Raw genomic sequence first — 72,089 nt, 5'->3', positions numbered from 1 at the left:
TGATTTGGATGAGGGAATAAATGGGGAACTCATCAAATTTGCAGATGACACCAAGCTGGCAGGAATAGCCAACACTCCAGAAGACAGGCTTAAGATACAGAAGGAACTTGACAAACTTGAACATTGGGCACTATCTAACAAAATGAAATTCAATGGTGAAAAGAGTAAGGGTCTACATTTAGGCAAGAAAAACAAAATGCACAGGTACAGTATAGGTGGGACCTTCCTCAAGAGTAGTAACTGAGATGGATCTTGGAGTCCTAGTGGACAACCATTTAAATATGAGCCAGCCGTGTGCAGCAGCTGCCAAAATAGTCAACACAGTTCTACGCTACATAAACAGAGGGATAGAATCAAGATCACCTGAAGTTAATACCACTTTATAATGCCTTGGTAAGGCCACACTTGGAATATTGCATTCAGTTTTGGTCGCCACGATGTAGAAAAGATGTGGAGACTCTAGAAAGAGTGCAGAGAAGAGCAACAAAGATGACTAGGGGACTGGAGATTTAGACATATGAGGAATGGTTGCAGGAACTGGGTATGTCTAGTTTAATGAAAAGAAGAACTAGGGGATGATAGCAATGTTCCAGTATCTCAGGGGTTGCCACAAAGAAGAGGGAGTCAAGCTATTCTCCAAGGCACCTGCAGGTAGAACAAGAAGCAATGGGTGGAAACTAATCAAGGAGAGAAGCAACTTAGAACTGAGGAGAAATTTCCTGACAGTTAGAACAATTAATGAGTGGAATAGCTTGCCTCCAGAAGATGTGAAAGCTCCAACATGGGAAGTCTTTAAGAAGATGTTGTCTAAAATGGTATAAGGTTTCCTGCCTAGGCAGGTGGTTGGACTAGAAGACTTCCAAGGTCCCTTCCAACTCTGCTATTGTATTGTATTATTTTTCAGAAGTGGTTTTCCTTCTTCCTAGGACTGAGAGAAAGAGAGACCATCCCCAGGCTCCCCAGATCACAGGGTGCCTAAGATAGGATTAGAACTATCTATATACTATCAAAATTCTCAATGTAATGCTACATCATAGGGCAACCATTATTGAACCAAGGTATTAAAAATGGGCTAACTCACAGCATGAGTACAAACTCCAGGACCCATGACTCCCGAGGGAATAAAACTTGGGAAAGTTGTGACCAATTCAACGCTACTGGTGGCTGATGTACTCATGCGTTACTGTTGCAGTCATGTGAGCTACATTTCTGATATTCCATGACAGTTTCCCAGCCAATGCCTGCAGAGAAGGGGAAGGGGAGGAAGAAAGAAAAGGAAAGGTGGGATTCTACTGGTTCGGACTAGTTCGGGAGAACCAGTAGCTCTGACTATCATCAGGGAGCGAACCTGTTCACTCTGACTTTGAAGCGGGTCTGCTCGCCTGCCCCTGAACTCTATTCACCTATATTTCTTTTTCCGAAGCCCAGCTGATCGGTGCGGCAGAGTGGATTGCCAGGCCTCAGCTGTTTTCCTTGCCGGTAGTAATGCAGAAAGTGAGTTTTCTGTAAACTGCACATGCATGCTCAGCGAACTGGTTGTTAAACCAATAGGATCCCAAAAGGAAGGGAAAGGAAAGTGAAGGAAGGGAAAGGAAAGGAAGAGAAAGGAAGAGAAAGGAAAGGAAGAGAAAGGAAAGGAAAGGAAAGGAAGAGAAAGGAAAGGAAGAGAAGGGAAAGGAAGGGAAAGGAAGGGAAGGGAAAGGAAAGTGAAGGAAAGGAAAGATTTGCAATGGATCCTGCCAGCTTATCAGAAGGATACTCAATGGGAAAGCCAGATGAAGTTGGAAGTCACTCCTACTGCATTTTTTGTTCACCCTTCGTCATTCTGTTTCTGTTAGGAAGAGAAATATCTCTGAAAGTAACCCTCAACAGGACAAGGGTTTGCCTAGTTGGTTTTCAAGCTGCCACAAGATCCATAGTCCATTTCATCCCTGTTTAGTAATCATAAATGTAAAGGTTCCCCTCGCACATATGTGCTAGCTCTTCTCGACTCTTGAGGGCGGTGCTCATCTCCGTTTCAAAGCCGAAGAGTCAGTGCTGTCTGAAGACGTCTCCGTGGTCAGGTGGCTGACATGACTAAACACCGAAGGTGCACAGAATGCTGTTCCCTTCCCAACAAAGGTGGTTCCTATTTGTCTACTTGCATTTTTATGTGCTGTCGAACTGCTAGGTTGTCGGAAGCTGGGACAAGTAACGGGAGCTCACTCCGTGACGTGGCGCTAGGGATTCGAACCACTGAATTGCCGACCTTTCTGATTGACAAGCTCAGTGTTTTAGGCACTGAGTCCCCACGTAGCTTTAGTAATCATAAAACTGGAAATTACACTAAGATGTAAACTGATCAAGGAGAGAAGCAACTTAGAACTGAGGAGAAATTTCCTGACAGTTAGAGCAATTAATCAGTGGAACCGCTTGCCTCCAGAAGTTGTGAATGCCCCCACACAGGAAGTATCTAAGAAGATGTTGGATAGCCATTTGTCTGAAATGGTATAAGGTTTCCTGCCTAGGCAGGGGGTTGGACTAGAAGACCTCCAATGTCCCTTCCAACTCTGCTATTGTATTGTATTGTAATTGGAGGCCTGGTGTCTCTTTTGTTCCGAAACATCAGGTTGAGCCACTTCTCTTTTGCTTGCACATACATTTTGTATGGGCATGTGTGTGTCTTCTTCTGTTGCAAGAGAACATCGAAAGACATCAAAGTAGCATCTTTATTACTCCACGGTGACTCTGTTGCAGAAAGCAAGAGCCATGACCTTTCTTATTTGCAGATTGGCTTCAAAACACTCTTTTTTTTTCAAAGACTTCCTTGAAGCAAAGCTTTTCTTCAAGGCTCTTCATACAAATATATAAAAAAGATAAAGATTCCCTCAGGCTGAACTCAACTTCTAGTGACTGCGTGGGACCATCTGGGTAATTTGATTGGCAACAGTAGAAAAATAGTCTACTTTTGCTTTCTTTGGGGATGTTTTTCAGTTTCCTGATACAGTTTATGATCTTATTGGACACCTCTGCTGTAGAAAAATGTCTGAATGAAGGTTTCAAAATTAGTCTAAATAATTAGTTAAAGGTAAAAGTTCCCCTCACACATACCATATTTTTCAGAGCATAAGGCACATGCTTTTCCCTCAAAAAAGAGGGTGAAAATCTGGATGTGTCTTAGACACCAAATACAGTATTTTTTTTGCCTTCCAAAAGCCCACCCTTTTCACCAAAATGGCCATGCATAGCCTTTAGGAAGCTTTCAGAGAGCTCCTGTCGGCCCGGAGGGCAGAAATGAACAAAAACAGGCCATTTTTTGGCTTAATTTTGCCTCCCCAGCCCCCAGGAGGACTCTACAAGCCTCCTAAGAGCTATTCATGCCCTTTTTTTGAAAAAGAAATGAGCCCGTTTTTGTAAAAAAATGGGTCGTTTTGGAGAGGTTTGCAGAGTGCAAAAACTTTTTTTTTTAATTTCCCTCTTCAAAACCTTGATGAGTCTTATACTCCGGTGTGTCATATACTCCAAAAAATATGGTAAGTGTTAGTGGTTCCCAATTCTAGGGGCAGTGCTCATCTCCATTTCAAACCGAAGAGCCAGCGCTGTACGAAGACATCTCCGTGATCATGTGGCCAGCATGACTAAACACCGAAGTTGCAAGGAATGCTGTTTCCTTCCCACCAAAGGTGGTTCCTATTTTTCTACTTGCATTTTTACGTGCTTTCGAACTGCTAAATTGGCAGAAGCTGGGACCAGTAATGGGAGCTCACTCCGTTACGAGGCGCTATGGATTCGAACCACAGAACTGCCTACATTTCTGATCGACAAGCTCAGTGTCTTAGCCATTGAGCCACCGTGTCTAAATAATTAATGCTGAGCAAAATGACTCCTAAGTGAAAGTTTTTGCCTACTTTAATCAATTTCCTAACTTTCCTTCCAAAGAGGATGCTTTGAGTTTTCAGGAAGAAGGTTTTTCTTCTCTCTCTCTCTCTCTCTCTCTCTCTCTCTCTCTCTCTCTCTCTCTCTTTTGGTTTCTTTGAAGCAGAGCTTCATGAGTGACCAATAAAAACCCTTTAGGGCAAAATAGTTTTGTTCCCCTTTGCTTCCACAATGCATGGCATCCAGAACAGATTAAGTCTGGGGGAAACTGGCGGTTCAATACTTTATCAAAGATAGTCTCAGGATGAACCATTATCTAAAAGATATATTTAGTTCAAATGGAAAGCAGAAGGAAGGATAAACAGCGTTTTATCTTCCTGTATATGAAGTGTTTTCTCAAGGTCACAGCCTGATGTGTGTACATCTTGTGCGTTAAATAGCAGCCATCATTTCTGAATTTGTCTTTTCACTCCCGGTTCCTTCAGGAGAGGAAGGGAATTTGCCATTCTCCAGGAATCGAACGGTGTGCTCCTATACTGCCTCCGGCATTTAGCAATACTTGATACATCAGAGAGAGGTAAAATATCACTATATCCTGAGCGATCATATGTTTGAAAAAAAAGAAGAAAAGAGCCCTTTAATTCCCAGCAATCAATCAGCCGAAACCCCGAGGCACAAAAGTAGGTATACACATTGGGAAACTAAAAAAAAACCCAAAAACCTATGGGTTCAATGCCTAAGGCCACATGAATCCCCCAAACTCTTAGTGATGTCTTTGGCCTCTGAAGGAAATAGAATTATGGAAAGGTTAGCATCATTTGCATATGCAGGGAAAAAGTAAAAGGTCCTTGTAAGCAAAGTTCAGAGAATAGAATAGGTTTCTCTACACTACCATATGTCGGTGTGTCTGTCAGGGTCTGTGGATTTGAGATGTTTCTTTTTAAAATGACAATTGAATTTGCTTATGGACTGTAACTTTCAGGCCTGCTGAAGTGGTTCTGCAAGGCATTTTGTTTAGAGAATGCTTTTATAGACTGGCAGGTAGAAATACACAGCTTCGCAACTATGCTGCAAAGTGCAACTTGAGTTTCTATTATGAGAGAGAGTGAGGAGTGAGTGAGTAGAGAGAGAGAGAGAGAGAGGAGAGAAACAGAACAGAAACAGAAACAAACAGAAACAGAAACAGAGAGAGGTATACACCAAGTAGAGGTGAGTTCCTACCAGTTGCACCTATTCGGGAGAACCGGTTGTCAAATCTACTGAACCGGTTAGAAGAGTTCCACCAGTGGACCCGGAAAAGGCCACACCTACAGAAGAGGTTCCAAAAATTTTGAAACCCACCACTGGTCCTTGGATATGATTATTCTACACTATCATGCTCATATTTATAAAACTCAGTGCTCTGTGAAAGGTAAGGATGACTACTGCGTTTGTGGTGCAATCAGAACATTGCGTGTGTTGAGTTGTTTTAACGCAAACCAAAGATGCCTTTTAAAAACAAGTTTACATCATATCTTATGCATGCCAGTGCTGTGTGTCAGGTAATTTAAGGTGGTTCTGACAAGTGTCGTCGGCATCTTCATATCCGGTCACATGGGCGGCAAGCCACTCCCATCCAGTCACATGGGTGGCAAGCCACTCCCACAAAGGAGGCCACACCACAGAGTAGGTTCAAACAATTTTTGAAACCCACCACTGACACCAAGTAATATTTGCTCAAAACCTTTTCTCTCTAGTAGTTCCTCTTGGAGATCTGGACCAAAAATTGCACATAAGTATTTACAGTTTTCTTCTCTTCCAGAATAGTTTCTACTCCTCTTAAATTAACCACTGTAGCATCACGCTAACTTTTTAAAATACCTAATAAATCAGAACCCCCGTTATTTTTTTTTCTTAAAGTCTACAATGATTCTCTTCTTAAACAGAGTTATATTAATCTTTTATGAAAAGATCTGGGAGACATTTAAATCCTTCAGCAGTCCTTGTAGAAGTCACGAATGAAAGGCATTGAAATGGTGAGCTATGCAGAGGATTTTGGGCAGGATCTGTCAGAGAAAACAATAATCATATGAAATTATTCTTAAGTGGGGGTGGCAAACCTTTGGCTCATGGCCTGGATGTGTTACCTGCTGGCCTTGCCCCCACCCAGTTTAGCGAATGGGAAAAAAGGCCCGATACTCCATGTGATGCCACTGTGAGGACACAAATTTGATACCCCTGTATCAAAGTATTGCTTAAAAATAAAGGTAAAGGTTACCTTGCAAATATGTGCTAGTCGTTCCTGACTCTAGGGGCAGTTCTCATCTCTGTTTCAAAGCCGAAGAGCCAGCGCTGTCTGAAGATGTCTCGCATGAATAAATACTGAGGGTGCCTTCCCACCAAAGGTGGTTTCTATTTTTCTACTTGCATTTTTAATCCCTTTGGTTGGGCAGAAGCTGGGACAAGTAATGGGAGCTCACTCTGTTATGCAGCGCTAGGGAGTCGAACCGCCGACCTGCAAACCTTTCTGATCGGCAAGCTCAGCATCTTAGCCACTGAGCCACTACATTTCTATTGAATTAAGAGATTACAGGGTCGTAACAAAAAAAGAGTATTGTTGCAAATCCTCATTGCTATGTCTTAATTTTAACTCTTCCAATGAACTGATCCAAACTTAAATTCCTGAAAAAAGAGAAACATGTATCCAAGGATGCATGAAATATCACTATAACTCAGCGGTGGGATTCAGCTGGTTCGCACCACTTCAGGAGAACCAGTTGTTAAGTTTCTGAGCAGGTGAACTGGTTGTTGGAAGAAATCATTAGGGCGGAGAACCGGTTGTTCAATTATTTGAATCCCACCACTGCTATAACTACAACTGTCAGTCATGTTACAAGATTCAGCACCTTTAAAACAACTAAGCAAACTCTCAAGGAAGTTTGGTGAGATAATCAGCAGAGTTCCTTAAGTGTGCCTGAACAGTTAAGGAGGGAATTGTGCAAATATTACAAGGTTAAGAAGGGAAAAAGAAAGGAAACCCCAATAGTCATGGGATCACATCAATACATTTAAATGGTAGCATCTGTAAAGCAGTGGAGACAGTAACTGTTTATTTTTATTTATTTTTTAAAAAAATTCCTAAGAAACCACAGCCAGAAGCAAGCTAGAAATTGATTTAGTGGTAGTAGCAATTGTGATGGAACAGCTCCCTTCACAACCAGATTGGACATTTCACAGTTTATAATAAATGCCCTCCAGTAATTCACTGCCATTCATTGCTGCTTTGCTGAATCCTGAAATCTTAAAGGAACGGCTGAAACCACTGATCGTGAATCTGATGGACTCTTGGCTGTTGGTGATGGAAAACTTTAGTTTCTCAACCCAGTGACCAGGCTTCAGCAGTTGGAAATCTGACAGCAACGGCAACAAAAAGTTGTCACAAATGTTTAGCCACTGTTTCTACAAGCACTTGCTAGTCTTCATTTTTTTTAAAAAAAAACTATTTTCTCCAGCATTGTCTTCTCCCCATAGAGAAAAAAAGTGTTTTCTCTAACATTTAAATCTCTAACAGCCCCATTCCTATTTACAGGTACCATTTTTTGGATTATAAGATGCATCAGAGTATAAGACGCACCAAGATTTTGAAGAGGCAAATTTTAAAAAAAAAAAGATTTTGCAGAACTCTGCATAGCTCCCCAAAACGGCTTGTTTTTCGCAAAAGTGGGCCCATTTTTTTGTCAAAAAGGGCATGCATAGCCTTTAGGAGGCTTGTAGAGTGCTCCTGGGGGCTGGGGGGGCAAAACAAGCAAAAATGACTTGTTTTTCACTCATTTTTGCCCCCCCCCAGCCCCAGGAGCACTCTGAAAGCCTCCTAAAGGCTATGCACAGCCATTTTGATGAAAGGGGCGGGGTTTCAGGAGGTAAAAATGCTGTATTCAGTGTATAAGACACACCCAGATTTTCACCCTCTTTTTTGAGGAAAAAGGTGTGCCTTATCCTCCAAAAATATGGTAATCCTTAACTTAGAAAAAACTAGAATAGAATAGAACAGAACAGAACAGAACAGAATGAAGTTAAGAAAGAATAGAATAGTAGGATAGAATGAAATTAAGACTAGAAGGCTTCCATTGTCCCTTCCAATTCTATTGAATCTGTTGAAAAAAACTTCAGACATATTTTTGTCCTTGTCTCCTAGACATTCTGAAATGTTCAAGAGTAATTACCATGATATATTTAATAAAAAATGCAAGAAGCGGGGAAGCTCTGGCTAAATTTCATAAAGATTCTAGACTGCTCTTTAAATTGTACCTTTCCAGGACACAGAGGTTTCATGCTGTTCTTGTTGTGTTGTTGTTGTTGTTTTCCTATCAATGAAAATCAAGATACACGTTGAGAGTTAATTTGGCTGTTGCACAGTTTCCACTGTAGATGGCATTGTTGATCTTTGAAAAGAAAATGAAAATGAAACCTGATTTTGTCCATAAGAAGCTTATCTACTGTATACAAAAATAGCTACATGTATATAGGAATCCGTAGAAATGAATATTAGGTGCATTGTAAATAATGCATGGATTGAGATCTTGATAGGGGGGAAATGATCATGAAGCTACAACCTGGCTGGCATTAAGTGTTACTCAGAATTAATTAAAATCCAGACCAACGGAATGTGCAACTACAAATAATATCCCGTAAGATTTTGCTGCACTATGAAAATATCCAACAATTTGAGATTTTTTTCTTTTTTTTTTTTTTTTTTTATTGTAAATGTTTTATTCATTTTTCATTTTCAATTTTGTACATTCACTTATATACTGGATATTGGCAATAATAATATTATAATCGTAAGAAGAACAAAAAACAAACAAACAAACAAAAAAAAAAAAAAAAAAAAAAAACCCCCAACCGAAACGCAACTCATAAACCCCACCTATCACTTTAACACATCCCTTCTTCTCCCCCTCCAACTTTCCTTTCTCCCTCCAACAATCACCCCTCCTACTTCCCTTTCCCCTCCTATCTTCCTTTCTCGCCTTTCTCACCCTCCTTCCCCTCTCATCCTCCTTACATTCCCCTCTTCCTCCCTCCTTACTTCTCCCTCTTCTTTTCCTCTACTTCTCACTATGGTGCATTTCTCTATTCCTTACACCCAGAAAAAAAAAAAGGGAAAGAAAAAGCAATAAGAAAAAAAAAGAGAAAATAAGAAAAAAAAAGAAAAGATAAGGAACAGCAGTATACAAGTGTATTCTTCTATATATTGAAGCTATATCTCCACCCACCCACCCACCCCCAATGAACCCCCCTCCCTAACCCCCTCCGACTTCCCAGGTCACACCCGGCACAGTTCAGTACCATTCACCTTCAAAGTATCTTATTAACAATAATAATGAAAATAAAATAAAAAGAACACTCCGAAAAAGAAAACAAAAACAAAAAAGTAAATAAAGTAAAATTAAAAACTCTTTTGCATTATGCTCAGCCTCCCATCATTCTTCAAATTTTAAACAGTATAAATCATTCCATTTATATTTTGTCCTCGTCCCTTAGTTCTTTGATATTTACCCCCATCTTCCTGTAGAATCTCCAGATAGTCTTTCTTAAGCTTATATTCAAATATTAGTTTATACAAAGATCAATTTGTCTTCATATTTTCGCTGCTCATCTTCCTATCCTTCGTTTCACGTCTCCATTCCTCCCAAGCCCAGATTGCATAAGATTAGGATCTCACTCTTCACTTTAAAATCCTGAGCTTTTTATATTATACTTCAGACTTGTAGATTCATAAAACATATGCCCAAAATTCATACCAGTTCGTTCAATCCCAAGATTCCTTCATCAATATCCCATTCCACCTTCCTTTCTGCTCCACACTCCATTCACCCCAAACCGCAATTCAAATAAATCTTAGTCCCCGCTTTCCTCACAGAAAACACTTCGTGCGCAGTTTGGATTTAAACTCAAATAAGTCTTGTAAAAGTCCCGTATCAATACACAACTTTACCATTTCATACCAAACAGAAATCCTAAAGTTTTAATCAGTCCAAAAGCTTAGAAAGTATTTTAAAAACGTCGCTGGGTCTGTATTCTTTACTCTTCTGTCCTTCCGGAAAGAAAAGGCAACCCTCTGCCTTATAACCACGTGTCCCGCTGCTTTGTAGATATAACTGAATCCTCAGTTTCCGCTCTTCTGCCTCTCCAGTAGGGGGAGAGCAACTCCCTCCTTCTTGTAGTCAAATGAGTTGCTGCTTGTCTTTCCTTCACCTTGTCCTTCCGCGTTTCCGGGTGAGTCAGGAAGCCCCGCCTTCAGAATTTTATAATAAAAGTCCCGAGCTTCCGAAACAGAATTAATACGAAATCTTTGATTTTCAAATGTAACTGTAATTCCAACTGGAGCCTCCCATTTATACTTTATTTGACGATTTCTGAGTTCTTGGGTTAAGAAAGTATAACTTCTCCTTGCGTGGAGCATCTGAAGCGGAATATCTTTAAAGACGAACAAATCGTGGTTCTCAATTCGGAGCCTGCTTTTATAAAACTTTTGTAAAATCGCATTTCTGGATTCTCTTGTGAAAAAATGTATAATTATGTCTCTTGGAAGCTGTCGTTGCTCCGCCACATGCGAATTCTGGCGATAGATTTTTCGAATATTCCAATCAAAATTAAGTCCTGGGCCTCCCACCAGTTGGCTGAAAGCTTCTACAAAAGTCTGTTTCAAACTCTCTCCTTTCCTTTCAGGCAATCCTCTAACTCGTAATGCAAACGCCTTTGTATTATAATTTATCATTGTAAGTTGTGTTTGATTATTAATAATCTCTTGTTGTAAAGCTTGAATATTAGAAGACAAATCAAGATTAGCCCTCTCCAAAGATTCCAATTTCGTCTCCATTTCTTCAACATAATCTGTTAAAGTAGACGTGACTTCAAACACATTCGCATTCATCTGGGCAATTTTGGCATGTATTTTATCGCATAAATCCAACACAAATTCTTGAATTTCTTTTCTAAAGTCATTAATTATTTGAAAGAGAAGCTCCTGTGTCAAGAAATCTCCAGTAGATGGCGTAGGAGACAAAGGCAGCGATTTGGTAGCAAGTTCTTTAGGCACAAGGGGGGAGGGTTTTTTTGCCTGTTTAGACTTGGGAGGCATTATAGATAAAATCTGAGAATAGACAGATAAACAGTGTCTTCAGCTGGCCAGTTCTCAATAAATTATTTGTGGACTTTGCTCATTAATGAGTAGCGGTCTCCGGGGAAATAAAGCCAGTTAATTACGTCATCAATCACCAACACAGTAAAAACGCCATTTTGTGTCCCAATTGCGCAGAAAAGTTCAAAGGAAAAACAAGGCTGGTGTTTAGATAGTTAAAAAAAAAAAACACACATCACAGAGGTGTGACCCGCTCGTATTATCTTAAAAGCAATTTGTCATTGTCCTGAGTGCGGGGGAGGCTGTCTAGGGCTGCAAAAAGGCAGCTGTAAAGAAATGGCTGGAGATGAAAGCTCGGCTACGTTGGATCCATTCTCTGTTCGCAGCCCAAAAAAAAAGAAGAGGGCTGTGAACTACGAATAAATCCTAACACCTGAGCTTCTGCCTGTCCCTTTCTGCCAGAAAGGGATGATATCTATTGATCTTAATTAGATATACAGACCAGATCTTTAAGAGGGGCTTCGTTGAGCTCCTCGGCGACAGCTCCTCCCACAGGAAGTCCAACAATTTGTATAAGACACACCCAGATTTTCACCCTCTTTTTGAGGAAAAAGGTGTGCCTTATCCTCCAAAAATATGGTAATCCTTAACTTAGAAAACAACTAGAATAGAATAGAACAGAACAGAACAGAACAGAATGAAGTTAAGAAAGAATAGAATAGTAGGATAGAATGAAATTAAGACTAGAAGGCTTCCATTGTCCCTTCCAATTCTATTGAATCTGTTGAAAAAAACTTCAGACATATTTTTGTCCTTGTCTCCTAGACATTCTGAAATGTTCAAGAGTAATTACCATGATATATTTAATAAAAAATGCAAGAAGCGGGGAAGCTCTGGCTAAATTTTAAAGATTCTAGACTGCTCTTTAAATTGTACCTTTCCAGGACACAGAGGTTTCATGCTGTTGTTCTGTTGTTGTTGTTGTTGTTTGTTTTCCTATCAATGAAAAATCAAGATACACGTTGAGAGTTAATTTGGCTGTTGCACAGTTTCCACTGTAGATGGCATTGTTGATCTTTGAAAAGAAAATGAAAATGAAACCTGATTTTGTCCATAAGAAGCTTATCTACTGTATACAAAAATAGCTACATGTATATAGGAATCCGTAGAAATGAATATTAGGTGCATTGTAAATAATGCATGGATTGAGATCTTGATAGGGGGGAAATGATCATGAAGCTACAACCTGGCTGGCATTAAGTGTTACTCAGAATTAATTAAAAATCCAGACCAACCGGAATGTGCAACTACAAATAATATCCCGTAAGATTTTGCTGCACTATGAAAATATCCAACAATTTGAGATTTATTGTGTGGATGGCAGGCAGGTTTTAGCAAGAATAAGGAAAGATTCTACAAAGCCCAAGAATTTGTTTTGAAGACATTGAACATTACATTGGAAAAAGGAAAATGTGAATAGAATAGCTATAACTGCAATTGAAAAGCTGTAAGGTAAAGGTAAAGGTTCCCCTTGCATATTTATTTATTTGTTTGTTTGTTTGTTTGTTGTTTGTTTATTATTTGTCTTGTATGCTGCCCACCGGAGGACTCCGGGCGGCTCACAAAAGACAAGGGAAAGGAGGGAAAAGAGACAAAGACAACATATTAAAAACAAAACCAACATTCACAATTTCCGTGGAGGTAGATGCTTCTCAGCTCCCCCAGCCTGCTGGAACAGCCAGGACTTGGTGGCTTTGCGGAAGGCCGGGAGGGTAGTAAGGGTCCGGATCTCAACAGGGAGCTCGTTCACATATGTGCTAGTCGTTCCCGACTATGGGTGTGTGTGTGTGTGTGTTCATCTCGGTTTCAAAGCCGAAGACCCAGCGCTATCCAAAGACGTCTCCGTGGTCATATGGCCGGCATGATTAAACACCGAAGGCGCACGGAACATTGTTACCTTCCCACCAAAGGTGGTTCCTATTTTTCTACTTGCATTTTTACATGCTTTCGAACTGATAGGTTGTCAGAAGCTGAGACAAGTCACAGGAGCTCACTCCATTATGCGGTGCTAGGGATTTGAACCGCTGAACTTTCCGATCAAGAAGCTCAGCGTCTTAGCCACTGAGCCACCCCATCCCTCTCGAAAAGCTATTAAATCACTTTAAGATGGGAGGAGAGAAAATTGCATGGAAGGAATTTGCTTGAAGTCATGTTAATCACAGAGCACTTCCAACATGCAGACTTAGAGGCTAGTAAAGTGCCATATTCTAGGCAAGACAGAAGAGTTAATGCACTGTGAATTTTCCAAAGCTATTTCTTAAAACAAAATGAATTGCTCCAAGGCACAACTGCAGTAGGGATAATTTGCTAAGAACAGAGACAACTACAGTAGTCGCCTACCTACAAAGGCTTATAACCGGATTGAAGTTAGTCCTGCGGCTGATACTTCATGGTTTGAGGAAGTATGAAGAAGGTAATGATTGCAGGCATTCCAAAAAAAAGGGATGGACATCATCCAGAACATCAGTCAACAAGACTGAACGTTGAGTAGACAAATACTGCCTATTTAAAATGGACACTGTTGGCAAATGTCTATGGAGATTCTCAACCATCCAGGTCATGGTTGTCCCAAGGGTGTTTTTCCCAAAAGCATCTGGACTTTTCTTGTTTTGTTTTTGTTTCCTTGAAAACATGAATTGAAGAAATTTCTTGGATGAAAAGAGAAACATTTTCAAGGAAAAGAAAACAAGAAAGTTGTCAGCACTCCTTCATTGGATAATCAGGAAAGAAAACCACAAGACTCCATTGATAGAAATCAAGTGTACTTTTACTAATTATAAATGAACAGAAGCGTAGCAAAGTGAAGATGATTACTTAGGTGCGAAAGCAAATGATATAGAATAACCCATTTCCCACCCCTTGGCATCCCAGTCACAGTCCAATCATAATTCTCCCAAGTGTCAGGTGCGAGATAACTTCGAAAGGCATCACCAAGATGGAATTTTGGTGCCGTTGGCCTTGACGGGAAACCTCCTCCGCATGCGCAGTAAGACAGGCAGCAGAAACTCCAGAATCTTCCTCCAGCACAATCAGTAGTCCCCTCCCAAATACCATGCCCCCCCTCCCGTTTCAATGGCAGCCGAAGCAGCAGCAAAGCAGAGGCTAACAAAGTCCTGTTATCTTTTGGAAAAGAATCTTTAGGAAAAACTACTGGTAACTTCCTTGTCCATGATGGGCCTTGTGTATAACAACACTAGCAATAGCACTTAGACTTAGATACCACTTCACAGTGCTTTACAGTCCACTCTAAGCAGTTTACAGAGTCAGCCTATTGTCCCCAACAATCTGGGTCCTCATTTTACCTATCTCGGAAGGATGGAAAGCTGAGTCAACCTTGAGACTGGTGAGAATTGAACTGCCAATCTGCAGCCAGCAGTCAGCAAGTAGCCTATTGTCCTGGATTCTAACCACCGTGCCACCGTGGCTATTATTGCTTATGGTCAGGAGGAGGCCCCATTGGCAAGTTCTTGCTCTGTTATTTGGGAATTCGTCATCAGAAGCATCATTGCATTAATGGAAGACTCATATGATCTATTGTATCAAACTAGTGATGTCAAGTGTTGGGAAAGATTTTCAAAATTTCTTAATGAGCAGTTGAGCAGATGTTTCAAACAGCTGATACATGGGAAGGGAATGTGGGAAGGGAGGGAGAACTAAGATACTCTCTCTACTAACTGCCAAAGACAATGTCAAATATGATGCCTCTGCTTTCCTGGATTGCTTGCAGCAATTTATATTAGGTTTGGTTATCTTGGCATGTTGAGGATTTGACATCTTGTTGTATGATTGGATGCACGATATTGATAGGAACTAGCTTCAGTTGGGTTCCACCACAAAACCGCGTTCGACTAAAGCGCGCTCGACGAAACCGCGTAGCTGACGTCATCAACAGGGTGACAACAGCGCGGAGACAGAAGCACGCTGTAAACGCTAAACCTAAAATTAACCCTTAAACCTAAACCTAACCCCCCTAAACCTAACCCTAAACTAACCCTTAACCTAACCTAAACCTAACCCTAAACCTAACCTAAACCTAACCCTTAACCTAACCCTAAACCTAATCCTAATCCTAACCCTTAACCTAATCCTAAACTTAACCCTAACCCTTAACCTAACCCTAAACCTAACCCTAAAGCTAACCCTAAACCTAACCCTTACCTTAAGTTGAATCGGCTTGCTTTCAAAGCGCTATTTAAAGCGCCCTTCTTTCTCCGCGCTCGCTGTTGTCGCCCTGTTGATGACGTCAGCGACGCGGTTTAATCGGGCATGGCTTAGTCGAGCGCGGTTTTGTGCCACGCTTCAGTTGAGTTTGCTTGTTTTCTTTCCAAAGCAGGACAACAGAATCTCTGACTTTTCAGTAGTTCCACAGCACTACTATCTTCTTTATCATGAATGAATAAGCTCTCGATGTAATACTATGTTTTTCCGAAAATAAGATAGGGTCCTATTTCTTTTGACCCCCAAAATAAGTGCTTGGCCTTATTTTTGGGGAGGTCTTATTATTTGAGGTGCAGGGAGTGGTCACTTCATGGCCGGTGCTGTGTTCCAATATTTTCAGGGAGGGCTTATTTCAGGGAAACAAGGTAGTAAGAGGGCACCTTTATTGGAAAGTAGTTATTTTTTGTATTCCAAGCTAAGCACACCAAGTTTGTATTCTGAAGGACAAACCAGAAGGACCATTGAGCACATCTGCCACAGGTTAAGAGGTTGTCCATTTGCTCAAGATAAGAAGCCTTTCAAAACAGCTGAAGTTTTTAGTGGCCATAATCTTTGCGATGCTAAGCTAAAAATATAACTGTAAAAGCAAAAAGGGACAAGAAAAAATCAATACAAACTAAATTGAAAAAAGAAGAATGCTGGGACAAGTTCCAGCTTGTCCTCAGAAAGAAGTCAGAAACCCTGTCACTGCTGGGTGGAAGAGAGTTATTGCCACTGAGCTGGGCTGAAAAACAGAATAAAAAGGACATTTCATTCATATATGGAAGAAGTTGGACCCAATCCATCTCTAGCTAGACTTTGTTCAGTATGAATAATTATGTTTCTAGCTATCTCAAAACTCTATCAAGGACAGTCATTACACTCCAAGATGTTTGATTCAAGTGCATGTAAGGACATCCTGTACTGGATAAGGGTAACACAGCAGGACCAAGAATTGTGAAATATTATTGTAATATAATGAGCTCTTTCATACAAAAGAGAAAGCAATAGTATTGTCTAAAAATCTGTATTATCAAGTCTTAGTGGGCAACTGTATGTCCCTTTACATGTATTGCAGAAGATTATATAAATACTCCACAATTCTGGGTTTGTGTGTGCATGTTGGTGTGTGTTATAGAAAGACATTTCTAGGGCTATCTATATGCTTTCCAGCTAAAGAAAGAAATGAAGCAAAGAGGTGTGTGTGTGTGTGTTTGTGCGCGCGCGCGCACGCACACACACACACATGCATGCATGTATGGGGAAGGAAGTAGAGTTAAAATAAAGTGATTTGGTTGCAACTAGTATCAGATATGAACAACCAGACTAGATACTTTCCTCTACTGCATAGATACGGTACTTTTTTGCTCTATGCCTATGTCACAGGAATTTATCCCAGGCTGGTCCCTGGGAAATACTACAGAACTGCATTCAAGCTGGATCAAACCCTGTCCCTTTATGCCTACATCATGATTCCAGACTAATTCCCCATTTGATTCCTACTCCAGGTAGTGAAAGATGCTCTCCAACACCTAACTTACATCAGCTGATTTTGAAGTATCTAAGCATTTGGAATGAAATAGAAGAATAGAAATGAAATAGAATAGAATAGAATAGAATAGAATAGAATAATGTTATTGTCACTTCAAATGTACCCTAATCGGCATACATTAAAATGAAATTTCATTGTATACAGCTCTCACCACCTCCAATATACACTACATAAGCATGACAAATATATAAATACATAATTAAAATTATGCATATTCACATATATGACATAGAGAAACCACACAGTCTAGTTCAGATGTATACAGTATATGTAGATGGCAAGAAAAATGAATCACAATAAACAATAGCAATTGTTTTATAAGTAGACATACATAACCACATTTTCCACAATCCTCCCCTGACAAATATCCAAATATCTACCTGGGGCAAATCCCTGTTGAGCTAAACAGACCTAGAAAAGTATGACCTCCACTATCAACAAGAATTGAAACCAAATCTAAATTTTCTGATATGGAATGGGCAGGAGGAAAGTGTAACTAAGAGTTATCCAGTTGCAATAGAAAGTTTAGAATTAAGGCATAACTGATTTTTATCATCAACAAACATGCAGGGATATCCAAACCAGAAAGTCATGGGTTGCTCTTACTGTCATTACCAGGACACTGCTGATGGGGCCACACATCCTGTTCGTGCATGCGCAAACCACCGCCCCTGCTACGCCCAGCTGCATGTTGGGGCTCGCACAGGCGCTGCACACTGTGTGTGTGTGCACAATTGGCCGGTTGCTTTAAAAACAGGTATAGAACGCGGGTGGGCGAGTGGGCCAAAGGAGCCACTGTATTGATACACTTTCAGCTGCTCCCAGCTACTACCGGTACCGGCCCATACCCGCAGGAACCCACCACTGAAACAGGACCACATGAGGTTATTCCATTACTTAGGGCAGGGGTAGTCAACCTTTTTATACCTACCGCCCACTTTTGTATCTCGTTAGTAGTAAAATTTTCTAACCGCCCACCGGTTCCACAGTAATGGTGATTTTATGAAAACCTAATGAAAATGTTTTTAAATAATACTATGACATTTTTTTTAAAAAAAGTCAATTAAATTTTTTTAAAAAAAGGAAAGTGCTTCAATATCGGACAAAACCCCTACCGCCCACCATGAAAGCTGGAACGCCCACTAATGAATGGTAGGGACCAGGTTGACTACCACTGACTTAGGGTATTGGTGGAACTCAACAAAATAATTTATGAAGATGCTGATCATAGAGCGAGCTTATACTAGCCTCATTCACCCTTCCATGAAGTTAGTGTTTTTTCCACTTCAGACATGTAGCACTCCTCAGCTATCCTGAGGCTCTCCATGGTGACACATAACACTGAAGAAGCCTGGCTGGTTTCTCAGTTGAGCCCAAAGATGAAATGTTAAGCACACCTGCGAATCAACTGCTCACCAACCAGAGGGATATAAGGAGGTTTGACGAAGGAAATATCTTTTCTAACAGCTTTGCTGCTCCCTCCTTTCTTCTGTCCTCTGCTGTTTAAATTAAATGGAAGTGCAAAACCTGACCCTTATCTAGCAAAGGGCACCAACTCTGCAACATTCAGTAATGGTCTTTTCTTCAAGGTTACATCCTGGATTTGTAGAACTGCTGAAGCACATTGCCTAAATCAATAGAGGCATCAGAAGGTATGCAAGGGAAACGGCATTGGCACTATTGCAGGTGAATACAAATTCAATTAATGCTCAGTTACAGATGCAAAGAAACTGCTTGATTAATGGCCATTTGTGCCTCATTTCTCCCCCTTCAAAAAAAAGATGCATGACTCTACTAGACAGGAGTTTTTGAAAACTTTAATAATTTAGATGCAAAGGAACCATTTTGGAAACATCTAGGAGATTCTCAGTCATCCAGGTCATGGTTGCAAATTGGTGTGAAGCAGTGGTGAAATTCAATTTTTTTACTACCAGTTCTGTGGGTGTGGTTTGGTGGGCATGGCATGGGAAGGATACTGCAAAATCTCCATTCCCTCCCCACTCTGGGACCAGCCAGAGGTGGCATTTGCCGGTTCTCCAAACTACTCAAAATTTCCACTACCAGTTAGCAATAGCAATAGCAGTTAGACTTATATACCGCTTCATAGGGCTTTCAGCCCTCTCTAAGCAGTTTACAGAGTGAGCATATTGCCCCAACAACAATCTGGGTCCTCATTTTACCACCTCGGAAGGATGGAAGGCTGAGTCAACCCTGAGCCGGTGAGATTTGAACAGCCGAACTGCAGAACTGCAGTCAGCTGAAGTAGCCTGTAGTGCTGCATTTAACCACTGCGCCACCTCGGTTCTCCAGAACCTGTCAGAACCTGCTGGATTTCACCCCTGGTGTGGAGCCTTCTTGGAACTGTTGAAAGGACACCCTTGAGAATAGAAGGATTTAGCAGTTCCAAGAATGCTCCACCCCCCCATTTGCACCACTCAGGTGATCCTGAGGACACAGATAAACCTCCAGGTGACCTTAATGACCTGTTAAAAGAATGCAAATGACCTGTTGTCTGCAAGGAGTAGAAATCCTTCCATTACCCCACCATCCAGTCAGAGCTGAAGAAGCTTCTTGGATGAGAAGTGAAACATCTTTAAAAAAATAGAAAGTCCAGTTGCCTCTTGAAAAAGGCACCTTTGGGACAAAATGCTTTTTCTACCTTGTTTGATGAAAATGGAAAGTAACTTATTTTTTCACTGCGGCTTTTTCTCCCCAAAATGTATTTTGCATGGAGATACCGCATTCCATACTTCTACGTCTTCAAGTATGTGAATCATTTGAAATCTGATTTTTTTTAAAGAAGGTGTCCACTTTGCTTTCTGTTCCCCAAATTTTAATCAGAACTGGCTTATACATAAAAAAAAAAAAAAAAAATGAAGAAGCAGATCTGCTCAGAAATGAATTGGACAAATTAATATGTGACCCTGACTTGATGAAATCGCTTTATCACAAAACCCCTCACTTGACATCTACACCTGAAACCCTTATAAAATGTAAGGCCCCCCAAATCTATGTGAGGACTCCATAGCAGAAGTTATGGAGGCCATGCTCCAGAATCCAGGTCTGATTCAGGTTTATCCCAAAAGACTTTAAGTGCTTTAAGAATTCGGTTTGATGTATTCCTTTCAGTAAACTTTAAAAAGCTTTATTCAGCTAGCGTAGCAGATTGGAAGCAAGAGAATCCAGAACTCTTCATTTCCATCAACATACTTTCCTTTGAACACTGAATGTGTTGCATTACCAAGCTTGGATCCAACATATTTTGTAATTTTTCCTTCTCATTAGGTGGCAAAAGTGTTTGAGTTTCATCTTCAGCTTTTGGTCTTCTAAAGAGCAGTCAGGGTTGATCTCCTCTAGGGCTGACCGGTTTGATCATCTTGCAGGATAAGGGACTCACAGGAGTCTTCTCCAGCACCAGAGTTCAAAGGCCTCCATTCTTTGGCACTCAGCCTTCCTTATGCTCCAACTTTCACAGCCCTACACTACAACGGGGAAAACCATAGCCTTGACTTTACACACGTTTGTTGGCAGGGTGATGCCTCTGTTGTTTAGTATGCTGTCTAGATTAGTGTGTATATATACTGTATGTGTATGTATATGTATGTATGTATGTATGTGTGTGTATATTATACACATACATACATACATACATACATTCTCTCTATCTCTCTCTCTCTCTCACACACCCACACACACACAAACACACACACACACACACACACACACCCACACACATATACACACACACATTAGCACAATGCAAAAGAAAGAAAGAAAGCATAAGCAGTATTAACACAAACATCTAAACAAAGAAAAATTCAATTCAACCAACAGGGATTCAATCACAAGTCTCAAAGCCTGGGAGAATAGCCAGGTCTTTAATAGCTTCCTGGATGCAATCAGGGTGGGAGCCATCTGGACCTTAGAGAAAGGGGATATTTCTCCAGAGGATAATGTCCTCTTCCACTGCAAAAAGATGTCAAATAAGTGGCAATCTTTGGCAAGTCAACCAATAACCAACCAACAGGAAATAACTTTGGAAAAAGGATGGTGCATGACACATCAACCCTATACAGCGATATCAAATATACTTGACATGAGTTGTCTTCTAGAATCATGACTCACGTCCCACCAATTCAGATCCTTTCGCAGCCCAAAAGAAAGTAAAGTTGGCCAAAGCTTGCCACTCAATTATTGTATTTTGTAAACACCAGGGTATAGAAAAAGAATACACAGAGGAAAAAAGTCGGCAGTGAAAATTATGTATGCAGTGCAAATAATGAGGATACAGTATATATTAGAACTCATCTGCACTAAGTAATGGATTTATGGGGAATAACATAGTAAGCCTTGAAAACCTGGCCTCTTACAGATATATTCAAGTTACTCAGTAGGAGCTATGAGGGACACTCATTAGTATACTCCAATGGAAGAACATTCCCATTGTGAAAATATTTGTAAAATACTTTTGTGAGAACAATTACTGTATTTTCACAATATAGATGCTCCAAAGTATAAGACGCACCTAGCTTTTGGGGAGGAAAACAAGGGGAAAAAAATCTGCTTCCTCCCAGCAATTTGCCTCCTTGCAACAAACTGCAAATAGTACAGACAATATCATGGTTTGTAGTGTTACATTTCAGACTATACTTGTACAAATGCTTTTAAAATTGATGTGCTTTCTGGAAGTATAGTTATTCTTTGCTATTTATAACAAGATAAAATAGCACGGGTCTCTTCAGATCAAACATTATTTTAAAAATAATCTTCATTTTATTAAGGTGTCTAGAACAATAATAAAGCAAACAGCCCGATTAGCACAATCTGCTTCTGCCTCCCAGCAATTTGTCTCCTAGAGCAAATAGCAAATTTCACTTTCAGTTTAAGTGAGCCTTCTGATCATCAGCTGTTTCCATCTGCAGGGATTGCCATAGCCTATTGCAGCCTCTGCAAGCCCACTTTCCCCATTGCTGCAAGGAGATAAATTGCTGGGAGGCAGAGGGCAAAAAGTGGGGGATGGTGGATGGGTGGGGCTACATTCAGTGTATAAGACGCACCCAAATTTTCACCCTCTTTTAGAGGGGAAAAGGTGTATTTTATACTCCGAAAATATGGTAATCAGTGGAACAACTTACCTCTGGAAGTTGTGGATGCTCCATCACTGGAGGTTTTCAGGAAGAGACTGGACAGCCATTTATAAAGGAGAATATTGAAGCTTGAAATAGCCAATTGTCTACGTGACCCGACAAAAGGTTGAACGACAAAACCGCGCTCGACTAAACCGCGTCACTGACGTCATCAACGCGGCGACAATAGCCAGTGCAGAGAAAGAAGAGCGCTTTAAATAGCGCATCGAAAGAAAGACGATTTAACTTAAGGTAAGGGTTAGGTTTAGGGTTAGGTTTAGGGTTAGGTTAAGGGTTAGGGTTAGGGTTAGGGTTAGGTTAAGTGTTAGGGTTAGGGTTAGGGTTAGGGTTAGGGTTAGGGTTAGGGGTTAAGTTTAGGTTTAGGGTTTACAGCGTGCTTCTATCTCCATGCTGTTGTGCCCTGTTGATGACATCAGCGACACGGTTCAGTCGGGCGCGGTTATGTCGTTCGCCCTTTTGTCAGTGAACCAATAGTCTGGAATAGTATTGGTCTCCTATTAAGAGTTGGATTAGAAGACCTTCAAGATTCTTTCCAACCTTATTATCTATGTTCTAATACAGTGGTTCCCAAACTTGGTTCGGGAGTTGGAGTTCCCAAACTCCAGCCAGGCTGGAGAATTCTGGGAGTTGAAGTCCACAAGTCTTAGAGTTGCCAAGTTTGGAACCACTGTTCTAATAGTACCCTACGTGTATCTGAATATACAGATGTTTGATCAGTTTTCATAAACTTTAAAAAAAAATCCCAGTTTTATTCTGTGAGAAAAAGAGAGGAAAGAAAGCTAAACAGGGATGGTCAAAAATTTTCTTTCAGAAAATAGTCTCCTTGATATTTTGATATTTAAGGAGGTTTCGTATGACTTTAAGTAAGTCTATTGCTTAACGTTTCAAATTATTATCTGGATCCATTCGTGCATTCAGTCCAGGATTAACTTTGATACATTTCAAAATATGATTTTAATGGGAAAATCATTCCCTTCCTAAAATTTAGGAGCACATCCTGTGGTGGTGTTCTTAAACTTCAGTTCTCTGTGATTAGGTGTCACCAGCTAGGAAAAAAACTGGATATATAGAAGAATCATACTTCTTGTTCAGAAAAGCAGTTCAGGGCCATTTCTAAATGTGCATAAAGAACAATGCAGCAGGATATTCTAGGATACAGATTTTTAAAGACCTTGCCCAAAGCTACCGAGAAGGTACCGTTTAAAAAAAAATAAGCATGGTAGCATTGCAATTCCGAAAATGATGTCTGCGTCCCTCCTGCTTTACTTTCTTAGCCGGCAATAAACAAAATCTTGCAATATTGGACAACGTGTTGCTTTTTAAAAAAATCTGTGATGGGAGAAAAGCTGAGTTTTCAGTAGAGGCCAGAGGGAAAGACTATTAAGGTATAGGCTAGAGAAAAACATTAAAAAATGGCAGTAATATGACGAATAGACCAGCATTGTCATTATCAGGACCAGCCAAAGGATTAAAGCAGTGAAGAAGAGAAGAAGAGAGAAGAAGAAGAAAAAGAAGAGAGAAGAAAAGAAAAGAAGAAGAAAGAGAAGAAGAGAAGAAAGAGAAAGAAGAAGAAGAAAAAGAGAAAAGAAGAAGAAGAAGAAGAGAAAAGAAGAAAAGAAGAAGAGAAGAAGAAAGTATAACAACTTGGAATGAATTATGAAATAATTCAAACATAAAGGAACAGCCAATCTATCTGTGAAATGCTTCTAAGGATATTTACAAGGGAACACACTAGCAGATTACTCTGGGCATTGACAGTAAATATATTTTATCCTGGGTGACTGCAGGGTCTGTGTGGCAGGGGGATTAAGTTAATTGGGAAGACTTGAAAGCAGCAAATCTCCAGGATCAAACAGACTTCAAGGCAGGGTATTTAAAGGACAGCTAAAACCAATGTCACTCGCAATGAAAAGAATCATAAGAAAGGTTGGTGAAGGGCAAAAAGAAAAAAGAAAAAAAGAATGCACGCTTGTGAAAACAAGGTTGAAGGTGGGTAGAACAGCTGTAGACATCCGCTGGTGTACGGTGGCTAATTGCTAAATGCATGAATAAATAAGTAAGAAACGGAATTAGTATTTTCAAAGAGAATGGGAGCGCTTTTGGGTAAACAGAGCTTACAATGAAATATATCATGGATAAGTGATTTATGAGTAATATCAGTGGTGGGTTTCAAAAATTGTTCCAACCTACTCTGTGGGTGTGGCCTCCTTTGTGGGAGTGGCTTGCCGCTCATGTGACCGGATGGGAGTGGCTTGCCGCCCATGTGACCGGATATGAAGACGCCGACGACATTGTCAGAACCACCTTAAATTACTTCACACACAGCACTGGCATGCATAAGAATATATGTAAACTTGTTTTTTAAAAGGCATCTTTGGTTTGCGTTAAAACAACTTCAACACACGCAATGTTCTGATTGCACCACAAACGCAGTAGTCATCCTTACCTTTCACTGAGTTTTATAAATATGAGCACGATAGTGTAAAATAATCATATCCAAGGACCAGTGGTGGGTTTCAAAAATTTTGGAACCTTTCTGTAGGTGTGGCCTGCTTTCCAGGTCACTGGTGGAACCTCTCTAACCGGTTCGGTAGATTTGACGAACCGGTTCCACCGAATAGGTGCGAACTGGTAGGAACCCTCCACTGAGTAATATGGATGTGTCCATGAATTGCCTGGAAGGAAACCTAAGCTTCAGCTATGGTTTGATTACTCATCAAACTAACTTATTAATATTAATACTTCTGTGTTGGTGAATGGATTTGTAGCAGTGGTGGGGTTCAAATTATTTTACTACTGGTTCTGTGGGCATGGCTTTGTGGGTGTGGCTTTGTGGGTGTGGCAGGGGAAGGATAGTCCGAAATCCCCATTCCCTCTCCACCACCACTAATCCCATTCCCTCTCCACCACCACTAATCCACCCGAGTGTTGAGTGTTGAATGAAAGTTGTGTTTTTACTGTTTATTTTATTCACATATTGTTTATGTCTCTGTATTGCACCCCCCTTTTCCTATGAATGTAAGCCGCCCTGAGTCCCCTCAGGGAAAAGGGCGGCCTATAAATCCCAAATAAAAGAAAAAAATGAAAATGAAATAATCTGATTTCCAGGTTGACAACTCTTAATGGCTTTTTGGCAATGCTGTTACAGTGAGAATTCCTACAATTCTCAGACCATAAAGCGTAAGGAATTCTGAGCATTGAAATCCATACTTCTGTATTTTCCCAACCAATGGTTTATTCTCCTTTTTTTTCAGTATCAAAACAACATGGTTTATGTTATTGCTGTGGAGTGGGAATCTTTTTCTTCTCTAGAATACTTGAATAAAACATATAAATAAGCTTTGTTTTTAATTTTTGTATCTCTATGCCATACAACAGCAATTAAAAATAGTGACTGCTGACAATATAGATTTATATTGACAGACAGACTAATAATTCAGCACAACACTTTCTGCAAGCTTTTTTTTGTTATTTAAAATCCAACCCACTCTTGGAAATACTTTTAAAAGTTTAGCTTTGTAGAATTTCTACTGTAATGCAGAATTTATTGTAAAGCCCTGGATATATTTTTCTTCTTTTCTTTTAAAAGTGCTTCTATTAAGTGTCTTACAAATTCCTTCTATAATATTGCTGAACATACATCAGTCAGTAGAGCAAATGAAGACAGTACAACGTAGCATGTTTATCACCGATGCAGACAATTATTCTTTAAGTGTGCAGGGTAAAATATATGCTTGTTGTTGAGCCTATAGCATTTACTGTATCCCTCAGGATATACACTGTAGTGGAATCCTAATTATAGGAGGAGAAGGAGGAAGAAGAGAAGGAGGCAAGGAAGTAAACATCTGAAGAGATAAGAATCATAGAACTATAGGGATGGAAGGTACCTTGGATGTCTTCTAGTCCAAACTCCACTGAATACAGGAGTCAAATTTTAGCAACTAGTTGCTGGGTGGGCGTAGCCATGGTGGGTGTGGCCTAATTAGCCTCCTGTACCACAGCAGGTGGGTGGGGCCTTTTTACTCTTCCCAGGTTCTGGAGGCTTTTTTGAGCCTATGGGAGGGTGAAAATGGGCCTCCCCTGGGCTCTGGAGGCCCTCTGGAAGCCGGAAATGGGCCTGTTTCTGTACTTCTGGAACATCCGGGCCGCCGATATTTGGCCCTCCCCAGGCTCCAGAGGTTTTCTTTGAGCCTCCGGGAGGGCGAAAATGGTCTCCCCCGGCTCCAGAGAGCCTCCGGAATCCAGAAATGGGCCTGTTTCTGGACTTCTGGGATGCTCATTTTCCCCCTCCTAGGGCCTCCGCTCAGGCCCTGCACTTACCTGGCATGATGAACAGGCCACATGGCGACTCAGGGGAGGGGGAGGGGTGGGCAGGGCCAGCCACTCCTTTCAATTACCAATTCAGTGAACCAGATGTAAAATTAGCATCCAGTTTGCTGGAACTGGTCTCAATCAGCAGAATCCCACCCGCGGTCAAATCATAGGAAATGACTGCAGCCCAGGCAGATAGAGATGGACCGTCCATCATGCTAGAGACACAAGTGTCAATACATTTGCTGCTGGAGACCCAGCAATGTAGCTTTTGATCAATTGCATAGCGATAGTTGCCAAGACGTGTTTTCAGCCTGGGAAAATGGAACAAAACTCAGTCTGATACTGTCTTATCTCTATGGGTCATAAGAAGGAAGGCAGAGAAAAAGGAAGCCAAACTTTTATGATTCTGTTATTAGAGGTTATATAGAGAGAGTTCCAGCATTCTTTGGTGTCTTATTTCCTGAGCTGGTCTACATTGAAGATTGGACATTGTGGTTTTGTTATTCTCATCATGTACATGTATACATCCAAACTAGACTATGTTGTTTCTCTGTGTCATGTAATATATGTGGGTATGTGTGTATATGCCTAATTTTGTATTTGTCATGTTTACGTACTGTATATTGGAGGTGGTGAGCCTTTGAGAGCTGTGTGCAATGAAATTTCATTTTAATTAGATACAGATCAGTGGTGGGTTTCAAAAATTGTTCGAACCTACTCTGTGGGTGTGGCCTCCTTTGTGGGGTGGCTTGCCGCCCATGTGACCGGATGGGAGTGGCTTACCGCCCATGTGACCGGATATGAAGATGCCGACGACACTTGTCAGAACCACCTTAAATTACCTCACACACAGCACTGGCATGCATAAGAATATGATGTAAACTTGTTTTTTAAAAGGCATCTTTGGTTTGCGTTAAAACAACTTCAACACACGCAATGTTCTGATTGCACCACAAACGCAGTGGTCATCCTTACCTTTCAAAGAAGCACTGAGTTTTATAAATATGAGCATGATAGTGTAGAATAATCATATCCAAGGACCAGTGGTGGGTTTCAGAAAATTTTGGAACCTCTTCTGTAGGTGTGGCCTGCTTTCCGGGTCCACTGGTGGAACCTCTTCTAACCGGTTCGGTAGATTTGACGAACAGGTTCTACCGAATAGGTGTGAACTTGTAGGAACCCACCTCTGATACAGATTAGCAGAGTTGGAAGGGACCTTATAGATCATCTAGTCCAGCCCCTTGCTCAAGCAGGAGATCCTACACCATTTCTGACAAATGGCAGTCCAATTACTTCTTGAAAGTCTCAAGTGATGGAGCTCCCACAGCTTCCAAAGGCATCATGCCAATTAGTGTACATTCAAAGTGACAATAAAATTATTCTAAATTCTAAAAGTTACTCTTAAGTCCTGAGCTATAAATCCTGCACTGTTGACTGTTGAGTTGGGTAAAATTAGGTACAGGTGTAACTGGGAACTACAAAGCTAAGTGAAAGTGTGCTGTTTTGTTTTCTGTTGCCTGTTTCCTCATGAAACAAGCAGCACTTAACTATATTTTTTTATTTCTCCACCTTTCTACTTTATACTGATCCAAGTTTGGATTCAAATTCAAATTCAAGAGATTGAAAGAATGTCACAGATATAAATAAATTGGTCGCAACTGAATGATAGACCAGTGTAATATAAAAGCATTGCCAGATACAATTTCGGTTTGATGACAAAATGCCATATTCTTCATTTCAGAATGTGAAATAATGAATAGAATAGAATTGAATAGAATAGAGCTGGAAGGGAACTTGGAGGTCTTCTAGTCCAGCCCCCCACTCAAGCAGGACAACCCATACCGTTTCAGATAAGTGACTGTCTAGTCTCTTCTTACAAACCACCACTGATGGAGCACTCACAATTTCTGGAGGCAACTTCTGTTCCACTGGTTAATAATTGTCCTCGCTGTTAGGAAGTTTCTCCTTAATTCTAGTTTGCTTTTCTCTTTGATTAGTTTCCAACCATTGTTTCTTGTCCTGCCCGCTGGTGCTTTGGAGAATAATTTGCCCCCCCCTTCTTGGTGGCAGCCCTTCAAATACTAGAATACTGTTATCATGTCACCCCTAATCCTTCTTTACTTTAGACTAGTCCAAATCCAAAACTTCCAGCCAATTCTTCATATGGTTCAGTCTCCAGGCCTTTGATCGTCTTAGCTGCTCTTTGAAACTTTTCCATGTGTAAGTTTGGGAGGGGCAAATCCACTGAGGTGCTACAATTATGGGGCACTTTTTTCCTGACTCATCATTTAAGAATGTTGAATGTCAAAGGGAGCATTTTCAGTTGATGAAAGAAATGTCCTTCTTGGTTCGGCTCCAAGTGGGGAAAAAGACACTGGAGACATGGAGGCTGCTTGGAAAGATGGCAACTCTCTAGGCTGTGTTTTGAATCCAGGTTTGGTTGAGTTCTCAGATGCCATGTGGTGAGTTGGGTAAAGGGCCAATATTATCATGCTTTAATCCCATCCCCATGGAGCTGAAGTGAAGAAGTCTTTATTATGTAAAGGGACTAGCTTAGCCTTCTTAATGGCCCATTGACAAAGTGGGGATGGGCAGGAAGCTACAGGCAGCTATTCTGTCTTTTAAAACATGGTTTTTTTTCTCATCCAGAGAAATATTCTGCCTTTTCAATATTTCCTAGGATATTTCATTTTTCTGGGAGAGGGCTGGGTGATAACTTCCTACACAGTCTTTCCCAAAACATACTAAGTCTTTCTGGTTAAGGGGCGGGGATGTAAAATTCTTATAAACAGCAAAGTTTTCAGTTCAAAATAAGTGGGTCAGAGAAGATAAAAATTAATATCTGGAAACTTTTCTAAGATGATCCTCATTTAATGTCGAGCCTGGAAAAAAAAATATCATTGTCAAGCCATACACTTTTGCTACATGGCTAAACATATGAGCTATAAAATCCTTAGTTAAGATGTTGTCTTGGTGACAAACTCAGTAGGAAATTGTACGTTAAGAGACAGAGGGAGTTGGGAAGGAGAGAAGCTGTTTAGAGGTTAAAATAACAATTAAGTATTTGTTTAAAAAAAATATTTTAAAAACTCCCAGAGGAATTTGTCTTTGTAATTAAGGACAATGGTTCAATCTGCTCTCGTAGTAGTCATTAAAAAAAAAAAAACCACCTCTCATTGTTCATAACTCTGAAATGAAGACAAGTTAGTAGGATGTCTCAACATGCAGAAATGATGAGTGATGGGGGTTGATCAAATACATGAAACTAATTGCTTCGATGACATAGGCGGCCTTCCTGTCTTTCTAGACAATCGGACATTGACCAGCTTGAAAATTGTTTAAGCTATGAAGGGCAAGTAAGACAATAACCATGGATTCTTCTCTTGAGCTCCTACCATATGCTAAAAGGTAGGTAAATAGCAATAGCACTTCGACTTATATACTGCTTTACAGTGCTTTGCCACCCTCTCTAAGCAGTTTACAGAGTCAGCATCTTGCTCCCAACAATTTGGATCCTCATTTTACTCACCTCGGAAGGATGGAAGCAGTGGTGGGAGTCATGGCAGTTTAACAACCGGTTTGGTGATCACATGCTTCACCCTGCGTGTGCGAATTTTATTTTTTTAAATTACCTTCCACTGAGGAGTAACACAGCTGAGGCATGGCAATCCATTCTGCTGCACGAATCAGCCGAGAGGATATAGGTAAATAAAGCACAGATCGGCGGAGCGAATTGGTTTGCTCCCCAGCTGATCGGCGGAGCTACCTGTTCGCCTGAACAGGTACAAACTGGGCTGAATCCCACCCCTGGATGCCAAGGCTGAGTCAACCTTGAGCCTGGTGAGATTTGAACTGACAAATTGCAGTCAGTCAGCAGAGGTAGCCTGCAGTACTGCAATCTAACCACGGCGCCACCACGGATCCTGTACACAGTATGCTGACCTCTCTAGCTTGATTCTGAGAAGGGAATTCACTGGGGTTATTCTGCTGCCACTGGTATGTATGTATATGTATGTACACAGACACACACAAACATACATTTATGTTACATTTTTGCTGATAAAGAAATGAAGGGAGACTAGTATAGATCTATTTCAACCAATTTCGGATTTTAGTACAATGATAATAAAGATTATACTTATATTTAGCTCCCATCCATTCCCTTGCTAGGATTCGAGCTTGGGCTGCTTACATATTAGGCAGTTGTATTAACCTCTAAGCCACAAGTTCTCCTCCCTTTATCAGCTGAGCCAGGCAGTATGCTGCCTCCCGTATTTGTGCAGACAAGGTGCTTTGAAAGAAGAAAAAACTATAGATCAATCGATCTATAGTTATAGCTATAGCTATAGCTATATAGATATATCATGCACACACATTATATGTGTGTTTGACATCCATCCCACAATACAGAGGGCAGAAGCCATATGATATTATGCAGCCAAATGATAGGGAAATCTCTCTCTTCAGCCCCAGACAGAACATCTGTCCCTATGAAACAACTAATATCGTTATAGGGTATACCGAAGCAAATAAACGTTTTAATGAACTGATTAGGGCTCATGAAAAAGATGCCAAAAGGTTTTTTTCCTGTATAAATCTTCTGCTAGGTTGTAATAAAAGTATACAAAATGGGGGTGTATTAAAAAAAAATTCCACTTTGAAGTCTCATTGGTTTTCAGCAGAACAGAATCATTCTTACAATCAACTTTTATTGATCTATTAATTATTTCTCTCCCTCTCTATTGTCCATACCTCTCTCTCTCTCTCTCCCCCCCTCCCTCTCTATCTATCTATCTATCTATCTATCTATCTATCTATCTATCTATCTATCTATCTATCTATCTATTGTGTTTCCAAAAAATAAGACACAACTGGAAATTAGCCATAGGATAATTGTTCATGTTGCTCATAATATAAACTCTACCCCAAAAAACAAGTTCCAGTTATGATTGTCAGCCAGATGGATGCATTTAGAGCCATATTTTCCCAAAAATAAGACCTAAGCAGAAAATAAGACCTAATGTGTCTCTTGGAGCAAAAATTAATATAATACCCACTTAAAGCAACAGGACATGAAATTGATTTTGAAGGAACCAAATTAATCTCCAAAACTGAACAGTTCAACAAGAGAATATTATGGAAGCCATCAAAATAGAGAAACACCCCCACAACATGAATAAACCTCCCGCCTACCAGACATCTGGAAACCAGCCCTAGTCAACAAATGAACCGCACCCACCACCCAGGTTGTTACAACACAAAAGGAAACACCAGCCTGAGGATGGTGATTGAGACCTCGCCAAAAGTTGGCCAAGACAATCTCAATCTTACACGGGAAAAGACCCGAATACAACAAGACCAGCATACCTACACCCATGAAAATCTACAAACACACACACACACACCACACACACACACACACACACTATCCCTCCCTCCCTCCCTCCTCTCTCTCTCTCCCTCTCTCCTCATTTATGTCCTATTCTGCTTAGTTTTTCTGATATCACATAAAGCAGCCATAAAACACTTGATCAAGGTTTACAGTGAATTCTCTGTTCAAATTGGTATTCCGTTTCCTCGGAGAATGTCGATCAATTCACCTGTCATGCAGAGCCCTAATGTGATTGTTTGGTATTTAGTTTAATGCTTGGATCTGTTACCTATTTGACCAGTGAGCTGCCATGGGAGAAATAAAGAGGAAATTAATCGCGGGGGGTGGGGGGGTGAAGCAATGACAAACTTAAACAAGATTGTGAAGGACAAGGACATTTCAGTGATAACAAAGAATAGTTGCTTTTTTAAAAAAACTTCCCAGTGATAAAGCATAACTGAATCTGAAAATTAACAATAAACAGAGACCTGTGAATTAATGACTTGAACGTGGTTACTAAGAATACTATGATTTGCAGGATGAACTAATCAGTTCCGGAGCAAAGATAGTCCTGGAAATGATGATTTAGTCAGAAAATCATGTACATTGGGCAAGTGATCCAAAGAGATGATTGACCTAATATGATTATGATGCTACAGCCTTGTGATTTGTAAACTGTGGTTAACAACCAAAAATGAATATAACATTTATGTTTGATTTACATTTGATTCAAATGCAATTGAAGGGTTTTTTTTTCTACAGATCTCAATCATGCCATCACCCCATTTCTTACTCTGGTTTCTCACTCTGGTTTTGCAACATACCCTCTTTTATTTCCACTATTTACTTATTTAGTGTACGGCATACAATGTCAGGGAAATCTACAAGCTCCAGACAAGGAATAATGGATGGAAATTGATCAAGGAGAGATTCAACCTAGCCATTTTTGACAGTGATTACAATCAACCAATAGAACAGCTTACCTTCAGAGGTTCTGGGAACTTCATCAGTGGAAGCTTGGCAGCCTAAATTGCTACTTCATTCTGTTCTGCAAATAGATGTCTATTCTTGGTGCACCAAAGAGAGCGAACTACCTTATTCCATCTGACTATATATACAGATATACACACAGAGTACCAGACTTGGAAGAAACCTTGGAGGTCTTCTAGTCCAAACCCTTCCTCAGGCTGGAGACCCTGTACCATTTAAGACAAAGGGTTGGACAATCTCTTATTAAAAACCTCCAATGTTGGAGCATTCACAACTTCTGGAGGCAAGTTGTTCCACTGATTAATTCTTCCAACTGTCAGGAAATTTCTCCTTAGTTCTAGGGTGCTTCTCTCCTTGATTAGTTTCCATCCATTGCTTCTTGTCCTGCCTTCAGGTTCTTTGGGAAATAGCTTGACTTCCTCTTCTTTGTGGCAACCCCTGAGGAACACTGCTATCATGTCTCCTTTAGTCATTTTTTTCATGAAACCAGACATATCCTATTCCAGCAACCGTTCTTCATATATTTTAGCCTCCAGTCCCCAAATCACCTTTGTTGCTCTTCTCTGCACTCTTTCTAGAGTCGCCAGATCTTTTTTTACATTTTGGAGACCAAAACTGGATACAAAATTCCAAGTGTGGCCTGACGAAGGCATTATAAAGTGGTATTAACATTTCACGTGATCTTGATTCTGTCCCTCTGTTTATGCAGCCTAGAACTGTGTTGGCTTTTTTGGCAGCTGCTGCACATTGCTGGCTCATATTTAAATGGTTGTCCACTAGGACTCCAAGATCCTTCTCACAGTTACTACTAGCAGCATTCAGGTTGCTGGCTCTTCCAGGCTCCACCTTACCTTGCCTCATGTTACATCCGGCGATGTCCAATGCCAGCTTCTGCTCCCTGCACACAAATGAACACAGCTAGTTTTTTTCCCACTGAAGTCGTACCCATTTATCTAATTGCAGTATTTCTTGCTTTCAAACTGCTGGGTAGGAGCTAGGGAACAAGCAACAGGAGCTCATCCCATTTTGCAGAGTTGGGTTCAAACTGCCAAAGTGCAGACAATTTCTGGTTGGCAATTCCAGCATCATTAACCTGGAAGTATTAACTGAGGTACTAATACCACTCTTTAAAGCTCTTTAAGACCACACCTAGAATACTGCATCCAGTTTTGGTCACTGTATTATAAAAACAATGTTGAGACTCTGGAAAGAGTGCAGAGAAGAGCAACCAGGATGATTAGGGGACTGGAGGCTAACACATATGAAGAACGATTGCAGGAATTGGGCCTGGCTAGTCTAGTGATGAGAAGGAACAGGGGAGACATGATAGCAACCTTCCAATATTCGAGGGGCTGCCACAGAGAGGAGGGAGTCAAGCTGTTTTCCAAAGCACCCAAAGGCCAGAAAAGGAATAATGGATGGAAACTGAACAAGGAGAGATTAAACCTTGCAATTTTTGACAGTGATTACAATCAACCAATCAAACAGCTTGCCTTCAGAAGTTCTGGGAACTTCATCAGTGGGGGCTTTCCAGATGAGACTGGAATGCCCTCTGTCAGAAATGCTTCTAGGTTCTCTCCTGCTTGGGCAGGGGGTTGGACTAGATAACCTACAAGGTCCCTTCCAACTCCATTAATATGTTAAAAGCTACTACACCGTCACATCTCCTTTATCTGCACCGCTTTTATGTTTTTGTAGCCAACCTGAATGTTGAATGGGATTGTGTGCACACCAGTGGTGGGTTTCAAAAATTGTTGGAACCTACTATTGGGTGTGGCCTCCTTTGTGGGGTGGCTTGCCACCCATGTGACTGGATGGGAGTGGTTTGGTGCCCTTGTGACCGGATGGGAGTGGCTTACCACCCATGTGACCAGATATGAAATTATGAATTAGTACTTAGGTTGGTCCAAGTAGCTATTCAGAAGTTAGTGGTTAGAAGCAATCGTAAAGCAAGATATGGAATTAAAACCAGAATATTTTGTTGGCTATTTGAAAGGGAGTATAATATATTTAATTTTACACATGTTAGCAGCTGCTGGAATTGTGTTTGTACAACAGTGGAAAAACAGAGATATGTAAATGAATAAATATTACAATGTGCAGGAATAAATAAATTGACAATTAAAATCAAGAAGGCTTTGAATACTTTTTCACATGGGATTGGTTTTAGCAATTGCCAACTAACGAAAACAGAAATTAGAAATCCAAAAGTATGAAAGAAAACACCAATTATGTAAGGAAAGGTCCCTAAAATGTATAAGGAAATATTACTAGATCATTATTAGGTTCCACCACAAAATCGCGGAGGACAAAATCGCGCTCGACGAAAGCGCGCATTTGACGTCATCACAGCGCGACGAAAACATCGTGCTGTGATCGAAAAATGTAAAAATAAAGCTAAAACCTTACCCTAACCCCCCCAAACCTAACCCTAAACCTAACTCTAAACCTAACCCTTAACCTAACCCTAAATCTAACCCTAAACCTAACTGTTAACGTAACGCTAAACCTAACGCTAACCCTTAACCTAACGCTAAACCTAACGCTAACGCTCTAAACCTAACCCTAACCCTTAACCTAACCCTAACCCTAACCCTAAACCTAACCCTTACCTTTATGTGAATCGGCTTGGTTTAATTTTAATTTTATTTCAATTTTTTTTTTTTCGTTGCGCTGTGATGACGTCACATGCGTGCTTTTGTCGAGCGCGATTTTGTCCTCCGCACTTTTGACGGGTCACGCATTATTAATGCGTAGATAACTGCGGGACATTACACACCCACCAGTGGTGGGTTTCAAAAATTTTCGGAACCTCTTCTGTAGGTGTGGCCTGCTTTCTGGGTCCACTGGTGGAACCTCTTCTAACCGGTTCGGTAGATTTGACGAACCGGTTCTACTGAATAGGTGCGAACTGGTAGGAACCCACCTCTGGTGCACACTGAAAAGGGAGCTTCTGGAGTCTGATTCGTATTTGGTTTTCGGTTAGCTTCTCATCACCTCTGGAGCAATTCTTAAATCTTTTCCAATCGGCCTGAATCATCTGCTGCTAAGACATCCAGGTATACAAAGCAAAAAAAAAACACAGCAATTTTAATGCAGGAAAAGAAACTCTGTTAAAACATGTTCACCTCCTGACCATGATTTGTGGGGAAAGCAATCGGTATTCAAAGGAGCTTTTGTTTTGATGGTCCTCGTAATGTAATAAGAACAGGTGAAATGATAGAAGAAAAGAAAGAAGAAACCTCATTCTTATTCCAAAGGGAGTCTAGTTGTTGATCCTGGAGCTGCCTCGTTTGGAAGATTTTCTCCTCTTCCTTCTCTCTCTCTCGCACTCTCTCACTGTCAGCTTTCAAGAAATTGTGTTTCTTCGGATTGTGACAGCATTATGAGCTCTATTTGAACGAGAAGGTTGATCTTTTGTCACTCTTTTGGGGGAATAAAGAGTAATCTAAACTCATGCTGGCTGCATACACAACAGCAAAGAATTCTGTGGCAGATAATATAATTTGATCTCATAAACAACATAGAATTTCAGTCCCCAGAGCCAGGATAACAGCTTTGCATGTAGCAGCCAGATATATGGAAGGGCTCAACATGAATGTGATTCACTTAAGGTGTCATATACACAATTGTGAGGATTCCCCACATTTTTTTTTTCCTGTTTTCTTCTCTAATGAAGTTATATACCTTAGGGATACCCATTCTACTCAGTTTTGTAATTTAGCAGTCCGGGGGAGTTTTAACAGACTCAGACACATCTAACTCACCATGTTTCTTATCCCAAATGCTGCAGAGAATTTTTTTTTCTTATATGCAATCTAGGAATTCTGAGTGCCTGATGGAAAGGGAGACACAACATGTCAAATGAATAAATATAAATAAAGCATATATTTTGGTCCATCCTTTAAAATGATTTGAACAGAATGAAATGGGATGGGATGGGATGGGATGGGGTGAGGTGGGGTGGAGTGGAGTGGAGTGGAGAGTGAGAGGAGTAGAGTAGAGTAGAGTAGTAGAGTAGAGTAGTAGAATAGAATAGAATAGATAGAATAGAATAGAAATAGAATAGAATTCTTTATTGTCCAAGTGTGATTGAACACACAAGGAATTTGTCTTCGGTGCATAAGCTGCCATTGTACATAAAAGCTTAAGTGATAAATCACGATCATAGTCATCATAAAAATACATTCATCATAAATCATAAGATACAACACAGTGATAGAATCAATATAAATCGTACTAGGAAACTAAATAAACAATATAAATTGTAAGGATACAAGCAACAAAGTTATAATCATAAGAGAAAGGAGATAGGTAATATGAAAGATGAGAATAATAATATACAATCTTACTAATTAGTTTGACAGTATTGTGGGAATAAATAAGAGAGTATTTCACTGATATTGCTGCTGGTGGCGCCATCCTGGAATTTCATGAAGAGAGGTGGGAATTTTTGGATTCAGACTAGCATTTTTGTTTTCAAATCAGAATTACCCAAGATTTTGGAATATAAATTTTGCAAAGAATTTTGTAGCAAATTTTTTCAAATTCCAAAGCTTTGGAAAAAGCAAGTCAAGCCAAAACTGGCTCTGATTTTAACACCCACACCCAACAGACATGCAACTGCTCATGCTTTATACTCAGAAGAATTTGGCAACTTTTCCTTCTTTGCAAAGCTTTGGAAAACCTGTTCCTACCAAGTTAGATGAAACTAACTCAGCTTCCGCTGAGTTGTGCCCAGCCGCCTTGTTCAGGATAACCGTTCCCTCCTAAATAGGAGGGATACGAGCGATCCTTTGCAAGGCAGAGCTGAGGATTACATCCAATTCCTCGCGGATAAAGTTGCTCGGCTTCGGACGGACCTGGACTCCAATTGCACAGAGCCAGCCGAGGCACCAGGGGAGAATCTGGCAGGACATCACTGGATTGATTTTCAAGCTGTTACCCCTGAGGACGTGGACAAGACCATGGGAGCTGTAAGTGCCTCCACATGTGTACTGGACCCGTGCCCCTCCTGGCTGGTCGCTAACAGCAGGGAGGTGACACGGGGCTGGATCCAGGCGGTTGTTGCCGCCTCCCTTCAGGAGGGGTTCTTTCCCCCCTCTAAAGGTGGCAGTGGTGAGACCCCTTCTGAAGAAGCCATCTTTGGATCCAGCCGTCTTAAACAACTATCGTCCAGTCTCCAACCTCCCCTTTGTGGGGAAGGTTGTTGAGAAGGTGGTAGCCTTTCAGCTCCGGCGGTCCTTGGAGGAAACCGATTATCTAGATCCCTTCCAGTCGGGATTTAGGCCTGGCTACAGCACGGAAACCGCTTTGGTCGCATTGATCGATGATCTCTGGAGAGCCAGGGATGGAGGTTATGCCTCCGTCTTAGTGCTCCTTGACCTCTCAGTGGCTTTCGATACCATCGACCATGGTATCCTTCTGCGACAACTGCGGGAGGTGGGGGTGGGAGGCATTGTCTTATGGTGGTTTTCCTCTTACCTCTCGGACAGGTCGCAGTCGGTGTTGGTCGGAGGGCAGAGATCTACCCCTAGGCCCCTGAATTATGGGGTGCCACAGGGTTCGGTCCTGTCCCCCCTCCTGTTTAATATCTACATGAAGCCGCTGGGTGAGATCATTCGACGGCACGGGATAAAATACCATCAGTATGCGGACGATACGCAGTTGTATCTGTCCGCCCCGTGCCAACTCAATGAAGCGGTTGACGTGATGTGCCAGGGCCTCGAGGCTGTTAGGGACTGGATGGGGGTTAACAAGCTTGTACTCCAGATAAGACCAAGTGGCTGGTGTGCTTCCCTCCTACTAATTGGCCAAGTGTTCCATCTCTCAGGCTGTGGGGTCAAACAGTACGCCCCTCAGACAGGGTTCGCAATTTGGGAGTCCTCCTGGACCCACAGATGACTTTTGAACACCACTTGTCGGCTGTGACCAGGGGGCATTTGCCCAGGTTCGCCTGGTGCGCCAGTTGCGTCCCTACCTGAACCGGGAGGCTCTCACAACAGTCACTCGCGCCCTTGTGACCTCTAGACTGGACTACTGCAATGTGCTCTACATGGGGCAGCCCTTGAAGAGCATTCAGCGACTCGAGCTTGTCCAGAATGCAGCCGCGTGAGCGATCGTGGGTGCACCTCGGTTCACCCACGTAACACCTATCCTCCGCGAGCTGCACTGGCTGCCTATTGGCCTCCGGATACGCTTCAAGGCGCTAGTCGTCACTTATAAAGCCCTTCATGGTATTGGACCTGGGTACTTGAGAGACTGCCTGCTGCCAATTACCTCCACTAGACCGATTAGATCCCACAGATTAGGCCTCCTCCAAATTCCATCTGCCGGCCAGTGTCGACTGGCAACTACCCGGAGGAGAGCCTTCTCTGTGGCTGCTCTGACCCTCTGGAACAAACTCCCCGTGGAGATTCGGACCCTCACCACCCTCCAGGCCTTCCGCAAAGCCCTTAAAACCTGGCTGTTCCGACAGGCCTGGGGCTAAAGAGCTGTTGCCCCCGTCTCGAATGGTATGACTGTCGCGTGTTTTAAATTATGTATTGTTTTGTGTCGTTTAATTTTTTGTTTGTATCCCCTTTCCCTGGTTGAGTTGTGAGCTGTCCTGAGTCCCCTTCAGGGGAAAAGGGCAGCATATAAATAAAATAAACATCAACATAAAATAAACATCAACATCAACATCAACTGAGAAACCAAATATTTTTAACCCAGCTCTCTATGGTTCTTTTTCTGCAGAACTGTGGAATCACTTAGCCCAAGTTGGCTTTGGATCCAGATTAAGTGAAACTTTTCTAACATGATTCCCAACTGGTTCAAACGGATGGATGGATAGATGGATAGATAGGGAGGGAGGGATGGATGGATGGATGGATGGATGGATAGATGATTGGATGGATGGGTGGGTGGGTGATTGGATGGATGGATAGATGAGTGGATAGAAGTGTGGATGGATGGATGGATGATAGATTAGATAGATGAGATTAGATAGATGGATGGATGGATGGATGGGTAGATAGGGATGGATGATGGATGGATGATGGGATGGATGGATGGATGATGGGTGTTTGAATGGATGGATGGATGGATGGATAGATTAGATAGATGGATGGATGGATGGATAGATATATAGATATATAGATAAATAGATAGATAGATAGATGATAGATAGATAATAGATAGAGATATGGATGGACGGATGGAAGCATGGTGGGTGGGTGGGTGCTGTGGATGGATGGATGGATGGATGGACGGACAGATGGATGGATGGACGGACAGGCAGACAATAGTGGTGGTCAACCTGGGCAATATTAAATATTGCTGAAACATGACTGCCAGCCACTGAGAAAAATATTTAGTCAGAAATCTGAGGTTCTGCATCACATATATTTTGTTTCTGTGATATATTATATATTAAGTTACAAATATTGTACTTACAGTAAGACTGTACTGGCAAATCAATTTGGTTATTGGCTTTTACATAAAACTTTTTTTTAAAAAAATGGTTAGGTCAGCCCTAATTATGTGTTTAATAAGAAATTATGTGTTTAATTATGAATTTTATAAGAAAGAAAAGTGCATCCAACCCAAATATTACGAGATATTTTCTCATGCACAGTATTTACCACATCTGTATCTGGTTCATGCATGGAAGTTCTTGAAATCTCTACCATTGCAACAAGCCTTGTTTTCTGCATGTAAACAGTGGCTGTTTTTGAGTCATATTTCTTGATTGTGTCTATGTAATATCCATATTATTGCTTCATATTCACTTCTGAAATACCTTTTGTTCTTGACACGTGAACTGTGCTGGATTACTAATGTTGCTTTCCCAAATAGCTGGCATTACTCTGTCCTATTAGTGCGCAAACAACAACATGGTAAATTAGAAGGTAGCTCTTAGAAATGCTGACCATGAATGATATTCCATAAAGATAATTATACTTTAATGATAATAGATGTGTGATTTATGATTTCTTATTAGGCTGACAGAAACTTGACAGTTCATATTTGTTCAAGAATACTTAAACAATATTTATCTAGTGTAGTTTCTTTTCACAATTTTTGGTGGGACTTTACATCAAAAACTAAGTAAGTATTTTCAGTATATAGACAAGATTCCCCGAAGTGGAGGGGGGGGGGAGTGGAGAAGATGAATTGACTATATTCAAAATAAATATGGGACTAAAAAATTCCAGATAGCTTATGATTGAAAAAATCAAGGAATGATTTAATTTGTTTTAGTTAGCTTAACAAAAGAGGAGTTAAAGCACAAATGAAAGATGAAGCCAAGTTATTTTTAGTTTATTTTAGAATATGATTGTTAAAGATTTATACCCTGTATTTGCTCTGGGAAGTCGCAGGGAGGGGGTCGGGGGGGGGAGAAGGGCCCAGGTGGGGAGGGTGGGGGAGGGAGGTAAATATTTGTAAAATCTTTAAAAAAAATTCAATAAAAAAGATTCCCTCAGGTTGTTCAGTTTTATCATATCACATTAAGCCGAGAGACTTTCTATAAGGGTAAAGGTTCCCCACGCACATATGTGCTAGTCATTCCCGACTCTAGGGGGTGGTGCTCATCTCCATTTCAAATCCGAAGAGCCAGCGCTGTCTTGAAGACGTCTTGATGGTCATGTGGCCGGCATGATTAAAAACCGAAGGCCACGGGACACTGTTACCTTCCCACCAAAAGTGGTTTCTATTTTTCTACTTGTATTTTTATGTGCTTTCGAACTGCTAGGTTGGCAGAAGCTGGGACAAGTAACAGGGGCTCACTCTGTTATATGGTGCTAGGGATTTGAACTGCTGACCTGTCTGATTTACAAGCTCAGTGTCTTAGCCACTAAGCCACCTGAAACATGCCTAAGATTTTTCTATAGGAAGTGGCTATATTATCTCTACAAGGAAATATTGGGTAATCTGAGATAGAATTCTTAGTAGACTCAGCAATAAATAGGAAGCCAAATGCTAACCAACGGAGAGGCTTTAAAATTAAGGGAATGTTTCATTCAACTATTCAAGCAAGAGCTGTGTGATGCAGTGGCTGGAATGCAGTATTTCAGGCTGACTCTGCCCACTGCCATGAGTTTGATCCTGACCAGCTGAAGGTTGACTCAGCCTCTCATCCTTCTGAAGCCAGTAAAATGAAGACCCAGATTGTTGGGTGCAATATGCTGACTCTGTAGATTGCTTAGAGACGGCTATAAAGCACTGTAAAGTGGTATATAAATCTAAGTGTTTTTCACTGTTAATCAATACCTGGTCAAGAATCAGAGTAAACATATGGGAAAGGTTTAGGTCCCTGTGGTTGACTCAATAATAGTGATTTACTCTCATTACTTGCCTTGTTAATATCCCTGTAATTTTTACTTGAAAGTGAATATTGGTGTTATAATGTCTGTGTGAATTTCCTCTCCACTTCCTGGGCTCTTCCTCATGACAAAAGGCAGAACAAATCCCAGTAATATTAACTATGGGCTAGCAGGAACTATCAGTTAAAGACGCCTCTTCTTTTCTCTTAGTTGCCTTGAAGATATTCAACTTTTAATCATGTTTGTCTTTAGCATAAAAATAAAAAAATAAAATAAAATGGAGAAATGTCAATGTATAAAATTGCTTTCTTTTTGGGATGAAAGTGAGAATCGTATCATAATTGAAAGGAAGTAACACAGAAGAGATGTCAGTGAGTTTAAAACTGCTCTATGTTTAAGCACCCTTCAAAACCGTGCAACCTACGTGAGTCTTAGGCCTTGCTGTGATTCTTTTTTAGAAGTTCATAGCATGACATCCAACAGGAAAGAGAAGATGAAGACACACAAATTATAAGGACTCACCTCATACCTTTTATCCCTCTTTGATTAAAAATAATAATTTTGCTTTGAAGTACAATTATCCAAAAACCTTGCTTTAATCTTACAAGATCTTCTTGTCATTCTTACTTGCCTATTTTAATAACTTCCTTGTTGAAGTACTGGTATATTCTTCTTGTTAATTCCTGTGTTTGTGTGTGTGTGTGTGTGTGTGTGTGTGTGTGCCTGAGATTACTATGAACTTATTTGATTGGCAGTCACATAAAATACCACCAATATGCGGATGATACTCAGTTGTATCTGTCCGCCCCGTGCCAACTCAACGAAGCGATGGATGTGATGAGCCAGGGTCTGGAGGCTGTTAAAGACTGGATGGGGGTCAACAAGCTTGTGCTCAATCCAGAAAGACCGAGTGGCTGCTGTGTTTCCCTCCCGCGAATTGGCCAAGTGTTCCATCTCTCAGGCTGGGGGGTCAAATTGTACGCCCCTCAGACAGGGTTCGCAACTTGGGAGTCCTCCTGGACCCACAGCTGACCTTCGAACATCATTTGTCAGCTGTGACCAGGGGGGCATTTGCCCAGGTTCACCTGGTACACCAGTTGCGTCCCTACCTGAACTGGGAGGCCCTCACAACAGTCACTCGTGCCCTTGTGACCTCTAGGCTGGAATACTGCAATGTGCTCTACATGGGGCCGCCCTTGAAGAGCATTCGGCGACTTCAACTAGTCCAGAATGTGGCCGCGCGAGCGATTGTGGGTGCACCTCGCTTCACCCATGTAACACCTATCCTCCGCGAGCTGCCTGGCTGCCTGTTGGTCTCCGGGTGCGCTTCAAGGTGCTACTTATCACCTACAAAGCCCTTCATGGTAGTGGGCCTGGGTACTTGAGAGACCGCCTACTGCCAATTACCTCCACTAGACCAATACGATCGCATCGATTAGGCCTCCTCCGAATTCCATCTTCCAGCCAGTGCAGACTGGCAACTACCCGGTGGAGAGCCTTCTCGGTGGCTGCTCCACCCTCTGGAACGAACTCCCCATGGAGATTCGGACCCTCACCACCCTCCAGTCCTTCCGCGCCGCTTTAAAGATCTGGCTGTCCCGGCTGGCCTGGGGTTAAGATTCTAACCCCACCCGAATTGTGTGACTGTTTGCTCTCTTTTTAATATGTTGTATTGTCTCCTTGTTGGAATATTGTTTGTCTCCCCCCCCCCTTTTTGAACTGTGAGCTGCCCTGAGTCCCCCCAGGGAAAAGGGCGGCATACAAATAAAGGGAAAACTAAAACTAAACTAAACTTATCCAATATCATTTCCATTCAAGGTGTGCCTGTTTGCCAACAATCCCTACTGCAAAATTGGGACTTTGAAAGAATTAGGAAGGTGTGATATGGCCATCATAAAGTGATGCTTTCAGTCACCACTTTTATCATGAAGAAATTTCTAGTGATATGTAATATATGGTTATACTGTAGACTAGTTTCCTGCACCTTCACTCCATTTCATTAGCACATGTTGAAAAGTTCCTTGAGGTCATGTAAACTGTTGTCTCTTCCCAGAATTAGAGGAGAGTTTGTTACTCATTCCATGTACAATACCTTTTTGAATATCTCCGTCTTTGGGTTTAGCTGGAATACCTAGCACATATCAAATAGTGTTTGTTTCTTCAAAACAATTCAGATGGGATTTCCTTCACTGTGGCCAAAGCTGTAAGAAACCAAGGAAATATCTAGCAGTAATGATTAAATTTCCATCATTTACCTATGATGAGAAAAACTCAAATATACATCTGGGTACCAATCAGTGGTGGGTTTCAAATCCTGTTCCAACCTGTATGGTTGGAACGGGGCCGGCGGCGTCCTCATGGACCTGCACAATGCATGTGTGCACATGTGCGGTGCACACATGTGTCTTAGTGCCTCCGCAATGCTCCACCTGCTCCACGGAGTGTCACACAAGCTCTTTATGTGCCATGCCTGTGTGTGGCAGCGCTGAAGCTTTAAAACACAGGTAAGGAGCTTGGGCGAGCAGGTAGGCCTTCTGGAGCTCCATATCGGAATGGTATCCGGTGCTCTGGGCTGGCTCCGGTATACCCGTACTGGGGCATACCACCTGCAACCCACCCCTGGTGCCAATAAAGACACAGATCAGACAAGCACTGTGACTTGAGAAATGAAATTTCCATAGCAATAGCAGTTAGACGCATATGCCAGTTTATGGTGATTTACAGCCCTCTCTAAGTGGTTTACAGAGTCAGCATCTTGCCCCCAACAATCTGAGTCCTCATTTTACCACCTCAGATGGATGGAAGGAGGGGTGAAATCCACCAGGTTCTGACAGGTTCTGGAGAACCGGTAGCGGAAATTTTGAGTAGTTTGGAGAACCAGCAAATGCCACCTCTGGCTGGACCCAGAGTGGGGTGGGAATGGAGATTTTGCAGTATCCTTCTCCAGGAGTGGGGAGGGAATGGAGATTTTGCAGTATCCGTCCCCTGGACTGGGGAGGGAATGGGGATTTTGCAATATCCTTCCTCTGCCACCCCCACCAATCCACATAATGCCCACCAAGCCATGCCCACCATGCAATGCCACACTCACCAAGCCATGCCCACAGAACTGGTAGTAAAAAAAAAATAATTTCACCACTGGATGGAAGGCTGAGTCAACCTTGTGCCTGGTGAGATCCTAACTGCCAAATTGCAAACCACTGGCAGTCAGCAGAAATAGCCTGCAGTACTGCACTCTAACCACTGTGCCACCATGGCTCAGTGCAAGATATAAGAAATAAACCCCTAGCCATAATAAAATGTCTGGCTAATGCTGATCTTCTGGTAGAATTGTATTTATTTAGAATCTGGCATAATCACTGCCCTATCTCCCAGTTCATCCAATCTGTTTTTCTCTTGATAGAGTTAGAATGCTTGTTTATATGTGTTTATCATACATCTCTCCCGAGGGGTAGATGTATATTTCCACAGCATGCAAGTGATTGGCTGTATTGTTATAGTACAATTTCTCCCTAGCAGAAGCTTTATAGACTGAAGGCTTAGCATTGCACTAATAAACATTTTTTCTGACAACTTTACAAGCAGATTTGATATAACCTTGAATAAACTCGATCAATTTGTCATCGGGCTTTACAGTTTTATACGTCATAATAAATACTTTCCAGACAAGGCTAACATCTTTTATCTTTAATTAGTAACCCAAGAAAGTTCAATTATTGCAAAAAGAAGTGAAAATGAATACATCTATTTTTTTAAAAAATAAATCTCTCCTCTTTGTACCTATTAGCAATAGCAATAGCAGTAGACTTATATACCGCTTCATAGGCCTTTCAGGCCTCTCTAAGCGGTTTACAGAGAGTCAGCATATTGCCCCCAACAATCTGGGTCCTCATTTTACCCACCTCGGAAGGATGGAAGGCTGAGTCAACCCTGAGCCGGTGAGATTTGAACCGCTGACCTGCTGATCTAGCAGTAGCCTGCAGTGCTGCATTTAACCACTGCGCCACCTTGGCTCTATTGATCTTTATGTCCCCCCTCTTATTAATGAATTAATACAAAATCATGATAAATTGGGTCATATAATTAAAGATGACTATCGTTTTCCTTAAAACCAGCTGTATCTTTGCAACTTCTCACAAAAGTGAAAATCAGCATGGCAACAATTACATGCGGTGCTTATCTGAAGCCTGATGACTGGCCTAACCAGTCAAGATGTGGTGATTGAAATATCAAGCCAGAGGAAATATCCAGAAATGATGAAGAAATATTGGTGATGTAATCAGCAGAGACATCCACTGGAATCTGTGGGATTTAAGCTCTGTTAGCTGCCCTTGAAAGTGAAATCTCCAACGAGGTTTGCCATTTACAATAGAGGTGGTATTCAGCCGGTTTGGACTGGTTTGGGCAAACCGGTAGCAGAAATTTTGAGTACTTTGGACGAGCAGCAAACACTGGTTGGCCACATCCTCCTGCCCTCGTCGTTCCCTGTCCTATATTCCCTTATTTTGTCAGCTCAGCTGATTCATGCGGCAGAGTGGATTGCCGCTCTTCAGCTGAGTTAAAACACAGCTCAGCTCACCAGTGCTGACACCGAGGGCGGTCTTTGAGTGTTGTGTGCGCACACGAAATGCATTAGATGCCTGTGCACGCAAAGTGTGAGCATGCGCGCAAAGCACACTGTCATAGAACCGATAGGAAAAGATGTGGAATCTCACCACTGATTCACAATATCTGCAAGAGAGACCAAATAGGAGAAAGTGGGGTACTAGTTTGATGGCATGAGGTGTCCTTAGTGCTCTCCGAGTTTTTTTGTTTTCTCGCAGGCATTTCATTACCCAAACTAGGTAACATCATCAGTGCTAGTAAAGAGCGGAGTTTGCTCTCAGTTTATATTCTAGTGGCTTGCCCTGTCATTGTTGGTGAAATTGGTCTTGATTGTTAGTCTGGGGTTAATCTTGGAGTTCATCTATGTTCATCTTGATGCCGATTGCTTATATGAAGATGTTTTGGTCTTTTTGTTACCGTTCTGATATTGTCCTGATTGTCTGTGTTTTGCAGTACGTAGATATTGTTTATGTCTACGTGCCAGTGGTGGGATTCAAATAATTTACCAACCAGTTCTCTGCCCTAATGACCAGCTGGGTAGCCGGGTCTCGGTGGCCATGTGATCATGTGGGCAAGTCAATGTCACTCACGTCGATGGATGCTTGGCCTTAGCTGTTACAATGGTAATAAGGGTTAACTGGAGAGGCAGTTTCTGTAAGCAGGGCAATAAAGATGAGGCTAGAAACAACACCAGAATCCTGCCTTCCTTACAGGATTAGTCCTGTAAAGTGGGAAAAAAACAAAAGGAGATTTCTTCCAACAACCGGTTCTCCGAACTGCTTAGAAAGTTACCAACCGGTTCTCCCAAATAGGTGTGAACTGGCTGAATCCCACCACTGATATGTTCCTACCGATGGCTAATTTGTCAGAGTGCCAGGCTCCTAGAAATTCCCTAGAATTTTTGGTCTTGGCTTGGCCTAGGATGGTCAAAGTTTCCCAGTTCAAACTATGGTTAAGCCTGCTCATGTGCTGTGAAATTAAAGAGTTTTCATTGACTGAATGATGGCAGGTTGATGCCAGACTCCCCTCCCTCTCACACTTTTCTGCTCTTCACCCAATTATCTTTTTGGTCCTCATAATGACGAATCATAATGATGAATTTTCTTTGCACTGTTTTTCCTTATTTTTTCATGGTGTTATTATTTTACTTCCGCTCTGTTTACACTCCTTTCATTTTCTTCCTTTTTATTATTGTAAGCCACCTAAAATAACCCCATGGCGAAGTACGGACAAATAAATTTAACAATAAGAGGTCCGTAAAGGGGGCATGCATAAGCGCACCAGTGTGCCTACCATCCCTGTCCTACTGTCCCCATTTCTTTGTGTTCATTTCCTTTGTTCATGTCAATGTTCGTACTATCTTGTACATGTTTGACAAAAGAATGAATGAATGAATGAAAGAATTAATGAATGAATGAATGAATGAATGAATTAATGAATGAATGAAGGAAGGAAGGAAGGAAGGAAGGAAGGAAGGAAGGAAGGAAGGAAGGAACAGGCAATAACAACATATTTTTTTATTTCTTACAAGATTTGCCCACTAACGGTACTAGTGTCCCAGCAAATGGTAAAACAATTCCACATAGGAATTGTGTCTTTCATTCATTCCTGACTTCTAAAATATCTTAGATCACATGCTAATAATAGAAACAATAAGAAAAGCCTTAAGCGCCTCTATGAAAACCTGCCTCTTATCAAAGAATTGTCCTTACAAGTTTCACATCACGTAATGTATTGAGCGGGGGGCGACTTGTCCGTAACATTGTTTAAATGCCAGTCATGGAGATGAATAGTTTGCCTCTATAGCAGTTAGGATAGATGCAGATACAGCATGATGGGTATCATCAATAACAGTGAGAAACAGAACAATTGATGACAAATAGGAAGCCGTCCCAGAATTTAAGGTCTAATTGACTGGCGATTCACTACAGAGGATGGAAGTGTCTTCCAAAACAATGGCAGAGACAAATCAAATTACAAGAGAGAGAATACTCTGGTATCTTAAAAGCCATGTTCTTGTCATTGTTCTATGAAATGTTATGCTCAACATGTTGCGTTGTTGTGTACTGTGAAAGAAGTACAACAATTATGTGTTTTCCATCCAGTTATGATCTGTGGGACTGTCATTACGGCATTGTTTTAAAGCATCAGTTGATTAGTCTCTGGTAATTAGCTCCATTATTACTATAATGGCTCCAGATGGGTCCCTGAATAGACAATTCATTTGCAACAAGACCAGCCCTGGAATTAGGCAGTCATATCAAGAAGATGGCATTAGGGGCAGCAGCAGTAGAGAAGATACCCAGATGTTCCTTGGGTTCTCTTGGAAGACAAAAGAGCATGCATTTCAAAGCTTCTAAGCCACCTTCCTGTTCACAATTGTGATGAAGGACTTTGCACAGGGGTGGGGTTGAAAAATGTTAGCAACTGGTTCTCTGCCTGGTTTCTGGGTGGGCGTGGCCATGATGGGCATGGCCTGCTTGGCCTCCTGTACCATGGGGGTGTTTCTGCCCTCCCCAGGCTCTGGAGGCTTTCCTTGAGCCTCCAAGAGGGCAAAAATGGCCTCCCCCAGACTCTGGAGGTCCTCTGAAGGCCGGAAACGGGCCCATTTCTGGACTTCGGAACTTCCAGGAGGCCCATTTTTTTTTGCTCTCTGGGGCTTTCCTCGAGCCTTTGGAAGGTGAAAATGGCCTCCCTTGGATTCCAGAAGCCCTCCGGAAGCCAGAAACAGGCCTGTTTCTGGATTTCCAAAACTTACGGGAGGCCCATTTTTGCCCTCCCAGAGCCTCCATGTGGGCGCTGCACTTACTTGGCATGATGAATGGGTCACATGGAGGGAAGGGAGAGGGCAGGGTGTGGCCAGCCAGTCCTTGAAACTACCAGTTTGGTGAACCAGATGTAAAATTAACATTCGGTTTGCCCGAAACGGTCCAAACTGGCTGAATCCCCCACTGACTTTGCACCATTACTTAAGTTTTTTTGTAGCATTGTCCTGTTTTAATTGCAGAGGCTGCTCGCATTTACACTGTCCTCTCCTAGTTGTTTTTTTTTTTTACAACAAATCTGTGCACATCACAATAAGGGAGTTTTTCATGGGCACACCACAAAGCCTGATGCTGACTCGGAGCTGAGAAAAAGTATTTGCGATAGCTTTTTGCTAAGAATTCAACAAGATATGGCAATAAATATTTGTTATCAACTAAACTGACAATAAGCATTTAGAAACTGAAAATATAAAGGTTTTTTTCTTAGGATGATCTGTGAAATTAGAGACTTGGGCAATGGAACCAATTACTAGTAAGTTACTGTTGCTACTGTGTTAACCTTCTGACCTGGTGGGAACTGGTAAAATTACACCACCTGCATTTCTATCTGTACATTTATTTCTGAGAAAGCTTTATATAAAATAAACTATGTTCCCTAACAATTTATAAATAAAGGAAGTTCTTTTATTTAGAAGAACTTTCACTTGGAAAGTTTATTATTAAAGAGAGACAGATCATGTACATTTCAAGTCAACAACACCAGCTTATTAAATGTATCTGTATTATACTTTGTATTGTGTATGTATCTTGGTTACACAGACTTTGCAATAATTGCTTAGGCTAACTTTTGTCCATTTAATGAGCAGGAGAGCATTTCCAGGTGCATCCAGTTGTATCTTAAAACCACTGAGGGTGGACAATTTTGCCAGTGTGCTGATGACAGATGTAAAAGACACTTCAGGACGGATGCCAAGAAAACTGTGTGAATGTGTCCATAAAAATCACTAGACGTTAAGCTAAACTCCTTAATCATTAAAAGACTGTTTGCATGTTCCGTACAAGTAGCAATAGCAGTTAGACTTATACCGCTTCATAGGGCTTTCAGCCCTCTCTAAGCGGTTTACAGAGTCAGCATATTGCCCCCAACAACAATCCAGGTCCTCATTTTACCCACCTCAGAAGGATGGAAGGCTGAGTCAACCCTGAGCCAGTGAGATTTGAACAGCCGAACTGCCGAACTGCAGTCAACTGAAGTAGCCTGCAGTGCTGCATTTAACCACTGCGCCACCTCGGCTCTTACAATGTCTTGTAATGCAATCCAAGTTAACCTACACAACACACTTGCCTAACCTAATGAGGCCTTACAACAAAGTGGTTGACTCATATCTAGGCTGTGTCACAATATTGCCTGTCCCGAGATTCCTACTCAGGAGGCTGATTTAAAGTTAGCTTTTAAGGAGGACAAATTCTACGTCCCAGAGAAACTGTGGACATAGGTTCAATAGCAGAGCCATGACACTAAGCAAGCCAAGTAGACTTTGAATCCAAAAGGTGGTGGCCCATCCAAAGCACTTCCCCTCCCATGCTGCCAGATGTTCAACCTTCTCTATCTGCTCTTTTGGGCAGGCCACCACCATTTGTGTTGCAAAGTCTACTTGATTTGGAGACTGTTTCCTTCGCTGTCCCTGTTCCTGTCACTACCACCTTTTGCCTTTCCATTCCATGCATGACATCTTCTCCTGGATCTTCACGGCTCCCCCAGAGGCACTGTGGGTTGTAGGAGGCCAGGACTCCCTCATTTGAATTTAGGTACACCTGGTTAATGTCAAAGTTCCGACTGAACCCAACCAAAGCAAGCACAGTCAAGATGATCCAATCTCTTTATGCAAAACTTTATTGAGCACCTCATTTTGGCACATTTGAAGTCAAAACTGGATCTAGATCTTTCCCGCACTATAGGTAAAATTCAATTCTTCCAACCCCCAATTAGCCCAGGTCACATTGTCCAATATAGTCTCTAGAAATTTAAAGTGGCTTACATCAGTGGCTGTCCTCCCTCCTTACATGAACGTCACCACAATTTCTGAAGAGGTGATAGCAAGAGCAACTTCTCCCTGAGCCCTGATTTCAGCGACAATTAAATTAGTTAAAAATGTTTTCTCTGTGCCTCCAGAAGCATAATTTCTAATGTTGGACTTTCCCCCTTACCAGAGGGAGTCCCTCGTGGAGGACTGTGAAGCTGTTACCATGACAACTCCATGCACTGTACAGTAGAAGCCATTTAAGGCACAACAGGCTGTATTATAACAAAACACACACCAAGGGGTGTTAGAGGTGTCTTGCCCCACAGTATTTTTTTCCAGAGAGTAAGTCATCTGTATACAAGTTTGGTTGAAATTGCTTGAGGTGTTCCAGAGTTATTCTGGAACATACACACACACAGAGCCATTTTTATAGACAGACAGAAGACAGACAGACAGACAGCTATAGCGATAGATGGATGGATGGATTGATGGATGGATGGATGGATGGATGGATGGATGGATGGATAGATAGATAGATAGATAGATAGATAGATAGATAGATAGATAGATAGATAGATAGATAGACACAGACAGACAAATAGATGGATGGATGGATAGATATAGATAGATATAGATATAGATATGATATAGATATAGATATAGATATAGATATAGATATAGATAGATATAGATATAGATATAGATATAGATGATATATAGATAGATATAGATTAGATATAGATATAGATATAGATATAGAATAGATATAGATATAGATATAGATATAGATATAGATATAGATATAGATATAGATATAGATATAGATATAGAGATAGATAGATATAGATATAGATATGGAGGGATAGATGGATAGATGGATAGATGGATAGATGGATAGATGGATAGATGGAGATGGATAGATGGATAGATGGATAGATATAGATAAGATATAGATAGATGATGATAGATAGATAGATAGATAGATAGATAGATATAGAATAGATATAGATAAGATAAGATATAGATAGATAGATATAGATAAGATATAGATATAGATATAGATTAGATATAGATATAGATATGATATAGAGATATGATATATAGATATAGATATAGATATAGATATAGATATATTAGATATAGATATAGAATAGAAATAGATATAGATATAGATATAGATAGATATAGATATAGATAAGATATAGATAGATATAGATATAGATATAGATATAGATATAGATAGTATAGAGATGGATAGATGGATAGATGGATAGATGGATAGATGGATAGATGGATAGATGGATAGATGGATAGAGATAGATAGATGGATGATAGATAGATAGATAGATAGATAGATAGATAGATAGATAGATAGATAGATAGATAGATAGATAGTAGATAGATAGATATAGATATAGATATAGATATAGAATAGATATAGATATAGATAGAGATATAGAGATAGATATAGATATAGATATAGATATAGATATAGATGATTAGATATAGATTATATGATATAGATATAGATATAGATATAGATATAGATATAGAGATGGATAGATGGATAGATGGATAGATGGATAGATGGATAGATGGATAGATGGATAGAGGATAGATGGATAGATATAGATAAGATATAGAGAGATAGATAGTAGATAGATAGATAGATAGATAGATAGATAGATAGAGATAGAGATAGAGATAGAGATAGAGATAGAGATAGAGATAGAGATAGAGATAGAGATAGAGTTAGAGATAGAGATAGAGATAGAGATAGAGATAGAGATAGAGATAGAGATAGAGATAGAGATAGAGATATATTTACCATGGAGCTTGGCTTGGAGTTGAACAATTGATGTACACTTGCCCAACAGACCCTTGGTGAGATGTTTTACTTCCCATTCTTGCCTCAATTTTTATACAGGATGTGATATTTACCCACATAGGCTTTTCATCAATAGATTATCCTTCACATTCCTTTTTTTCCTTATGTGTTACATCAACGCCTAAATTGATCTTGACCCCAAACTAGAGATTCCAAAGCTAAAAAACCAGCCCACAAAAAAGCATGGTAGCCGTATTCAAATGTGTGTTTCCAAAGAGCCAAGGTGGGTCTAATTATGGTCTTAATTAGATCTCAAGGTGATTTCCTTGTGGCTTAATTACTACAACAGCAAGTGCTGTAGATTTCTCAAGGGTGTCTTTATGCTGAGGTCAGAGCTGCCAGAACTTGTCTGAAAAAACCTTCACATACGCAAGCGTGTGTTCACCAAGAAAACCTGGATCAGCAGTCCATGCCCTCCGAAACACATTCATCAGAAAATGAATCTCTGTTTTGCTAGAGAGATATTTTGGATGACTAATCTCAGTAGCTGGAATATGAATCAAATGCCATTGCAAATTGTGTTTGCTTTCCTTGTAAAGAGGTCAGGTCAATCAATATACTTTACCAAGGGTGTTATATTATCTGTAGAAGATGAAATTTGCTGTTTAGATAGTAATTGATATAGCGGATATGTTTAATACTCTTTAACTATGTCACTGAGTACAAACCTCACCACAGAAACATTTTAACGTTGTCCCTGCCAGCTATGCAGAAATGTTGGTTTAAAAGTTGCAGTCAACCTCCAAACTTTTCACAGACTTTTATCTGCATGAAACTAGCCTCTTTTTTTTTAACCTGGCATTCTCCAGCTACAACACAACATAGGAGTTTTAGGAAGCACAAAACATTGGGAGTAAACAGGTTGAGAAAGCTTTCTTACTACACATCTACCAATTAATCTGGAAAGCAACACAAATCAAAGATTAAAGATTAAATTCCACAAAACTGGTCAAATGGAGAAAATACACTGAGGCCAGTCACTTTATGAGGATGGCAGGAAGTGGGGAGGGGGTGTTGAATAAAGAATAAGAGACCAAGTCATTGGGCTGGGTAGTCAAGTGCAAGAATTTTATTTTGCACAATGCTCTGGAGGAGAGTTATGATGGGACTCTGTAGGAAATAGAAAAGGGTTATCATATATCAGCAAGTATGTGGAAAGAAGAAAGCTCAGGACTATATTGGTTGGAAACATGTTGAAGAAGCTTTCATCCCGTAGTGAAATAGGACAGTGGCTAAAATGATGTATCTCCAACTCCATCTCATCTCTATCTCCTCTATCTCATCTCTGTCTCATCTCTATATCTCATCTCTATCTCCTCTATTTATCTCTAGCTCTATCTCATCTCTACCTCTATCTCTTATCTCATCTCTATCTTATCTCCATCTCATCTCTATCTATCTATCTTTCTCTCTCATTCTATATCTCGCTCATCTCTCTTCTCTGTCTCATTCTCTCTATCTCATCTCTCTCTATTTCTCTCACTGTCTCTCTTGTCTCTCCTATCTATCTATCAATTATCTATCTATCTATCTATCACTATATCTTCTATCTATCTATCTATCTATCTATCTATCTATCTATCTATCTATCTATCTATCTATCTATCTATCTATCCTCTATCATGCTCATCAATAAAATGCCCAGTAAATGCCAGCTTCATCCAGTCATCCCAACTCTACATTGAATTAAGGGTTTACATTGTCATAAATAGCACTAGTGATAATACTTATATACCCACTTCATAATGGCTTTACAGCCTTCGCTAAGCAGTTTACCAAAGTCAGCATTTTGCTATATTCATTTTATATATTTATTCACACACACACACACACACACTTTCATCCTGTTTCTTCAAAGTCCATTTTTTGTTTCTTATAAAATGTACAAGGAAAATTGTGCTTCCGATTTCTGATTTTTATAAGTGATGCCATCTGCATGTTTTTCCCCAAGATCTTCATTGCTGTTCTACCAAGTGCTGGCATATATCTGGACTACTTATTATTATCATTAATTCATATCCATTTCATTCGTAATTCTACATGTATCATATACGTATTTTATGCAGTCGGCTTCTACAAAAGTTTAAAAGGATATTTATGAAAGATGACACCATAGAAGTCCCACTAAAATCAGGTCCTAGAGGCAGAAGGGTTTCTTCTGACAGATTTCTGCTGATGGCATCTCCAAAGATGAAGATCTGTAACAAATATCAGCAAGAGTTGAGTCCTAGCAACAAAAATGGTGCCCAAATAAACTACATAACTCATGACATTCAAGTGAGAAAGTAGCATGCTGGAAGTGCCAAAGTGTGTGTGTGTGTGTGTGTGTGTGTGTGTGTGTGTGTGTGTGTATCAGTCAGTGTATCAGCACATTTGTTCTCCTTAACGGCCCAGGCGTTCCAGAGTTATGCTGGAACAGTCATACACATATACACACACAGACACACACACAGAGACACACACACACGAGGTGCCTTACCCCCTGTATTTGTTTTCAGTGGGTAAGTCATCTGTGTACCAAGTTTGGTTGAAATTGCTTGAGGGGCTCCAGAGTTATGCTGGAACATACTGATGAAAGACATGTCCTTCTGAGTTCATCTCCAAGTGGGGAAAAAAGACACTGGAGACATGAAGGCTGCTTGGAAAGATGGTTTATTGTTGGAAAGGGCCACATGGCTTGAGCTCTGAACAGAAAAGGTGATCACATGCTTCAATGTTGGTGGAGAAGAAGAGAAGGACTGAGGGAGGGGCTTGCTAGGCTTTTATAACCTGTTCAGTCCCACCTCTCTGTTTCCTGTTTCTGTGTAAGAAATGTATTCTGATTGGTTGTCAGACTCCCATGGGGCCACGCAGGGGCTACTCTCTAGGCTGTGTTTTGAATCCAGGTTCAGTTGAGTTCTCAGATGCCATGTGGTCAGTTGAGTAAAGGGCCAATATTATCATGCTTTAAATTCCATCCTCCTTTGGGCTGCAGTGGAGAAGTCTTTATTATGTAAAGTGGACTAGCTTGGCCTTCTTAATGGCCCATTAACAGTGGGGATGGGCAGAGAAGCTACAGGCAACTATTCTGTCTTTTAAAACATGTTTCTTCTTTTCATCTCCAGAGAAATATTCTGCCTTTTCAATATTTCCTAGGATATTTCATTTTTCTGGCAGAGGGCTGGATGATAACTTCCACAATACATACATACATACATACACACATACATACATACATACATACATGTTTGTGTGTGTGTGTATGTATATAATATATATTAGTGTTGCATAAATATGCATGACAGATTTCTTAACATTAATTTAACTGATCTGCTCCTTAAAGTAACCATTGTGTTTGACTTTTTGTTTTAAATCTGGCCATTTAATGAACACTTTCTAATTCCATTATACACTGGAACCTAAGGGTAAATGAATGACCATATGTTATTCTAGTGTTGACTTCTATGAATTATATATGTTTTAATTCCTCCCCCTCCCCCCCTTTGTTCTAACTTGCCCGGAATCCACTAGGATTGAAGTGAGCTAAAGGAAAGATAGAAAATATAAGCAATTAAAATAATTAATTTAAAAGAAACCCCCAAATACTTGTGCTGCTTACTTGTGAACTGGTTGGCATAGCTTATTAACCCCTACGACTTTATTAACTCTTAACATAGTCAATAAGAATTTGTCCATCACCATTTCAAAAGAATAAAAAAAAATCATCTGTTTTACATATATAAAATGTGACTGAGCCCTGATGTACTAGATTTGGCTGTATCTTTTCCCCCCTTTTCTATAAAATATACATCTCATTTTATTAAAATGGAAACACTTAGCAATAGAAAACCAATCTCATTATATCTGTGCTATTTATTTAAAAAAAAAATGAAAGTAAAGGCATAGAATAGGTCTGATCTTGACCTCTTGGCTATTATATTCTTTATTTCAATAGGAAACTATTTGAAGGAAACATTCTTCATATTTTTTTTCCTCGGTTTGGGTATCATGTATATACATTATCCCTTCAGCAATACAGTGAAAAGATGAATAAATATCTTGGTAGCTCAAAAGATATAGGGGGTCAAACAATGAAATGGGGTTCAGTGGCCTTCATGTGATCTTTATTAACATTTCTCAGATGACATGAGGAAATAATGAGCAGAAACCCACGTTTTGCTGGTACAAGCAGCTTGGCTATTGATGTGAATTAATGGGATATTGTACAGATCTACTTCAAATCAAAATAATACTCCAATGTAATTTAGATCCATATTAACTGGAGAAATGTAGCAGTTTCTCCAAAGTTGGATTCAGGTTCATTGAACAAACTTAGAAGAATAAAGTACTGAAATTGAAAATACCCCCCACCCATCCAATTTTTAAATGCTTAATTCTATTATTTAAAAAAAATGTAAAGACTCTGTAAAGATGCAGAAAAAAGTTTGAGTTTGAGTTTGAAGTTTATTTATATGCCGCCCTTTTCCCTGGGGGGTACTCAGGGCGGCTCACAACCCAAGGGGGAGGGGGAGACAAACTTTTAACATATAAGACAATACATAATTAAAAAACACAACATTCATACCATTCGGACGGGTTACAGTCTTAGCCCCAGGCCTGACGGGATAGCCAGATTCTGAGGGCTGTGCGGAAGGTCTGGAGGGTGGTGAGGGTATGAATCTCCACGGGGAGATCGTTCCATAGGGTCGGAGCTGCCACCGAGAAGGCTCTCCTCCTCAGACAACAAATATGATTACGGGGCACGAAACCAAGACATATGAGCAACAATTGCAGGAATGGTTGCAAGATTTATCTATAGTGAAAAGAAGGACTAGGAGTGACACAATAGCATTGTGGTTCCAGAATTCGAGGAGCTGCCATAAAGAAGAGGAGATCAATCTATTCCCACAAAGCACCAAAAAAACAAGACAAGAAACAATGAATGGAAAAGGGCGGCCTATAAATAATAAACTCATAAACTCATAAACTCATGAATGGAAACTAATCAAGTAGAGAAGCAACAAGGAGAAATGTCCTAACAGTGAGAATAATGAATCAGTGGAATTGCTTGCCTTCAGAAGGTGAGACTGACATCCACTTTTCTGGAATGGCATAAGCTCTTCTGCTTGTGCAGAGTGTTGGATTTGAAGACCTCCCAAGTCCTTCCAACTCTGTTATTCCATTACTCCTTAAAGGATAATAACATTGTTTTTGTTAGTTGTGAAGTCTTGTCCAACCCATTGTGGGACAACATTCTTCCAAGCCTTCCTGTCTTCTACCATCCTCTGGTGTCCATTAAGCTCAGGTCTACTGCTTCTGCAAGTCCCTTCTTGCAAAAGAAGAAGGGGATGACAGAGAAGGAGGTGGCTGGATGGAGTCAGTCCATCCAGCCACCTCCTTCTCTGTCCTCCCCTTCTCTTTTGCCATCAATCTTTCAAAGCATTAGGCTCTTCTTTAGTGAATCCTTCCTTCTTATTAGGTGGCCAAAACTATTTGAGTTTCCTCTTCAGGATCTGGCCTTCTAAAGAGCAGTCAGGGTTGATCTCCTCTAGGACTGACCAGTTTGATTGTCTTGCAATCCAAGGGACTTGCAGGAGTCTTCTCCAGCACCCGAGTTCAAAGGCCTAAATTCTTTGGCGCTCAGCCTTTCTTATGGTCCAACTTTCACAGCCATCCATTGCAACTGGGAAGACCATAGCCTTGACTCTGATCTTGGAGCCCAGAAAAATAAAACCCGTCATTACCTCCATTTCTTCCCCATCCATTTGCCAGGAATTGAGAGGGCTGGATGCTATAATTTTAGTTTACTTAATGTTGTGTGTCAAGCCAGTTCCTTCCTTGTTACTCTGTTTGGAAATCTCTAAATATTATAATATGGTGGTCAGCCCCATTTCCTTTCATCAGACTTTGAGGGACAATTTGCATGAGGAAAGATGAGATACTGTAAATGCCCCTATTTGGAAATTAATCTGGTTTGAATGGAAAGAATTTGGCCGATTTAGGATGCAATTTAGGATTTCAAAAGGTTTACATATATCTGCTTTGTTTTTTTCTTTTCTTTTCAAGAAACTTTGGGAGGGCCTATAATACATCAAACATATTCTGGTCTAGGTAAGGCTCATTTTGCTCGTGACCCGTCAAAACCGCGCTCGACTAAGCCGCGCCCGATTAAACCGCGTCGCTGACGTCATCAACAGGGTGACAACAGCCAGTGCGGAGAAAGAAGGGCGCTTTAAATAGCGCTTTGAAAGCAAGCCGATTCAAGTTAAGGTAAGGGTTAGCTTTAGGGTTAGGTTTAGGGTTAGGTTAAGGGTTAGGTTAAGGGTTACGGTTAGGTTAAGGGTTAGGATTAGGTTTAGGGTTAGGTTAAGGGTTAGGTTTAGGGTTAGGTTTAGGGTTAGGTTTAGGATTAGGTTTAGGGGGGTTAGGTTTAGGTTTAGGGGTTAATTTTAGGTTTAGGTTTACAGCGTACTTCTGTCTCTGCGCTGTTGTCGCCCTGTTGGTGACGTCAGCGACGCGGTTTAGTCGGGTGCGGTTTAGTTGAGCGCGGTTTTGTGGTGGAACCCATTTTGCTTGCTTGGAATCTCTTCCTCATGAAATAAGAACTTAATCTGGTATGTGGACACATTATAGGCGTTACCTAACTAAAATCCAAAAGTGATACAATAATTCTTTTTTTTTTCTTTTCTTTTCTTTTGCAGATTGTCTAAGGAGTTTCAAGGAAAGTCAACCATAGCATCTTTTTGTATGATTCTTGGTTTATTTAGGTGGCAATGAAAAGCTGAGTATGACATACCTATTTCTCTGGTCTCCCTTCTCTGTATTAGTTTTGCACCTGCGTATGGTTTGCTAATTTCACAGTGGCAGGTAGGACAGCTCTCCAGAAGTTAACGTCATTTCCCAGAGGATCATTGGTTGCGTGGCATGACAAAACCGCGCTCGACTAAAGCGCGCCCAAATAAACCGCGTCGCTGACGTCATCAGCAGGGCGACAACAGCGAGCACGGAGAAAGAAGGGCGCTTTAAATAGCGCTTTGAAAGCAAGCCGATTCAAGTTAAGGTAAGGGTTAGGTTTAGGGTTAGGTTAAAGGTTAGGTAAGGGTTAGGTTAAGGGTTAGGGTTAGGGTTAGGGTTAGGTTAAGGGTTAGGTTTAGGGTTAGGTTAAGGGTTAGGTTTAGGATTAGGTTTAGGATTAGGTTAGGGGGTTAGGTTTAGGTTTAGGGGTTAATTTTAGGTTTAGCGTTTACAGCGTGCTTTTTTCGTCGCGCTGTGATGACGTCAGCTACACGGTTTCGTCGAGCGCGCTTTAGTCGAACCCATGGTGGAACCCATTGGTTGCCCTCTCCCCTCTTTATAGCTCCACTGCCTTAAGAAAGTTCTAAACATCCTAAAGATCCATCTCATCCTGGGCACCATTTTTTTGGAACTATTACCATCTGGCAGACGGTACAGGACAATAAAAACAAGGACAAAGAGGCTGAAAAACAGCTTCTATCCCAGAGCAGTAACTATACTGAATTCTACGGTATAGCGCAATATTAATGCAGTATCAGGGGTTTTCATGTATAGAATATGAAGGACGTGTGTTTGTGTTTTATTTTATAGTTTTCTTAATGTATGATGTACACTGAAGATGGCATTTGATTTCATTGTACGCAATGACAATAAGTAAACTATTTATATTCCTTATTTTGATCATCACCCAAGCTGTCCTCTATGTGCATAAACTATGAATGGAGTGTAACACACACACAACACACAAATACGTGGACCAAGGGTGAACACCTACCTGTGTGTAACCAGTCGATGATTGCAAGACATAATCTTAGTAGACGTAGCTAATAGGCTATTGTTCTAAGCTGCAATTTCCAAAGGAAAGAGGAATGGAGAGGAAGCTAATTTAAATAGAGGCCATATAAAATAATTCCGTCCTTTATGGAGACAGTAATGCTGGAGTCCATCCAGCTCCAATTTATTATGGAGATGTTCTGAAAAAAGTCTTCCTTTCCAAAGATATAGGGAGCTGGGTAGCAATTCTGGGTAGCAATTTCCTAATCCAACTAATTTGAAATTTAGAGTCTCGGAGCCCTACGTGCGATCATAACCGTTCCTCTTAGACCTGTATTGATTTTGCTCTCGCTTGCTCATTTAGCTCCGTTCCTCGTTTAAACTAATCTGGTCAGAGGATCCCAACTGAGTACGGAAAGCCACTCCTTCATTCTAACGTTATTTGAAACTTTGCAATGACATTAAGAGGGTGAAAGTTGGCAGATGGAGCAGTTTCTTTTCTGCTACAAGTCAGCTAACGGCATTAAAAGTCAAGGGACTTGAATTAATTTTCTTCCCCCAACCCCCAAAGGGTATTGCATTACTGTTTTCTATCACTCGCAGGGCTACCTTTGATCTGATAGAAGGGTATAAAAAAAAATGATGTTGACCGCGGAGCTGAATGCAGTTTGCAGCTGGGGAACAGAGAATAAATGCTTTTAGCAGAATTGCGTCTGCCTGATAAGATTGCATTATCCTTCTCCTGGTAATTAGGGATGCTTATTTTCCCTGCCAGCTCCTTGCAATCAATTCTAGAATTATTGCATATATAAATAAAAAGGGTTTTTCAATATTTCCAATATTAAACTATCAATAACTTCCTTCTATAATTTAATACTGGGAAAATGCAGATCACTTGGGAAAAAAGAACTAGAGGTTAAATCTGTGTTGTTTTATAAAGCTGTCTATTATAGACTAGGCAGATAAATACCCTGTTTCCCCCAAAAATAACCTCTCCCTGGATAATAAAACCAATCGGGCTTTTAAGTGCATGCTCTAAAATAAGCCATCCCCCAAAATTAAGCCTTCCCCCAAAATATTTAAACACATGGGCAGCTGGTCCCTACCATTTCCTGGGGGGAAGAGGGGAATTTGCCCCACACATCCCACATGCACCTGCCATCCATGTGGAATGGCCTTGCGGAGGCCACTCCCACAAACCCTAACTACCATGCCACTTCTCTTAGTGGCGGCGGCAAAAGAGCGGCAGCCCAGCGACTCTAGGGCTGGCAAGAGTGTGCCAGAAACAGAGACAGAACTTCTGGAATTATCTGGATCAGCTGATTCATTGACCAAGGTTAAGGGGCCTCCTGCACCTCAAAAATAATAAGACCTCCCCCAAAAATAAGGCCAAACACTTACTTTGGGGGTCAAAAGAAAATAAGACCCTGTCTTATTTTGGGGAAAACACGGTGACATTCAAGATACTAATTCATATGTAGACCTGGAATTATTATATTTTTGCATGCAACTAGGATACTAACATTAAAAGAATCTTTGAGTGTTCCAACACACCAGAATCAATGTAAATCAGTCGAATAGTTTTGAGTACCATGTTTTTTGAAGTCCAAGAAAAGAAATAGTTTATCAATTCCTAGTTTTCATTAGTCTTCCAAGACCAACTTGAAGATTGCCACTTTGTGTTTTGGAAGCCTCATGAAAGATAGTTCTATAGCTGCTAAGGAATGCTGATAATAATAAAAGAAGAACTGGTGGGACCATAAATAGAGGAATTAATAGAAAATGAAAAAGCTAAGGTACTCTGGGACTTTAGAATTCAGATGGACAGGCACCTGCCGTATAACAACTCGGACTTAATAATTGTTGATAAGAAAGACAAAAGTTTTCTGGATAGTGTACATGAATCTGAAGATCTGAAGATAGCAGAATAGAAGAGAAAGACCTAGAGAATATAACAAGTACCAAGATCTGCAAATAGAAATAGAAAGACTAGGGCAAAGAAAACAAACGTTGTACCAATAGTAATAGGTGGGTCATCGACATTGACAAATCACCACCAGTCAATTGCAAAAGGCAGCTTTACTCGGAAGAGCTTACATCCTGGGATATCTGTAACTCCATCAAACATCTGCATCTGATGGTCCCACTGATTATGTTTCCACCAAGTCATTTTCAAGTCCTGGCGATCACACAGGTAGATTTTTGGAGAATCTGGTCCACAAGGCAATGAAAAATATATACCCTATTTTTGGGGCTCCCCTCCCAAAAACATTGTAGTCACCAAACGTTGTGTTTGCATGTGGGATTGAGGGAAAGAGAGAGAAGGGCTAAAGAATAAAGGATGGAATGGGAGACTTAAAGGGCTTCTCTTCCAAATTATTGGTTGCCTTACAATAATGTCTCAATAACCATACTTTCTTTTTCAATGTATTTCATTTCTGTGTGGCTACTTTTAAATAGTAAGGGCAGATGATGGAAGCAAAAATCTTTGAGAGGACATCTGTTTCTGTAGGCAGATTTGCAGAGAAAATAGATTAAATGATTGTTTGTGTGTGTGTGTGTGTGTGTGTGTGTGACCGTGCATGTGTGTGTAGATAGATAGATAGATAGATAGATAGATAGATAGATAGATAGATAGATAGATAGATAGATAGATGATAGATAGATAGACAGAGACAGAGACAGAGAGACAGAGAAAGAGAGACAGAGAGACAGAGAGACAGAGAGACAGAGAGACAGAGAGACAGATAGATATAGATATAGATATAGACACACACACACACAAACAGTTACAAACACACAGTATTTATATTTTCCTGGAACTGTCACCATTTGCCTTGTGTCCTACTAGAAGAAGATTTTATGATTTGCGAATGGAGTGATAAAAGCCCAGCAACAGACCCCCTTAGAAAACAAATTTGACTTTTTAGTAAAATACTCAGGATAATAAAAAAAAAACACAGAGAGAATGACAAATTGCACTATTTGGCTCTAAATAAAGTGTTTGACCAAGTCTCTTCCCCCACCTCCAAATGTCAGTGGGTGTCAAAAAAAAAAAAAAAATCCAGGATGCATTAATAGGCTTCAAACACTTTACTGAAAATGGAAAATGTTGCTTTTTATGGGCAAGAAGCAAGATTGAATTTATACTGGAGCTCGTTCTGCACTAAGCTAAGTAAATGATAGATATCAAAGTGATGAGCGAATATATATTTTCTCATCATTTTGATATCTATCAATTATATTTGATAGTTAAAGCTCATCACTTTTATATCATCAGTTTGACATCTATCACTTAGCTAAGTGCAGAAATATTGTGTGTGTGCGCGCGTGACTATCTGATGGTGTGTGTGTATATATGTATGTGTGTGTGTGTATTATTGTGTCAAATATGGGAGGGAGCATACTGCCTCCCTTTTCTGTCTTTTGACTCACCCTAGGAGCCATTCAGGCAGAAAGCCATTTTTTTATGTTGCCTTTGTTACATGTGTGTTGCATTTGTGCCTTTATTTATTTATCAGCACAAATGCAACATACATACATATACATATACATACATACATACATACATAATACATACATACATATATATGTATGTATGTATGTGTGTGTGCGTGTGTGCGTGGTGTGGTGTGAGAGAGAGAGACTAGCTGATGATGTATGTGTGTGTGTATATGTATATACACATAAATACATACACATCTACACTTAGACACACACACACACACACACACACACACATACATACATACATACATACATACACCACCAACTAGTCTCACACACAAAATGAAATACATTTTTGTTACAACTCAAATGAAATGATAGTTTTCGGTGTACACAGAGTCCTCCTTGACAGCATTAGATATGAACAAATTGCCTAATAAACTCAAGAGCTGAAGTTCTTTAATTTTCTTGAGAGCTTATTCCTTTTCATTTGTCACATCTAAGAAGACTAAAACCCTAAAGATCAAGGTTTTGAACATTCGGTAAACGAGCCTATAAATCCCAAAGTAAGGGTTATTTGATTGAAGTGAGTTGTATAGAAAAAAGGATTTTTTTAAAAAAAAAAAACATTGCATGCAAAGTAGAAAATGTTTATAATAGCACTGGAAGTCTAATACTCTGTGTAGCTTTCTCATTATTTAAATTTGAAAAAAAAATCATAGTCACTTGAAGGTGAAAAAGAAACACCCCGTTTTCTGCATGCGTTGTGCAGGAACCTCCAAAAGAAGGTGCAAGAATTTGAGTAGCTCACAACCACTAAACTTATTTTTTCATGGCTGGATAATAATGTGAATATGAATGTTTTTTTTTTTAAGCAAAATTATGTAGCTTCTCGAGGACAAGGGTATCAAAAACTTTAGACGCTGTGCATGGAAATCAAAGCATATGGCGGGGGGGGCAGAGAAAATCAAAGCCCTTGTAATTTGCTCAGAGGTGCAAGAAGTTGGGGAGCCTCACAATCAGATTAATAAATCGGTCTATCGGTTGCACATTAGTGCAGTGGTTTTGTGGTTAAGACGTTGCTTCGAAACCAGGAATTCAAAAACTATGAAAAGTTACTACTCGGCGATGGGGTAATAGAGGTCTCAAAGGAAAGCAAGGCTTAAATCTGTTGGGGCCTCATCTGAATCTTCAGAGTCACCTGGAGTGAAGAAGCAGCTCACTCAGACTTTTCGCCCTAGCTAGCCACAGGTAATCTGGCACCTGCATCATCTTGGAGAGACAAGGAATCAGCAGGCAGTTGGCTACCTCTGGCAGCTTTAAGAGATAATAAGCCCGAGTAGGTGAGATATAAGTCAGATAATGAAAGACTAGTGTCTAGCGGGGGGCCTAGCTGGCCCAGGAACACACCAACAACAAAGGGTAAAGGCAATCAGCAAGATTGTTTGAAAGATGGAAGCAAACTCCCAAATGAAATCACAATCAACATCTGAGCTGCTTAAAACAAGTTCTAAGATCTCACTCTTCTCTTGGAAAAAAAAACAAAAACACATGAAAGTCTCCAACTTCAGACTGGTCATTCTTTCTCCTGCTCACCTTGCACTCAGGAAAGGCCTGAATATCTGATGTCTAAATTCTGGACCTTTCTCTTTTTCCTGCTTACCTGCTGAATTTTCAAATCAAGGGGTAGATTCGTTCAAGTTTCTGGATCATTGAGCCTTCCCCGTAGACTTGCACTGGGTTGGGATTCCCCGTTGGCCTAATTTTAGGGTTATGGAGTGAACAGCAGCCTGCCTCTTCTTGACATCCCGAAACATATTCTTGAAGCCAACAGTGGCCACTGAAATGATAGAAGAAAAGAAAGAAAAAATATCAGTCTTATTCCAAAGGGAGTCCAATTCGTGACACTGAAAGTCCCTTGTCTCATCTTCAAACATATTCTTGAAGATACCAACAGTGGTGGTGTCACCAACACATACTAAATGACTTCGTTGGTGTTTCTTCCCACAATTTTAATTCCAATTTCTTGGTTTTTAAAATCATCCTATATTCTGCATGTAAATGAAATAAATCAGGGGACAGAAAGTCCATTTCTTAACCAGGTTTGAACGTATTTTCTACTCTAACATATTCTACTCTTCCCTGGCCACAACAGAAATTTCTCAACAGGGTAGATGAGGTATTACAGTACAGTCTACATTGTCATTTTTTAAAAAAAGTCATTCTGGAACTCCCTTGTCTCATTCATTACCCATTAGAAGTAGTTATGTGAGTTGAGCTGTTTCTACTATGATTGTGTAGGAAACTTCCCCTTCCTAGAAGAATGAAATATTCTGGGGAATGTTAAAAGGCAGGATAGAATATTTGCCCAGATGGAGTTTCCTTCCAAGAATTTCAAGTGTTCTTGCCTGAAATTAGGTTTTTTTTTTTTTTTTTTTTTTTTTGGGGGGGGGGGTTCTAGCAGTTCTTCTTCCGTGTACTTTGGGATTCTGTATTCCAACATTTCAATCATTATCTAATTAGTATGGAATGTAAGCAGTGGTGGGATTCAGTCAGTTCGCACCTATTTCGGAAAACCGGTTGTTAACTTTCTAAGCAGTTGGGAGATCAGTTGTTGGAAGAAATCTCCTTCTGTTTTTTTTACCCCCACATTACCGGGCTAATCCTGCAAGGAAGGCAGGAAGGAAACATTCAGGTGTTGTTTCTAGCCTCATCTTTATTACCCTGGTTACAGAAACTGCCTTTCCGCTTAACCCTTATTACACTGTAATAGCTAAGGCCAAGCACCCATCGACATGAGTGACTTTGAGTTGGCCATGCCCACCCAGTCACATGACCACTGATCCCCACCTATCCAGCTGGTCATTGGGGCAGAGAACCAGTTGTTAAATTATTTAAATCCCACCACTGAATGTAACTACCATTATTTGGTAGTTTGCACATTCTTTAGAAGAAAAAGATAGATAGATAGAGATAAATAGATAGATAGATAGATAGATAGATAGATAGATAGATAGATAGATAGATGATGATTGATGATGATTGATTTTGTTGTATTTAAGTAATAAAGATTATACTTATACTTAGATAGATAGATAGATAGATGATAGATAGATAGATAGATAGATAGATAGATAGATAGATAGATAGATAGATAGATAGATAGATATTGTTGTATTTAAGTAATAAAGATTATACTTATACTCATATAGATATATAGATGATAGAGATAGAGACATAGAGACATAGAGAGATAGATATATAGATATAGCTAGATTGTAATAAAAAGCCATTTCTAATAAACAAGGAATTTCTCTTTTATTTCAAGTCTCCAACATCATTTTTTGGATCATTCTTAGTGTTATTCTATGCTTTGCAGTGTTCATCCAAAAGGAATCTTGGACTTAGATTTCTCCAAACAAAATTTTATAACTAGTTTTTTTTCCCCACATTGTAATCTTTGCTAAATGTGTCTTCACCCATGGAAACTGGTTTAGTAAATATCCAGACATAGACATTCTGATGGAATAATACATTGTGCCAATGTTGTGCCTTCAGTATATTTTACATGGATTATTGCTATTATACTTGAGTGACATTGTCGTGATAAAATGCGGCAGAAGACTTTATCTCAAATTGAACCCCTAGTTATGAGGATATCTGCTTCCATGAAATCTATGCTCACCTTGAGGAACAATGGAACAAGCTTTATGGAATCATATATCCTTTTAAGGGATGCATTGATGTCAACAGCTTTGATTTGGTGTCAGCAGTTGGAGATATAATGAAGACTAATGTTAGATAAATGCCAGTGAGAAAACATTTGAGGGGGGAAAAATTGAAGGGGATCCAAAGACATATTTGACAGTAACGTGAAGGGCTTAACAGATTTGACAGTTTGTCTTCTGAGCTATTCTTGGGATGACAAATATTTTCTTTAGCTTGCAAAGCCCAAGTGCTGTTGCCAGACACACACCGAGTCAATTAACACACGAGAAAATGTTTCTTCATTCCCATCACTTCTGTTGTTTGTTGGACTTCGATGTCTGACTGAGGGGTGAGACTAGGTCAGACATCAAGGTCTGAAGACAGTAGGGGAAATGTCTCTCTTCTGGGCCCCCAGATTCAAGCCTGGGCATCTTGAAAAAGGCTAAAAACATTATAATCTGAAATGTGCAGAACCTCTACCTGCCAGTGAAGACCTTCCAGGGATTTAATTTGACAAGGACCAAAAAGAAAAGAAAGCTAAACTAAAAACCCCACTTTCCTATGTTTCTAGAGCATTACTGAATGGGAAAGTTGGAACATAAGAAAGGTGCAACTTCATTTAATAACCAGGAAAGAAACCACTCAACTCCATTTGTTGAAATCAAGTGTACTTTTTATTAATTATAAACGAACAGTAGCAAAGCTAAGCTGAATCTCGTTAATTAGGAAACGAAAGCAAAGAATATCATGTATGATTCAATCCCCTCCCCTTGGCACCCCAATCCATAGTCCAATATAATGCACCCAACAGTCAGGTGGGAGATATCTTCAAAAAAACATCACCAGGATGGAATGCTGGACAGTTAACCTTGGCGGGAAACTCCCTTCCTCCACATGTGCAGTAAGATGGTCAGATCAGCGTCTAGAATCTTCCTCCAGCACATAATGATTCCCTTCCCAAATACCATGCCCTCCCTCCCCGTTTCAATGGCAGCCGAAGCAGCAGCAAAGCAGAGGCTATCAGGCTGAGCACCAAAGAATTGAGGCTTTCGAACTATGGTGCCAGAGAAGACTCTTTCCTGGTTGGTTGGTTATTGGTTGACTTGCCACAGATTGCCACTTTTTTTGACATCTTTTTGCAGTGGAAGAGGACATTATTCTCTGGAGAAATATCCCCTTTCTCTGAGGTCCAGATGGTTCCCACTCTGATTGCCTCCAGGAAACTATTAAAGACCTGGCTATTCTCCCAGGCTTTGAGACTTGTGATGATTGAATCCCCGTTGGTCAAGTTTTTATGTGTTTAGATGTTTGTGTTCATATTGTTGACACTTCCTTTTTTTTCTGCATTGTGCTAATGTATACAGCATATAACCTAATCTAGACAGCATACTAAAAAGCAGAGACATCACCCTGCCAACAAAAGTGTGTACAGTCAAGGCTATGGTTTTCCCAGTTGCAATGTACGGCTGTGAAAGTTGAACCATAAGGAAGGCTGAGTGCCAAAGAATTGAGGCCTTTGAACGATGTTGCTGGAGAAGACACCTGTGAGTCCCTTGAACTGCAAGGTGATCAAACCAGTCTGTCCTAGAGGAGATCAACCCTGACTGCTCTTTAGAAGGCCAGATCCTGAAGATGAAACTCAAATACTTTGACCGCCTAATGAGAAGGAAGGACTCCCTGGAGAAGAGCCTAATGCTGGGAACAACGGAGGGCAAAAGAAGAAGGGAATGACAGAGAATGAGGTGGCTGGATAGAGTCATCAAAACAGTAGGTGTGAGCTTAAATGGACTTCAGGGGATGGTAGAGGACAGTAAGGCCTGGAGCAACATTGTCCATGCGGTCAAGATGGGTCAGACACGACTTTGCAACTAGCAACAACTGAAGGAGAGGAAATAGCAAGCACTGTTTGCTCACTCAAGGAGTGATAACAGGGTCAAATCCAAAATTTATAAAGAATGAGGTGTATTACTTTGGTGGAAGAATTAGGAAAGGAACTACTTGTGTGACCAATTTTGTATATATGATTCAGAGCTCATTTGTAGATGATACTAAGTTGGCAGGAATTGGCAACACCTTAGATGATAAGGTGAAGATCCAGATGGATCTTGACAAACTTGAATACTGGGCCTTATGTAACAAAATAACATTCAATGTAGAGAAAAGTAAAGTCTTACACTTAGGCAAGAAAAACCAAAAGTACACATCTAGACAGGGTAAAACCAGGCTTAATAGGAGTAACTGTGAGAGGGACTTTGGAGTATTAGAGGACAACCAATTAAATATGAACCAACAGTGTGCAAAACAGCCAATGCAATTCTAAATTGTATTAACAGAGGGATACAATCAAGATCAGGTGAGGTACTAATACCACTCTATAAAGCTTTAGTAAGACCATACCTAGATTGCAGCATCCAGTGTTGGTTGCCACACTATAAAAAAAGATGTTGAGACTCTAGAAAAAGTGCACGGAAGAGCAATCAGGATGATTAGGGGACTGGAGACTAAAACATATGATGATCAGTTGCAGGAACTGGGCATGACTAGTCTAGTGAAGGATCACGGGAGATATGATAGCAGTCTTCCAATTTTTGAGGGGCTGTCACAGAGAGGAAGGGGTCAAGCTATTCTCCAAAGCACCCAGACAAGGAATAATGGATGGAAACTGAACAAAAGGAGATCCAACCTGGAAATAAGGAGAAATTTTCTGACAGTGAGAGCAATCAACCCATGGAACAGAAGTTACCTTCAGAAGTTGTGGGAGCTTCATCACTGGAGGTTTTCAAGAAAAGACTGGAGTGCCATCTGTCAAAAATGGTGCACGGTCTGTTTGGATGAGGGGGGGGGGTTGGACTACATGACCTACAAGATCTTTGACAATCTGTATCTATCTTTGTTTATCAAACCATCATCCTCATCACCAATCATCCAGTCATTTCTGACTCTTGGCCATGCCTTGGGCCAGCCTTTGCTATGCTCCTCTGTCTTGAACTGGCTCCTTCAGATGCACCATGGTCCTCCTGATGTCAACCTTTGTGGCATCCAGTCAACAGGAACAAAAGGCAGCCCTTTCTCCTTTTTCTGCTGACCCTTCCCAGCATGGTTGACTTATCGATTGAGTCAGTTCACACAACATGGTCCAAGTAGGATAGCCTTTGTTTGGCGAGCTCGACTTCAAATGACATATTTTGATGAGGTTCTGTCTAGAACAATGATGGCCAATGTTTTTGTCATCGTGGACTGAAAGTGTTTCTGTGCGCACAACAACACAATTGCTCACCCACACCCATAATGCAATACATGCTCGGACTTCCCCATGCACCCTCACCTGTGCATGTGTGCATGACCCCCATGTGTGCATGACCCCCTGTGCTTTCTCACCCCCACATTCATGCACCCCAACCCAACTTGGTTTTGGGCCTGCAAGGCCTCCTGCACCAACCTGGAAGCCTAAACAGGGTGCAGGGATGATGAGCAAGGCCCCAAAAGGGAATGTGAGCATTCCCCTGTGCATGCCCATGTACGTTCCCTCTATGCTTCCCCCCCCCCACATGCGCGGCAGAGACCCGAAGAGCAGTTGGCTGGTGGGAGGCATGGTGGACCTGGTCTGGGGCGATGGCAGGCATGCCGCAGAGATGGCTCTGGTTGCCATCTGTGGCACATTTGCCATAGATTCACCATCATGGGTCTAGTACATCTTTATGCAGTCCATGGGATGCATAATAATCATCTTTGGCCCCATGATTCAAAGACTTCCACCCTTCTCCTACCCGCCTCTTTATGATATATATAACATATCAAATACAACACAAATGTAACAAAGGCAACAGTAAAAATATTGGCTTTCTGTCTGGATGGTCTCTTGTGATGAGCCGATAGACAGAGAAAGGAAGCAGTATGCCTCCTCCCATATTTGGGCATACCAGGGGTTGTGACACTAAATACATACATACATACATACATACATACAT

The sequence above is a fragment of the Thamnophis elegans genome, chromosome 11 (genome assembly GCF_009769535.1).
Source record: "Thamnophis elegans isolate rThaEle1 chromosome 11, rThaEle1.pri, whole genome shotgun sequence".
NCBI lineage: Eukaryota > Metazoa > Chordata > Lepidosauria > Squamata > Colubridae > Thamnophis > Thamnophis elegans.
The sequence above is the reverse complement of the archived record's forward strand: the minus strand, read 5'-3'. Positions refer to the sequence as shown.